Source organism: Anastrepha obliqua, chromosome 1, assembly GCF_027943255.1.
Source record: "Anastrepha obliqua isolate idAnaObli1 chromosome 1, idAnaObli1_1.0, whole genome shotgun sequence".
NCBI lineage: Eukaryota > Metazoa > Arthropoda > Insecta > Diptera > Tephritidae > Anastrepha > Anastrepha obliqua.
Window position 1 is genome coordinate 27159565 of NC_072892.1, and position 60948 is coordinate 27220512.

General features: G+C 36.3%; 7 protein-coding genes across 10 annotated transcripts; 4 read left to right on the plus strand and 3 right to left on the minus strand.

Moving 5' to 3' along the window:
- The first annotated feature begins 4931 nt into the window (after positions 1-4931).
- On the plus strand, positions 4932-5375 carry LOC129244590 (probable fatty acid-binding protein). Its single transcript, XM_054882350.1, has one exon. The coding sequence runs from the start codon at positions 4953-4955 to the stop codon at positions 5373-5375; it is 423 nt and encodes a 140-aa protein (XP_054738325.1). The 5' UTR covers positions 4932-4952.
- Positions 5376-24975: 19600 nt separating this feature from the next.
- Positions 24976-28848, minus strand: LOC129253084 (gamma-taxilin). Its single transcript, XM_054891329.1, has 6 exons — positions 28651-28848; positions 28317-28516; positions 28048-28257; positions 27841-27987; positions 27597-27777; positions 24976-26437 (listed from the first exon to the last, which is right to left on the minus strand). The coding sequence occupies exons 1-6, from the start codon at positions 28723-28725 to the stop codon at positions 25478-25480; spliced, it is 1773 nt and encodes a 590-aa protein (XP_054747304.1). The 5' UTR covers positions 28726-28848; the 3' UTR covers positions 24976-25477.
- Positions 28849-30576: 1728 nt separating this feature from the next.
- LOC129246983 (V-type proton ATPase subunit G) lies at positions 30577-31783 on the plus strand. Its single transcript, XM_054885780.1, has 3 exons — positions 30577-30781; positions 30950-31050; positions 31144-31783. Exons 1-3 carry the CDS (start codon positions 30700-30702, stop codon positions 31312-31314), a joined length of 354 nt encoding a protein of 117 aa, XP_054741755.1. The 5' UTR covers positions 30577-30699; the 3' UTR covers positions 31315-31783.
- Positions 31784-33480: 1697 nt separating this feature from the next.
- LOC129249450 (protein SYS1 homolog) lies at positions 33481-34470 on the plus strand. The gene is made up of 3 exons (XM_054889280.1): positions 33481-33796; positions 33858-33979; positions 34058-34470. The coding sequence occupies exons 1-3, from the start codon at positions 33632-33634 to the stop codon at positions 34251-34253; spliced, it is 483 nt and encodes a 160-aa protein (XP_054745255.1). The 5' UTR covers positions 33481-33631; the 3' UTR covers positions 34254-34470.
- A 7625-nt stretch (positions 34471-42095) lies between these two features.
- On the minus strand, positions 42096-53131 carry LOC129244645 (ATP-dependent RNA helicase bel). 4 transcript variants are annotated; one of them, XM_054882408.1, is made up of 5 exons: positions 52970-53131; positions 52256-52383; positions 45873-46191; positions 43914-45782; positions 42096-43080 (listed from the first exon to the last, which is right to left on the minus strand). In XM_054882408.1, exons 2-5 carry the CDS (start codon positions 52298-52300, stop codon positions 42959-42961), a joined length of 2355 nt encoding a protein of 784 aa, XP_054738383.1. In that variant the 5' UTR covers positions 52301-52383; positions 52970-53131; the 3' UTR covers positions 42096-42958. The 4 variants fall into 4 exon arrangements, with proteins under 4 accessions (XP_054738383.1, XP_054738376.1, XP_054738391.1 ...); XM_054882401.1 differs by having other exon boundaries at positions 52256-52534; XM_054882416.1 differs by lacking the exon at positions 52970-53131 and adding an exon at positions 52645-52864.
- Positions 53132-55522: 2391 nt separating this feature from the next.
- Positions 55523-57650, plus strand: LOC129248297 (protein FAM114A2). Its single transcript, XM_054887791.1, has 3 exons — positions 55523-56434; positions 56498-56865; positions 56932-57650. The coding sequence occupies exons 1-3, from the start codon at positions 55658-55660 to the stop codon at positions 57341-57343; spliced, it is 1557 nt and encodes a 518-aa protein (XP_054743766.1). The 5' UTR covers positions 55523-55657; the 3' UTR covers positions 57344-57650.
- Positions 57633-60429, minus strand: LOC129248289 (parafibromin). The gene is made up of 8 exons (XM_054887779.1): positions 60090-60429; positions 59909-60014; positions 59173-59845; positions 59004-59114; positions 58728-58948; positions 58362-58524; positions 58153-58294; positions 57633-58087 (listed from the first exon to the last, which is right to left on the minus strand). Exons 1-8 carry the CDS (start codon positions 60218-60220, stop codon positions 58051-58053), a joined length of 1584 nt encoding a protein of 527 aa, XP_054743754.1. The 5' UTR covers positions 60221-60429; the 3' UTR covers positions 57633-58050.
- Positions 60430-60948: the final 519 nt, after the last annotated feature.

Here is a 60948-nt window from a genome sequence, read left to right on the forward strand (position 1 = left end):
ACAAATCTGTGATAAAGCCAGTCTGGGCTTATGGAATCCAACTGTGGGGTACAGGATCAAATTTAAACTTACAAGTCATGCAGTGGTTTCAGTCCAAACCCCTACGCACCCTAGTCAACGCTCCATGGCACGTGACAAATGCACAAACGCTTCGGGACTTAAACATCCCTTCAATAAAAGAGGAAATACAAAATTTAACCAGAAAGTACCGAAATCCACTTCTATCGCACCCAAATGAACTGGATTCTACCCTCATGTCCCCACCATGTCTTTTTAAGATTGAAAAGAAAAGCACCGATCCAACTCGGCTGCCTATATAATATTGAATTTATTTATTAGAAAGGATATTTAAGAGGAAATATACCTTTGATACTAAAATCAAAGTTACTTTGATTATTCAGAATACAAAATAAAGTTTAATACTAAAAATAAAACAATTTAGGAACCAGCATTAATGCCGACAATAATATCAGCCTTGAAATCCAACAGACAAGAGAGATTTGTCAACAAGTGCTACCTTAAACTAAGTAGGTAACTGAGTAGTAAAGTTCTCTTTCGAGTAACAAAAGCCAGAGTTTAAGAATCTCTCATCATGCCGATCCAATTGTATGCCCGCTGTATTGTATGCAGAAGCTTGGACAATTACAACATCCGATGCGGCGGCATCGAGAAAGATTCTGCGAAGGATTTTGAAGCCTTTCCATGTTTAGGAGAGTATAACCTAAGTTTTTCCAAAGGTTATCAATTTCGTCCATAAGAGTTTTCTGCTACCTGAATTAAATATAAAATTTTCCAGTGTAAAACAAGTATTTTACCAAAATTTATGATCAGTGTCATGCATAAAAATTCAATTGAATAACAGAAAATAAAATACAAAGGGTTCTACAGTATTTTTTAGAGCAGTTAAGTACGCAAATTTAGACATTCTGTGGATTCTACAATCGGGCGAGACCTCGACAAATGATTTCTGATGACAATTATTCGAACTGCATTACGTGATTTTTTCGCTCAACATAGCAAGCACATTTTCATCTAAGCGGATGCATTAACAAGCAATATTGCCGTATCTGGGGTACTGAAAATCCACTTATCATTAAAAAAATAACTATGCACCCACAACGATGCACTGGTTGTGCGGTTTTTGGGCTGACAGAATCATCGGACTCGCTGAAAATTTTCCGGACGTGGTAATAAACTTTTTATATGTTAACTTTAATCAGATTGCTCGGACTTGCGAGACGTCGCATGAAACAAAGGACCTATTACAAACGATGCTCTCAGGACAAACGATGCTCAAGTCCATTTGACTCCACTGGACTACTTTTTCTGGGCCTAAGTGAAAAGTATAGTATTTGCCAATAAGGAGGTCAAGAACGAAATCAAATCAACACCCAAAAGTTCCTGTGTTGCCAGAGGAGCCGTAAGGGGTATTTAATGGATATTGGGTTTTACACATAAATACCGTAAATTACTAAAAAAAAACTTTATGAAATAAAAATAATAAGGTCGAAAAATTTTGTTGTGTTTTATTTATTAAAGGAAATCTTCGATCTTATTGAATCACCCATAATAATTACGTTTCTAAAAGCATCATGAATGCCCTTGCCCATTCGCAACTTCATATCGAAAATTTGGATTATTTTTTTTATAACAACCTATAACACAATGCTGGTTGAACTTTGCGGGTATAGTATATTTTTAAGAGGAGTGAGTAAATCTTACAAGGTCGTTTTAAATGTACGTGCAAAGTCAGAGTCATGGTAGTGCTGGTGCGTATTGGGGTTATGTTTAGTTGGCAGCATCTCTTGAAAAATCACACACCAAGTCAGTCGGTCTATTTCTTTATGCCTAGCATTCGTATGAATCGAGGAAATCGAGTGATTTTCCTTTTACAACACGACAACGTACCAACTCACGCCTAAGCAGTTGTGGTCACAAAATTAATATGGAAATAGGGTTCCAATTCGTTTCACATCCCCCCCTATTCTCCAGACTTGGTTCCCTCAAATCCCTCGGAATACTATTTGTTCTCCAATTTGAAGAAATGGCTGGCGGGAAAAATATTTTATTCAAACGAGGAGGTGATTGCAGCAACGAATGGCTATTTCCGACTTGGACAAATCCTATTATTCGGAAGGCATGAACTAGAACAGGATTCGACTAGAATAGCGTTGGACTATGTCGAAAGCCTAAAAAGAGACTATGTCGAAAAATAAAAAAAAAGTTTACCCCAAACAATTAAGTAGTTTGTATTTTTGCATGGACTTTTCAAACGATCCCCGTAATATTCGAGGATTAGGGCAATCATAAGTGTGTTTATTCTTAACCACTCTTAGAAATTTAAATCGCTAAACAATTACTCCAAAAGTGTACTCATATTAGAAATGAGAATTTATCTTAAGTTATGCATGCGTAGTGACAGTATAGTTAATAACAGGATTTAGAAAATCAATTATTCAAAAAAAAAAATAATATTTTTTCAAATATGAAAAGTTGCTTGTATTGTTTTGTCCAAAGTCGCATATAGGCATAAAACTTGTTTTTGATTTCGTTTATATTTTTATAAATTTACCTATGAATCAGAGGTGTTTTTTTAGCTGTATGAGAACTATCGATGTCAATAACTATGGTCTAACAGCCAAGAATGGCAAACTGTGTTGACATCTGTGTTCAGTAAGATTTGGCAAGTCTCCATAAACCGTTTGACGCCAGAACAACGCTTACCAATTGTGGAAATTTACTTAGAAAAAAATAAATCTGTTCGCAAAGTTCTTATAGCACTGGCTTCAACATCAGTCCATAATTCCGTCGTAATCAGGAAAAAGCTGTCGTGGAATGGCGAGCACTATCGAGCCATGCCGACTGAATTTTTGTTTCCAAAAATTAATTCCAACAAGACGGCGCAATTTGCCATACAGCGCTCTTAAGGGTTTATAAGGTCAAACAAATCAATTTTTTTTTTTCATTTTAAGCGATTCCTCATATATATCAGAATATTCACACAAAGTTACAGAGCCTAATTCTCAATATTTTCCGTTCAGTTTTCTTAGTTCATCTAGAATAAAAAATCATGATAATTAGAAATCCATTTGAATTTTTTGCTTTAGATAATAATTACGAGCTGTATCTTGTACGCCAGTTGGAAACTCCAGACTTCAACTTATTTTAACCAGTACAAAAATTTTTTATACTTTTTAAATGTTCATTAAAAGATAGAAAAAACTTTACAGTGCTAAATTAATTTTTTTCTTAAAAAAAAAATTGCAAAGAGATGCAATTTTAGACCCCATAAACTAAGCTCCCCCCTTAAGAATCGATTTATTGTTTAAATTTAGTTTAAAATTGGACTGTTCGAATAGGCCATGAAATTCGTAGCTACGTATTACTATGTAAATATCTACCAAATTATAATAAAAAAATGTATTCCAACCATATTGTTATTTTATATTACCATTTTAAGTTATCAAGCTCTTAAAAAACAGCCGATTTAAGTGCCAAGAGTTGTATTTCAATCTTGTAAGACAAATTTTAAACTGCTTTGTTAATCATTGCAATATGTTTACTTAGCATGGCTTTTAAAACACATACGTACATACATACATATATTGTGATTGCCATCATTGTGTACATACGTTTGTATATTTAAGTATAAGGACATGTGATATTAATACTCGCCACGGAGCTTTTCGCATAACTTTTTTCATTTGCATTAACACTTGATTTGCTAGTGTAAATCAGTAACTGACAAACAGACACGAGCCATTGTGTTTCGAGTAATTTCAGACATTCGGCAACACCTTCACTACGAGTACTAAGTACGTGCGCATGTATTCTTGTACTAATTGTATAAATTATAATAATTAAATGTATTCACTGCAAATTATTTACGCTCTTCTAATTTACTCAGAAATTTCAGGAATAGTTAATAAATATTATAAAATATATTATATATTTAGCTTATAATTTTATGATGTCTCTATTTATTTTTACATTTTTCCATTCTTTTCATACGAGGGTTTTTTTGATTACAGTTTTATTAGTAAATCTTTTCTTCTACTTTTAGTTTAGGCTTTTTTAATCATTTAAGTCTAATTTGCGACTTATTTTGGTTCAATATTTATTTATTTTTTTTTTAGCTTAATGCATCTCGGCTATTGCCGGAGATTACACATCCCGGATAAAATTTTCAAGGGATTGTGCTCTTGTAGAGTACCTCCACTTCACTTCCAAGTATTCCTAATACTCCAACTCAAATTAAGTAAACCACTTCAATTCACTCCACTTTCAATTTCAGTGACATAATTCTTTCATTTCAATGTACTCCACTTTAACGACACAATTCTTTTTCAATTTCAATAACATAAACTCTTTGCCCTTTACTTTGAAACCCGAAACATAAGTAAACACATAGCACACACCAAATGCACTTTTTGTCACACGATACCCCACTCCAAAGCAAAGCCATAACTCATTGTGAAGTAGGTTAACCTAAACAAAATTTAAGTCAACCTAAGCAGAATTTTAATTGTATAGTATTTTAAGTGTTTACAATTTTTGTTATTGATTTTTACTTGCAACAAATGTTTGATTGTAATTATGTATATTGATAACAAGGCAAAAAGAAAGTATAAAAATAAAGCCATTCTATCAGAAGTCAGCTCAGTCAGCTCTAGCAGCTCACACAGCTCACATCTAATAGTTGGAAGGCAGTCATTTGCCCTAACTCTAAAAAATCTTCTTTTATTTTAAAGGAATCTTTAGTCGGCAGGTTTGCCCTAAAGCTCTTCCATGGAATTAGTAATTCTTTCATTTTCGATGATACCGTTTCGTCAATTTGCATGAGGGTCTCTAATATTATCATTATAAGTACACCACATTACTTATACATCACTTGTACTTTACATGGACGATCCTACGGACGATCCTAAACGCTAAATAAATCATTAGTAAAAATGGCTGTCTGGGAAGGAAAGAAATACAAATTAGAAAAGAGTGAAAACTTCGACGAATACATGAAGGAATTGGGTGTCGGCATGGTTCTAGGCAAAATGTTTAACAGTATCAGCCCCACCGTTGAACTGAAGAAGGATGGTGATAATTACTCTTTCACCACTACCTCAACCTTCAAGACAACCACGGTCAACTTCAAGCTGGGCGAGGAATTCGATGAAGAGACACTTGATGGTCGCAAAGTGAAGAGCGTCTTCACTCTGGATGGCAACAAATTGGTGCAAGAACAGAAGGGTGACAAACCATCGACCATTATTCGTGAATTCACTAACTCCGAGCTAGTGACTACTCTCACCTTCAACGACGTGAAGTCCGTCAGAGTCTACAAGGCAGTGCGCTACATGCGAAGTTCAAAACAACAGTAACAAAAAGCTAAAGTAATTTAAAATAAAAATGCCACTTCTTGCAATAAAGTAATGATTGAAAAACTAACTATCATACAGCATACATTGTACTTTATATAACTACATATACATATATTATATATATTTTGGATTGTGAATATCCCAATTTTGTTTATGACTGATTATTTGCTGATTAATGCATAAAATAATGTAATTAAAAGTATGAAGTTGTTATTAGGTAACAATTAACTATTTTTATGTGATTAGGCTGCTAATTAAAGTGAAATAATTCTCAATATTAATAACGACGCGCATCAAACTGTTCACACATGCTATGATAAATATTGTTGAATAGAGATTTTTCGCTAATGCATTTAAATATATTAACATTTAATTTACAATTTTTATCATTGACAAATATTTAAGCACAAAACCGGCATAAGAACAAATGTGACTTTTTGCATTCAGTTAAATAAACATAAAATTGAATATTCGTGCACCTTAATGAAAATAAAAAAAAGTGTAGATTAGACTTAGATTAGGATTAGACTTGATTTGTCAGACTATGATTTCGAAATAGTCTACAAGCAAGGCAAAATGAACACAAATACCGACGCATTATCACGAATAAAGATAGACTCAGACATACTAAAAAAAATGATACCAACGAATTGTGATGACAATAATAAAATGTTTGTAATAACAAGGGGAATGTCTGCCAAAAATAACACCAGGGTAGACAAGGAGAACTACAACTCTCATTCGAAGTCAGGCCAACTTCACATTTGGGAATGTACGTCCATAGCTGATATAAGAAATATAAAAAGATTAAAATTCGTATACGAAGAAAAAATGAAAGGATCCGAAATACAGATAAATAAAAAAGGGGATATTATAGTCCGATATAGTGAGGAGCCTCTGAAATACGTTTCAATCATGGCGAAACTATCATCAATAGCGACTAAAAGAAATATAGAAAAGCTAGCGCTAGCAAAAGATAATTTATTAAGAGAAATGAATATTGAAGATTTTAAGAATGCATTCAACAAGTTACAAAGTGAAAGATTAGAAGAAAAATTAAGACCCCTAAGAATAATTTTATATAAAGCCCCAAAACAAATTAATGACGAAGAAATAAAAAAAAAATTAATCTTTGAGTATCACAATTCAGCACTAGGAGGACATCTGGGTATAAGAAAAACTATCTTAAAATTAAAGCAAAAATACATATGGAAGAACATGAGAAAAATGATAAAACGATATATAAACAGTTGTAAAGAATGTACTCGAAACAAACAGACAAAGTACATAAAAGAAAAAATGACAATAACGGACACACCTAGTACAAGTTTTGAAAATTTAAGCATAGATACAGTAGGACCATTGATTATATCAAATGGTTTCCGATATATTTTAACGGTACAATGCGAACTGACAAAATACGTAATCCTATTCCCAATGAAAACTAAAGAAGCAATTTCTATCGCAAAGACACTAGTAGAACAGGTAATACTAAAATACGGACTTTTTAAAACATTAAAATCTGATCGAGGTACAGAGTTTGCAAATGAATTAATGAAAAATATATGCGAAATACTAAATATAAAGCAGACCTTTTCAGCACCCTATCACCATCAGACAATAACAGTTGAAAGGAGTCACAGAGTCCTAAATGAATTTCTATTACACTTCGTAGAAAGTCACGAATGGGACCAATGGCTACCTTATTTTGCATTTGCTTTTAATACCACACCGAACATAGAGACGGAATTTTCACCGTACGAGTTAATATACGGAAAACTTCCACGCTTACCAACTGACATAATCGAGGACAATCAACCAGTATATAACATAAACAATTACGCAAATGAAATGAAACTTAGACTAAAAGAGTCACTTCTTAGGGCACAAGAACTGATAAAACTAACAAAACAAAAGAGAAAAGAACTATATGACAAGAACAGTAACACATCAGAACTAAAAGTAGGTGACTGGGTATTTGTAAAACTAGAAACTAGAAGAAAACAGCAAAGTCCATATCATGGCCCTTATCTCATAGTAGAGCGTAAAGGAGTCAATTCTGTATTACAAATTAACAATAAGCTTAAAGAATATCATAATAATACCCTTAAGAAATACAAAATCACCTAAAATATTATCATATTAAATAAATTTAAGAAAATGTACTATAAAACATAGAATTAAAAATAGATTTAGATATACTAAGAAACTTTCATAGTCATAAAATTATTTTTATTGAAAACCACTGTACTTGCAAAATTTAAACAAATTTCTTAGCACAGTAATTTTCAATCTTAACCATAGGGGTGTAGAGTACCTCCACTTCACTTCCAAGTATTCCTAATACTCCAACTCAAATTAAGTAAACCACTTCAATTCACTCCACTTTCAATTTCAGTGACATAATTCTTTCATTTCAATGTACTCCACTTTAACGACACAATTCTTTTTCAATTTCAATAACATAAACTCTTTGCCCTTTACTTTGAAACCCGAAACATAAGTAAACACATAGCACACACCAAATGCACTTTTTGTCACACGATACCCCACTCCAAAGCAAAGCCATAACTCATTGTGAAGTAGGTTAACCTAAACAAAATTTAAGTCAACCTAAGCAGAATTTTAATTGTATAGTATTTTAAGTGTTTACAATTTTTGTTATTGATTTTTACTTGCAACAAATGTTTGATTGTAATTATGTATATTGATAACAAGGCAAAAAGAAAGTATAAAAATAAAGCCATTCTATCAGAAGTCAGCTCAGTCAGCTCTAGCAGCTCACACAGCTCACATCTAATAGTTGGAAGGCAGTCATTTGCCCTAACTCTAAAAAATCTTCTTTTATTTTAAAGGAATCTTTAGTCGGCAGGTTTGCCCTAAAGCTCTTCCATGGAATTAGTAATTCTTTCATTTTCGATGATACCGTTTCGTCAATTTGCATGAGGGTCTCTAATATTATCATTATAAGTACACCACATTACTTATACATCACTTGTACTTTACACTCTGGTAGAGCCTAGTCGAAGTTCTACGCCCATGCGATTGCAATTGCTTAAATACCATATTTAAAAACTACGAACTATTGCACATGTGTCCAGTATGGTCGACTTCTGCATGTCTTCTAAAAGGCGTTGCCAGTCATACTTCTTCAAATTTTTGATTCGCTGCTTAGGCACTAATTCAGTGGAAGATATAATTATTGGAATTATATTCACTTCCCTCGCTTTGGATGTTACGATTAAGAGGCACCGCTATATCAATTATTTCGATTGTTTTACCTATCTTGTCGAACAAGATGATGTCAGGTTTGTTGACAACTGCGGTTTGATCTGTGGAAATAAATCTGTCCCAGTACAGTTTAAAATTTGCATTTTCCAATATTGCCTTTGGTTGATATTTAAAATACAAGACTTCTGCTTGTAAGAGACCGTGTTTTATCGCAAGTTGTTGGTGGAGGATCTTTGCTATATTATTATGTCGCATGACATATTCATTTTATTATTTATTTTATTTTATTTCATTTTATTTTTTTATTTTATCTTTCCTCTTTTATTTTATTTTGTTTTACTTATTTTCTTTTATTTTTATTATTTTGTTTATGTTTATGTTTATTACTTTATTAATTTTTTGCTTTGTTTTTATTTGTACCTTTCTTTCTAATTTTAATATTTTATCTTTCTTTTTTATTTTATTTGTTTTACTAATTTTATTTTTATTATTATGTTTATTATGTTATTAATTTTTTCTCTTTTCTTGTTCCTATTGTTCTAATTTTTTCATTTTATCTCTTTTCTTTTACTTTAATTGTTTTACGTCTTGTCTTTTGTTTTTATTATTATGCTTATGCTAATTTTTATTATGTTATTATTTTAGTCATTCTTTTTTAATTTTTGTCTGTTTGTTTATTTTTATTTGTTTGTATGTTTTCTTTTTTTTCTAATTTTTTATTTCTTCTTGGTTGGTTGGTTGGTTGGTTTAAGGATGACCCCGCATCGGAGTGCCACATAGACCGCAAGTTGGGTCCGTTGTATTGCCCTAAAGCTCATTATGTTATATGATTTCCCCACCTAACCGAGATTTTTATTGTAGATTTTGGTCAAAGATATTAATTCGTTTCGAGAATTTGATGAGATTCGATTTTCAGGTTCGAGAGTACTGAAAGATTGTCAATTGTTGGAGAGCCTAGAAGAGAGAGTCGACTTCTGGCTAGACCGGGACAACTACACAGCAAATGCCTGCACAGGTCGTGATAAAAGATATTATATGCCTTAGTTCGTGTTTCGAAAGACTTATAAGGGTTTTGGTCTGTTTCAGATTGTAGTATGGCCAGATTTGTCTGGTCGTAACGCAAGTAGTTTCCACTCGCCACCTCCGATCAGCAATGCTGTGAAATTCTCGATCAATGAGCATTTTACATGTTGAGAGCGGAATGTGGATTGTGGGTAAGTTACTAACATTTGAGCTCTTGCGAGCTCATCAGCTTTGCAGTTACCTTCGAATCCACTGTGACCCGGTATCCAGATAACTTGGACAGAATTCTGAACACTTATTTCGTTAAGAGATAAGAGACAGGATCGAACCACATCTGAGTGGGTATAAGAGGAGCTGTGATATTCTATTTTCTAAGAGAGTTTTCGCAGCATACCAGATAGCGCATACTTCCGCTTGGAATACACTACAGTAGTCGGGTAATCTAAATGATAGATTGATGTGAGGGGAATTGGAAAAGATTCCAAATCCCACTTTACCGTCTTGTTTTGAACCATCTGTATATATAATCAGAGGGCCATCGATTTCGGTAAGATTTGTCTTCCATTCTTCCCTAGTTTTTTTGTACTTATTCTATTTTATTCGTAGTATTATCTTTATGTTTATGATTGTTATGTTATTATTTTATTGACTTTTTTATTTTATCTCTCTTCTTTTATTGTATTTTATTTTGTTTTACCTATTTTTATTATTATTACTAGGTTTATGTTAATGTTTATTATGTTAGTAATTAATAATTTTTTATATTTTTTATTTGTTCGTTTCTTTTCCTTTTTCTATTATTTTTATTTTATCTGCCTTCTTATATTTTATAATGTTATTATTTTATTAATTTTTTTCTCTTTTTTATTTTTTCTCTTTTTTCTGTTTTTCTATTATTTTTATTTTATCTGCCTTCTTTCTTTGATTTTTGTAGTGTTTGTGTTTATTATGTTATTATATTATTATTTTATTACTTTTTTACTTGTTTTTACTTTTTTGTTTATTTGTTTTCTTTTTTTCTAATTTTTTACAATCTACATCTTTTGTTATAATAAACTGCTTCCGTTCTTGCTTTAATTATTATTATTACTACAAATATTATTATTATTACAATTATTATTATTATAATACGTTAAACTTGCGTTTGTTGCTATTGTAGTTTGCATTTAACTTTGCTTAACACTTTGTGGAGCCCTGCTGTCTGTTGTTGATGGCCAACGTTCTCTCGTTTTTTCTTACTTTTTTCCTTTTGCTTTGCTTTTCGTTTGCCTGCTGTGGTGTGAGACACGAAAAAAAATTTGCAACAATGTTGCTGATACAACAAATTTTTCTCAAAAAAAAATTAATTCGTTAAACGCTTTTTAAGACTTCCGCTGAAAAATATAGTAATATATTTTTTTATTTGTAATTATTTGTAGACACTCATTTTAAAACCAATTAAACATCTAATTAAATTTTTCAACTATTTCAATTTAAATCACTTCTGCACCGACAGCACGAGTAGGTTCTGTGTGCCTTCACAGCACACACTCCCACATGCCCAGCCACACAATTCGTCGTTTGCAAACTTTCAATTTTCACTATTTTCTCTCTTTCTTTACATCATTATTAGATCTAACTGCTTACATTTCGCACATTCCACGCAATTCGTACACTCACGCACATTGCACAGTCTCTGATTTTTCTTTCATCTGCGCTTTGCGACTATCTTCCTCTCCTATTATTCTGCTTCATTTATATTCCTGGCTCATCTCGTGTTGCTGCTGCTACAACTTCTACTCGCTACGCCAAGCATCCAGCTTCATTTGTTAACTTTTTTTTTTCTTTTTAATGCGAGCAGTAGTAGTCTGTCTGCCAACGCCGCAGCCCTTTTGTTCGTAAAAAAATATATATATCTCGTTATACAGCGAAACAATTAGAGGGTACAAAAGAAATGGCAAAGCAGCGACCGTATTAGGTTAAAACATTTCATATAGAATTCCTTCCTTTTACAGGAAGATGCCACAATGACTAAAGTCATTGCAGATAACAGATTTAAGGACAGCAGAAAAGATTGGAAAGAGCAACGGTGTATACATACACATAGCAGCAAAAAAATTATTCGATGTCTTTAAGAAATTACCGCACTTTTCATCCGGTTCACCGTTTTTCTTATCAAACAAATATTATTAATTCACATTAAACAGAGAAAAGGTTAAGTTTTAACGCACACAAGAGTTTATGCAAGCGCACGCTTTCTAGCCACAGCACTTTACAGTCAAGTAAAATAAATAAATACCGATTCACCGTGGCCAAAAGACAAACCTGTGTACACGAGCAGTCCAAACACGCAACTGATGCTAAACGCTACTCGTCGGTTGCTATTTTCTGCTGCTACTGCTGTTCTTGCTGCAAATTGGAGCCCTGTTAACTTGGACTTTGTTGCCGCTACTACTACTATCAGTTTCACATAGTTTTCGTATGGAAATACACGTATCAATGCGTTAGCAGCAGTATTTTCTGCGCTTAGCCGAAGTCCGACCGCCAAGCGACTGCCGATTACATGCGCCAACGTTTGCTTTTTCTTTTGCTTTTTCTTTCAGATAATATTTGTACATATGTTTTAACTTCTACTAATGAAATACCAATCCTCCTCCTTCTCTTATTAACAAGAGTTTATATGAGCTACATCTAAATGTGTATCCGCTCTTAACAGACGCGCATGTCAACAATTGTGCTCCGATGGGTGGCGGCACCTTCCGCCTTTAAATTCTTTCACCCACTTCTTTTTACATCTACGTTCCGCGTTCCCTTTAAGCGCGCTTCATATCAGTCGCCTTTTATGGCATTTCATGTATGCAAATACTTGTAATGGCTTGTGTGCGCGGATATTTGTCCATTTGCCGCGTAAGCACAGCCACTTGGTGCTTTAAATGCTCTCAAGAGCTTTTTAACGGTAGTTAGTTGCCCTCTAGCACTGTTGTTATTCACCCAATAACAGCGAACTGGCCGTCCACTTCACTTTTAACAACACTTTCAAGTTCTGTTATTAGTGCTGTTATCCTTTCCGCAGCTCTGGTAGTCAGCACCCTCACATGCTTGCTGTTAGACTGTTATTGTCAGACAGGCGCACATTTTTTTGTTTTATGATAACTTTTTATTTACTTCTGTAGTTACCAGAAGATCAAGTTGAAATTTGGTCTCACTTTGGATGCAGAGTTCACTGAAAACCAAAATGCAATGTTTTATTAGGGTTTTCTAAGATGTAGCTTTTGCGTTTGAAACATAAAACTCATCTGAACAACAAGTTCACACCTTATTGAAAATCTTTCCCCTTACTTTCACTCTTCCACCACACTTCACTTAAGTCATAATGACGTTACTAAACATTTGTGTTGTCCACCTGTTACAGCTATCTTTCTTACCAAAATCATTTGCGAGTCTTTATAATGAACTCTGGTAAATATTAAGGCACTAAGAGTTAGTAGATTTAATATAAGTTCTTTTCATGAGCCTCCTTGTAGTTCTTTCAATGAAAAAGTAGCAAAGTTGTCATCACGAGCTGTTTTTCGAAATTCACTTTCACTTATTTTAACTTTACCTCAGCGTAGCTGCTTTACTATCCACCATCCTTCTCTCTGTCTAATATTATTTTCCGGTGAGCATTAAGTTGTTAGATTGCTTACCTGTTTCTTAATTGGGAAAAGTATAACAGAACGATTTTTTAATAAAAGTTGAAAACTCGAATAACCTAATTGAGTTGCAATCCACGATGTAGAGAACACAAAAGTGGCGCCAACCCGAATACCGCTTCCTAAATTTTGGCGAATTTGACAGAACTTGTGTCTGTTTGGCTCAGGTGGAAACATGTGCAGATTAATAGTTTACCTTCTGAATATGTGCCTTCAGCCGTTTGCGCTGAATTCTTATCCGATTTTATATTTAGTATTTAAATGCAAACACGTCTAAATTTATTTTTTGATTGAAATTCAAATAGAATATATTTTATTTTATTTTATTTTATTTTTTTTTTTTTTTTTTTTTTTTTTTTTTTTTTTATTGCATCCCAAAGAAGGAGTGTTTTACATTAATTGGCGACAGCTTTGCTGCAAGCCAATAATTTATACAATAACAGGTACAAAATATTACAATTAAATATATATGTATATAAATATTATACAAAATAGTTAACAAATTTACTAACAAGAAAAACGTTTACTGTAAAAAGTTTCGGACTGTATGGCAAGAATTGAGTAAAGCTGCTTTCTGCATGTCGAAAATTAAATATTCTGGGAGTTGGAGAGTTTTCACGTTGTCTGCTAAGTTTTTATGCACTAGTCCGTGGGCTGAGATGATAATTGGTAGTATGTGCACCTTCCTTAGCTTCCACTGGCGTTTGACATCAATGCCTAAGTCAGAATATTTGGATATTTTTTCTGCATATGTTTTTTGCATGTTTCTGTTTAGAGGAACAGCAATATCAACTATATAACCAGCCGCTTGAGATTTATCAATAAGGAAAATATCTGGTCTATTGTGGTCTCTTGTGGCATTTGTTAAAATTGTTCGGTCGTAATATAGAAGGTAGTTGGAGTCTTCTTGAACAGGTTCTGGGGTGTATCTGAAGTACGGTATTTTGCTTGGATTGAAGTTGTACATCTGCGTCAGTTTTAGATGGATTATTTTCGCGATGTCATTATGTCGCTTCAGGTACATAGAGTTTGCCAGTGTGGTGCATCCCGCTAGCACGTGGTCTAATGTCTCACTTCGACTATTGCATCTTCGGCATCTGTCTGCAGCGGCATTTGGATCTCGCATTACGTATTTAATGTAATTTCTCGTTGGAATCACACCATCTTGTATGGCGAAAATGGTACCCTCCGTTTCGGCAAATATCGACCTGTTGGTTTTATTTTATTTTATTTTATTTTATTTTATTTTATTTTATTTTATTTTATTTTATTTTATTTTATTTTATTTTATTTTATTTTATTTTATTTTATTTTATTTTATGTTGGTTTTATTTTATTTTATTTTATTTTATTTTATTTTATTTTATTTTATTTTATTTTATTTTATTTTATTTTATTTTATTTTATTTTATTTTATTTTATTTTATTTTATTTTATTTTATTTTATTTTATTTTATTTTATTTTATTTTATTTTATTTTATTTTATTTTATTTTATTTTATTTTATTTTATTTTATTTTATTTTCAATGTCAAAACGCTATTTAGGGTCAACATTTGTATTTGAATATCATTAAAAAATACAAATGAAATTCTGAGTCGGTGGTCGCAACTTTTTTTTTTTTTTTTTTTTTTTTTGTTGGGACAGACTAGCAAGTACAGGACACAATTAAGTCCATTCTACTGCACTCGGATTCTCTTTTTAATTTTCTTTAAATCTACTCGACTCTGAAGAAATCTGAGTAGATCTTGTGGTGGCAAGTAGCCAAGGTGGTTGCTTCTTAACACATCAGTGCCAAAGACCTCAAGCCTGATTCGAGCGAAGGCTAGGCACACATGAAGTGGTCCGCCGTCTCATCCTCCTCTTCACAAGCTGGGCAGAGTACACTGTCTGAGATGCCTACCTTTTCCATGTGCTTCGCCCACAGAAAGTGGCCCGTCATCAGTCCAAACAGCTGTCTGCAGTCCCTTCTGCATAATGACAGGAGGATTTGTGACAGTCGGTCTGACATGACAGGTAATATTAGTTTTGTCCATCTGCAGCCACTCTCAGCCGTGGCTTTGATGGCTGCTGAAGGGAGTAGGCAGAACAGTCTCCGGGCAAGGCAGTTGGCCTAAGAGCCCATTATGGCTAAAGAGTCAGAGATCTCGTTACCCGCGATACCCACGTGTCCCGGGACCCATGTTAGTATCAGGCTATTATGTCTACCGACATAGTTCAGTCTGGATTTACAGGACTCGACTACCTTTGAAGTGGTTGGGGAGCTGTCTAAAGCCATGAGCGCAGCTTGGCTGTCACTGCAGACAAAGCGATGGATGGAGGACTTAATTAGATAGTTAATAATAATTAGTTGTGCACGCTGATGGACAAACACGAGTAAATATTTTCACTATTGAATATTTCTGTTGCAATGGAGCAAAGATTTTAACCTTACATGATCCCAGTAACTTAACAAGTGACCTCTCGATCATTTCATGCTGTTTTGTCCTTATTGAAAATCCGTATAGCCAAAGAATATTTCTGGTTAGGTTAGGCTAAGTTGGGATTAAGCCTATACTACGCTTCATAAGAGCATCTAGATGGTTACATGAGGAATAAACACTGAGGTTCACGTGTTACACAGAGGTACCACAACGCAGCTACCTGGGTCTAAATGAGTTGACTATTCTAAACCGGCTGCCACAGGAGTTGTCTCGGGGGTAGAGTTTATGTGAATAATTGAAGCTTCGGTAGGTAATATGTGCTCAAAGTATGTTAGGCACTTCATTAAAAAATTTACTAAAAGAATTCTCAACTGTACCTACACACTCGGGACACATTCAGGAAATATTATTTATTTATAATTCATAAATTGTAAAGCCTCTACAAACATATAAAAAAGTAACTCGAATTTAAGAGGTGATTAGGACGTTTTTTTTTATAATAACTACTACTTCAAAATGAGTGTCGTTGGCTTCTTTAAGGTTTTTAAGCGACAAGGTGGCGCAAAACCAGTCACTCTATGAGAAAATTTACATTTTTTGCAAAAGGCGTCGTACGTCAGTCATATTTGACACCTGTGAACTAGACAGCTTCAGTATACACACAGACAAGCAGGAAAGCGTGTAAAGGTCTAAATAAATATTTCCTTCACTTAAAATCATTTTTAAAAAAGTTATTCAAAATCAAAATCGGATGATTAACTTTGTACCACCTTGTAAAAACAGCCTTCGAAATTTCCATTCTGTTGCTATTTCGAGCTAGTTTTGCTTTCCATTAGCTTTTTCCAATCAGGCGTGTGGAAACACCTTTAAAAGCGCTTTGAGGTATTTTTGAAAATTTTATATTTTATTATTTGAAATAAGTGAAACGATCAAATCTATCAAAAATATTTCAATGACGTCGGTTTGATCAGCTTTTCGACCTACACTGCGTATACGTAATCAAACGTCTGCCACCATGATTCAATAATAAAAGGTTTGCTCAGTAAGCAGCTTTCTCGTTCTCTCTTGACAAATCGGCTCCCTTAGCAAGACACTGGGTTGCTAGCTCTAGAAATTTTGAGTAAAAGTGGAGGAAAAGTAAAATTTGTAGAAAACACATTTTATTTTCAAAATGGTCTTACGAGCAAAAACTCGCTAAAGAGTTTTCATCGGTATATCAGGACATGGTAAAGTAATTGACGCAATCCGAGATCGATGAGTGGTGAATTTAGTTTTTGACGTGATAACGTCTTATAATTCGATTTAACAGGCTGCACGCACGAAAAAATGTGTCGTTACCTTGCTCATATGTAGTTACCTTGCTCATTAGTGTTACCTTGCTCTTTAGTGTTACCTTGCTCATTAGTGTTACCTTGCTCATATGTAGTTACCTTGCTCATATTAGTGTTACCTTGCTCATATGTAGTTACCTTGCTCATGAGTGTTACCTTGCTCATATTAGTGTTACCTTGCTCATATGTAGTTACCTTGCTCATTGCATTGAATGAACTGCAAGCGAAAGCGCGGAAGGAACGACAAAGCAAACAAAGCAAACGAACGGCAACGTTCGACATCTTGCTCTCCCCTACTTAAGTGAGCGTATATATGTATGTATATGCGCATATGTACATATATAAATTCACGTATTTGTATTGGCATATGCCTTCTTATTGATTATTATTAATTTGATTTACTTGAAGAATTTAAAATAAAACCAAGTTTGTTAATAATACCTGTTGTTTTAATGTTATTATTATTATTTTTTTATTATATCTGAAGGAAAAAATGTATGGTAATATTTACCATATCTATACTAATATTATAAAGAGGAAAACTTTGTTTGTTTGGTTGTAATGAATAGGCTCAAAAACTACTGGACCGATTTTAAAAATTCTTTCACCATTCGAAAGCTACATCACGAGTAACATGGATTATATTTTATTTTGGAAATAGGGCTCGAGATATAGATCAAAACGTGGACCCGGGTAACCTGCGGATGTGTATGTACAATATGGGTATCAAATGAAAGCTGTTGATAAGTGCTTTAATACGGGGTAATTTTCATACCTATTGATGACTAGGGTCTGGAAATATATGCCAAAACGTGGACCCGCCGTGTCTTTGCACCGAATTAAACCAAACTTACACACATTGTTAAGTAGGTATTGAAGATGATTTCCGTATAGTTTGAATACCTATTGGTAGATAGGGTCTCGAGATATAGGTCAAAACGTTGACCCGGGTAACCTTCGGATGTGTATGTACGATATGGGTATCAAATGGAAGCTGTTGGTGAATGCTTTAGTTCAGAGTATTTCCATCCGCTCCCTGACTAGGATCTCGAGATAGAGACCAAAACGTGGACCCTAGAATGTGTTTGTACAATATGGATATCAAATGAAAGCTGTTGATAAGTGCTTTAATACGGGGTAATTTTCATACCTATTGATGACTAGGGTCTCGAAATATATGCCAAAACGTGGACCCGCCGTGTCTTTGAACCGAATTAAACCAAACTTACACACATTGTTAAGTAGGTATTGAATATGATTTCCGTATAGTTTGAATACCTATTGGTAGATAGGGTCTCGAGATATAGGTCAAAACGTTGACCCGGGTAACCTTCGGATGTGTATGTACGATATGGGTATCAAATGGAAGCTGTTGGTGAATGCTTTAGTTCAGAGTATTTCCATCCGCTCCCTGACTAGGATCTCGAGATAGAGACCAAAACGTGGACCCTAGAATGTGTTTGTACAATATGGATATCAAATGAAAGCTGTTGATAAGTGCTTTAATACGGGGTAATTTTCATACCTATTGATGACTAGGGTCTCGAAATATATGCCAAAACGTGGACCCGCCGTGTCTTTGAACCGAATTAAACCAAACTTACGCACATTGTTAAGTAGGTATTGAAGATGATTTCCGTATAGTTCGAATACCTATTGGTAGATAGGGTCTCGAGATATAGGTCAAAACGTTGACCCGGGTAACCTTCGGATGTGTATGTACAATATGGGTATCAAATGGAAGCTGTTGGTGAATGCTTTAGTACAGAGTATTTTTCATGCCGCTCCGTGACTGGGGTCTCGAGATATAGGCCAAAACGTGGACCCGGGTAACCTTTGGTTGTGTATGTACAATATGGGTATCAAATGAAAGCTGTTGATAAGTGCTTTAATACGGGGTAATTTGTTATGTTATGTTATGTTATGTTATGTTATGTTATGTTATGTTATGTTATGTTATGTTATGTTATGTTATGTTATGTTACGTTATGTTATGTTATGTTATGTTATGTTATGTTATGTTATGTTATGTTAGATTATGTTATGTTATGTTATGTTATGTTATGTTATGTTATGTTATGTTATGTTATGTTATGTTATGTTATGTTATGTTACGTTATGTTATGTTATGTTATGTTATGTTATGTTATGTTATGTTATGTTACGTTATGTTATGTTATGTTATGTTATGTTATGTTATGTTATGTTATGTTATGTTATGTTATGTTATGTTATGTTATGTTATGTTATGTTATGTTATGTTATGTTATGTTATGTTATGTTATGTTATGTTATGTTATGTTATGTTATGTTATGTTATGTTATGTTATGTTATGTTATGTTATGTTATGTTATGTTATGTTATGTTATGTTATGTTATGTTATGTTATGTTATGTTATGTTATGTTATGTTATGTTATGTTATGTTATGTTATGTTATGTTATGTTATGTTATGTTATGTTAATTATGTTATGTTATGTTATGTTGTGTTGTGTTGTGTTGTGTTATGTCATGTTATGTTATGTTATGTTATGTTATGTTATGTTAAAGTATATGTTATGTTAATGTTAACTCATTCTCTATATCCATACAAAATATGTATCAAACAAATAAAATAAAAGTTTTCTTTTGAAAAATGCAACCATTCAATCAGTATTTTCTTATGACGTTATCACGTTAAACTATCGTCAGTAAACCGACTTTGCAGACAACCTCTTTTTTTCTTATGATGTGGTGATTTAGACGGAATTCATGTTTTGCAAAGAGCTAGCATTTTCCAAAGAGTTACGACAGGGAGAATAGTTGGGTAGTCCCGACGCGATCGATAACATTGCATACCTCATTATAGAAAGTTGGGATTAACGGAACTTATTTCCAATGAGCCCACCTTCCCACGGATGGATGAAGTGTCCAGAGGAGGCTTAGCAAAGCACAGTACCAGCATGAAAAAGCTTCTCATAAAAAACCATCTACCGGAATCGGCTTAAAACTGTAGGTCCTTCCATTTGTGGAACGCACTATAAATAGGAGGAGGATCTCGACCAAACACCTAACAGAATTGTCCGTGTCAATTATTTATTTATTTTTAACAAAATAATTTCATATTGGCAAAACTTCGCGATCTGTTTTAAATTTAAAAATTAATTCACAAAATAAAATCTTGGATTAAGTGAAATAATTTCTTGTTTTAATATTAGACTTGGCAATTTCCGCTAATAAATTATATTTGTACCATTCCTTACTTTCAAATATTAATTAAAATTTATTTTTTAAACCGTTCGCAGTTTCTTTCCATTTAAGTAAGAAAATTCTTTTTTGCTACCATTTTTACAAAAAAGGATTTAATATTTTCCACTTATTTACCTTCTTAAATACAACCTTTTGTAAGGGAGTGTCAAAAATCGAATGTCACTAGTGAGCAAACCTTTAATGATTGAATCATGGTCTGCCACGACTACATTTAAAACAAATGACGCATGCGATCAATTTCGATTTTGACTACATTTTAAGAGCAGATATCATTTATCAATATTTCATAATATCAAAGATGTAGATGCCACAAATTTATATATATATGTATTTATAATTTAAATTTATAATTTAAAAAGTCTTAATTTGTAGAAAGCTTTGTTTGAAAATGGATATTCACATAACCACTTGTCCTTCTCCCATGAGCCATGAGTGGCTTGGTACTACTTCTTTCTTTGTAATTTGTTTAATTGTTGTTATTTAGACTCATTACAACCGCCCACCCTCTTACCCAAACCTTTCTGCCCTTTTCAACAACTCTCAAGCAGCTGCGGCAAATTCTGCCCGCTGGCAAGTTTTATTTGTCAACATTTGCAGCCTAAATCGACACTTACAACACTTAGTAGCACTTACATATGTAAGTATGTAGGCGTATACACGTAAACGTATGCACAAAACACAAGTTGCGACATCACTCTACCTTACTTTCTCCTATTATACCGTCGTTGCCCCCTCTATTCTCATCAAAAGGGCAAACGTACTTGCTTACATAAGCACACGCCCATTTTACGTATCATGTGCACTTTTGTTGTTTACCAACAATGCCAACTTAACGGCTTTTGAAAAGCTCATTTCATATTTGACAAGTGTGCGACTTAAGACTGTCCAAAGGCTTATGTACGAAGAACAGGACAGGGGTGTAAAAAAATGGGTATATGTACATACATACACACGCACATATTGATGTAATACATTCAACTGAACAAAATGAAAAGAAGGAAAGGGAGGAGAGCATTGTTTCTGTTGATGTGGAGTCTTTGTTTAATTTTTTTTGTTTGGTTTTGATCTTGATTTTTATACATATGTATGTAAATATACTCTGACTCTTATAAATATGTCAGTATGCCCAGAGCTGCAATTGTATGCACATTATACATACAAACATATGTATTATCAAATCATTCCATAATTCTCCACAAGATTTGCGTAATTGTGTCTAACTATTGTAGTTCTGATTAATTTCACCTGAGCTCTGCATGCACAGCGGCTAAGCTGTTCCAGTTGTATACGTGGCATTCAAACTGTTCGGCAGTGAGTGCATTCGAATGTTACTCATACGCACTGTACCACAGAGAGCATATCACAGTGAATACACACTCATGGCCGGAAAGAGAAAACTTGAGTTCTGTTCGCACACCAACGCTGATAACTGAAGTTTAAAGAAACATCGAATTATATTATTTTAAAGCACTTTTCGGTTATTGATTTCCTATTTTGTATGTACTTTGCTCGAAAACCGAATAGGTCGATCGTGACAACTCGAGTGAAGTGAATCCGACATCTGATTTTCTTTTTTTTTTCAATTTTGTATAGCAATTGCGGAACTGGAGAACCCAAATATGTTTTGAAAGTTGTACAAAAATATTGAATGCATCGGGTAGGCTAAATAAGACCTACCAATGTTAAACATGTCGTAACTTTGTAAAAGTCGCAAAAGTAAATGACTTTTTGAGGCTTGAAACCGCCTTAATAAATGAATAATTATTTTTGAATTGATATATAAGAGTCGTTTGAAAAGTTCGTGCAAAGTCAGAGATATGGCACTACTGGCGCGTATTTTAAGTTATTTTTAGTTATTAGCATCTCTTGGAGGAAACCCCAGTAAGTTTGAGCAAGATCGGTATATTTCTTTGTGTTTGGCATTCGTTTGAATCGAAGAAGTCGAGTGATTTTCCTTTTCCATCATGACAACGCACCAGCTCGCACCTCAGCAGCTCGTTTCACATCTCCCCTATTCTCCAAACTAGCGGGAAAAAATTGTATCAAACGAGGAGGTGATTGCAGAAACAAATGGCCAGACTTGGACAAATCCTATTATTCGGAAGACATCAACCAACTAGAACGGCGTTGGACGAAGTGAATAAGCCTAAACGGAGTCTATGTTAAAAATAGAAAAAAATAGTTTTCAAAAATAAAAAATTTAGTTTTCAAAAATAAAAAAAAATTGTTTTCAAAAATAAAAAACTTAGTTTTTAAAATAAAAAAACATTTTTTATTATTATTATTATTTTTTTTAATTTTGCATAAACTTTTCAAACGACCCTCGTGATACTTTGATTGGATCTAAGAAAGTCTCTTATGTACTACATATATAAGAATAAAGAGGGGCTTTCAATAGGACATAATTTTTGCAGAGAATAACCGAAGAAGCTATGGCGCCTCAAACGACCAAGTGGCTACACTTCCCAACTCTCTAGTGAATGATCAAACCTCTGTAATCCTAGGAAAAGGTCACACAATTATTTAAAGCCACGTTTCTGATAACTGAACCTATTCCGTAAAGGAAATTAATTAATAAAAAGTGATAGAACTTCATAATTTGCTGCAGACTCTCTACCCAATATTTTAATGCCTTTTAAAAATGTTGGCACATTCTGGGGTTTATTGCTCCACATTTTATGTAAATACACGGCAGTACCACCGGTACTGGTACGCACCGAAAGCAAGCAATTCGATTCCTGGATTCAAATTAGGAGCTATGCGTATGATAGAAGCCGGTAAAAGAGATTAGTTTCCACCCTATGCTCCAAAAGCCGCGCATCTTCTAAATTTATGCATGCTATTTGTATACTTTTGAGATGTTCCAAGGAATAAATAAATACCACCAAGAAACTTCCACGCGTAATTCTAAGACCTTGCCTACGCTGATGATATATGCCTTATTTTCGTCAAACACACCGACATGCAGAACAAATTGACGATCTCTTCTCAACTTCGTTGAATCACGAGAATACGAAAGCCATGAAAATTCGGTCCACGAACAGCCACTCCTTCTTCTTAAATGGTGATCAAATTGAGAACGTTGACACTTTTACTTACTTGGGTAGTACCATTGCCGCTGAAAGCCGCTGAGTGCGAAACTAGACGTTATCGCCAGAATAAATAAAACGATCACAACTCCGATCTATTTAGTCGTCGAGTATCCTCAGAGTATACACAAAATTGCGGATTTTTAAATCAAATGTACTTTTAGTAAAACCTGGCTCACAAACGACTGGATTGAAAACAAAATTCAAAGCTGTGTGAACAGATGTTTAAAACTGCGAAAATGGAGCTGGATTGAGCATACGCTTCGCAAAGACGCAAATGAAATCTGTCGTCAAACAATGGATTGGAATCCTCAAAGTGTTCCCAAAGTTGGCCGTCCAAAAATATCTTAGAGGAGAAAGGTCCAAAAGGAAGCTTCTTGCAAAAAACAAAACCAGAGGTGTTTTACTGAAGCCCTAAGCTAGAATGGGAGAAACAGGAACCGATGATGATTATGACCAAGGTGGTGTAGCATTTTTCTGCCTAGTACACGACATTCACAAAGAATGTGTTCTGAATTTCAGTGTCCATTTCACAGAATCGAGATCTCAGAGAGGCCAATTTTATTTAACTGATATCTCAATCTCTACAATGGCCTGTAAAGTAACCAGTTAAGTCTTAAGTCTACTCTGCTGAGCGAAGGTAGCTTATCAGAAATTCTTCTGTCCAACATTAGGAATTGTTTCGCTTGTCAGTGACCGATCGAATTTCGCCAGTGTTCAACGAATTTCTGCTCCTCCAACTTTTTGGGAAATTTCTTAATGTGCCTTTATTGTTAGTCCACAAAAAGGCGCAGGACCAATTAGAGGTATGTTTGTCCCCTTTTTAGCTAAATAATCAGCCATTTCATTTCCCTCATGTCCAAGAAACGAACCCAATAATACTATGTTGAAGTTGCCTAAGAAGGTTCAGGCAGTTAATTACCACCTACTGACTATCTGAAAGTATGTAAATGTGGGTTGCTCTCGTTGCGTAAAACCCCATTGACCGATTAAAATAACTTTAAACATTGATCTCTTCAATATCGACTAAAACCGATCGTCACACTTTTCCCAATTTTGTGGGCCTACCACAGCTAGGAATTCTCTAAACAGATTTTTAATTCGTAAAAAATATCGTTCATATAAACAAGCTTGGTTTATCGTCGATAGCAAATCATTGGACCAAAATGGTCTTTTCTCGGTTTTTATGCTCTTAAAAGCAATCAGAACAGAACCTCCGTCCAGGGTTTACAAAAGATTAGGCCAGGCTTTCGATGTGTTGCTTTGTCAAGTTTTTCTAGTGAATACTAAATTCAGCATTCATTACTTAAAATCAGGACGAATTGGAATGGCGGAAACTTTACTTATATAAATGTTAAATTATCAATATTTGGGAGGGTCTAACACTGGTGGATCTTGAACGAGAACATTTCATAAACCTTGTCATTAGTACTTTGATTGCTTTGTTGATTCCTATTGCGAGTGTTACTTTACTTTCCTATAAAAAACGTAGTATTTGCTAACTCTGTTTTTTCACATGATATTTTGTGCATGGAAAATCACTATTTCACACGAGAAACCATAATAAAATATTCAAATGCATATATTTTATTGAAAGAATTTTATTAATTTTTTTTTTCGCTTATAATTTCGAAACGTTTACATTATTATGTTTTCATTTATGTGCTCATGAATGAGAATTAAAAAATTTTGCTAATGCAAAACAATAGTAATAAATAATGAGATATTTTCATTACAAATTTAAGGCGAAAAAATTTAAAAAGTTTATACACACATATCTAATAAAGAGATATGTATAGCCACGCATTAAGGAAACATCCAAAAGATGTCACTGAATTGCCGAAAAATTGTATCCAAAAAACGACTTAAAGTTAAGAGTTAATAAATAAGACGCCGAAAAATAATGTTCACAAATAATCGATAGCTAATTGAACGTACGCAAACATAGACAATGTGATGAGGGCGCATTTCTTGGTCATGGTGAATATGTAGATTTGCGAGTATGCATTCGTTGTATACACAGCAATCAATTTTAAAGATGTTGGTATACTAAATATAATATCGAAAGTATGGAAAATGGCAACTTTAATTTGGCACTGGTTCATTGATTTGTTGTTGCTGTTGCTCTTGCTGCTGGGGTTCTATTGCCGATTTGTGATCAGCACAATTTTTCAACTCAGCTACGGTCGCGACCGCAGCTTCCGTTACACCAGCAATTGTTAATTCTGCAACCTTCGCGGCAATTTCCGCCGACACTGGTGATTCTGACCCATTTGCTACGGCTGCTGCATTCGCTGTATACTCTGGTGCTAATGGTTTTGGCACCGCGTCATCAGCCTCATCCATTGCTTCTACTTCAATCGTATTTTCATTCGCTGTTGGTGATGCAGGCGACAAGTCAGTGGTACTAACAGTTTCAACTTCTTCCGGCAGATTAATAACTTCTCTTGCTGTTTGATCGGCATTTGTGGTGGAATTTACGTTGCCATTTAGCAACTCCGTGGCGTTAGCAGGGGAAGATTCTTTACCATTCTTATTGCTTTTTGATTTTTGTTTTTTACGCTGGCGTTTCTTATTTGCATCCTCGGATTGTTGCTGTTTAGCGGCCGTTTGACCGCCTTTAGCTATAGCATCGGTACTTACGCCTGTAGCAACATTCAAAAATTTCATTTGACTTTGCAGATTAGCGAGAGTTTGCTTCAGCTCGGCGCAGTTACGTGACATGATCTCCATTTTATCCTTGTCTGATGCGCCACCACTACTTGTTGCTGGCGCGGTTTGTATGGGCTCGGGCTCTGGGGGTAGTGCTGGCATGGCGGGACACTCGACATTATTGTCGCGCAGTACCTTATAGAGATGAGAACGTTCATTTTGTAGTGCGCGCAGCAATTTTTGTAGCTGCTCGACTTGTTTGCTGCAACGTGCAGCGTGTTCATCGCGTTCTTTTTTCTCCGTAGCCAACTCAATAAGTATGGCGTTGCTCTTTTCCCATTTTGTTTTCCATTCAAGTGTTTCCTTTTCTAATTTCCGTGTATTCTTGGCCATCTGTGTTGAATAAAAGTTTTATTTTGGAAGTTGAAAATAGCACAAAACCCAGGGCCCCAAACGGTTATGACTTTTGTAATAAAAGTTTCGAGAAAAAAGTATTTTTGGCTGTTCTTGTATTTGAAAAAAAAATAGCTGCTAAACGTTTTCTTTTTTCAGTCAAATAATCATAGTACGCGCGTTCTTCTGAATTGCTATTTTCGTGAAGAATCGGCCTGAAGAACTCGTAAAAAAAAGTACTTAAACTTTGAAGAAACACATCAACATAAAGTGTCCGGCCATAATGCCGAAATTATTTGCCTTTTAAAGCTAAGTAGCAATAAATTCCCAAATAACCTGCTTAAAAAAATCTTTTTTTGTTGAAAGTTTTGAAAGACGATAATTTCTTTTTTTTATGGAGAAAATTAGGATTGCCTTTTTCGGAATGAGCAAAAAATATTTAATTTCGTTTTTTTTTAACTTTGTTCAATGCATTTTCTTTAACACAAAAGGTTGCCGGATATCGGGTTCCTTTTAAATATTCCATTTATTTTAAATTAATCCCAATAAGCAGTCTCGTGCGGACTTCTCAAATAAATTTAAATTCAATATTATCTTTATTTATTTAGCAGCAAAATATAGCCACAATTAACTCTTTTGTTCTCATATTAAGTTTGAGGTTTGAATTTGCAAAATTAACTGCCAGCCCAAATTAAATTTTACTAAAATATGCGCAAGTATATTAAGTTCAGAAAGACCGAATTTAGCTTCCTTATTTGTTTTTTTTTTTCGTTCGTTGAGTCAGAATTACCCAATACTCACAATTATATATTTTTAGAAGTCAAGACGAATCCCTTGATACCAAAATTATCTAAATTAGACCAAGGGTTTTTTTGTTATTTAGCTAAACCTTTTCTTTCTGCCGAAAAAAATAAGTCACATTTTAACAGTTATTGTTTGAATGAAAAAAAGTCAACTTTTAACAGTTTATATCCAACTTTTTTCAAAAAAGCTCGAAAAGTAAAAAGGATGCACAGAGAAGGTCTTGGGGACCTTAAGCACATCGAAAATTCTTATCTACAAGAATATTTTGTCTTTGACATTTCAAATTGAATTATTTGATAATTATAATGTTGGGCCCCCGTTAAAACCATAAAAATGTTCGTAAATGTTTAATTACCCTCTCCAGTTCTACTTTATATGTCGCGAAAATATCATTGGACTTCTGCAGGGAACTCTGAAAATCGTCATATTTAGCTGTGTATAGCGTAAGTTGCTCCTTAAGTGCTGCCTCGCGCTCCGTCAATTCTCGCAGTAATTTTTGCGAATGCACAAACTTTTCTAAAGCGATTTGCTTTTCCCTAAAACAAGTTTTACATCGGCTTATGTAGTCATGTATTGGTAATTTCGCAATAGGTACTCACTTAAGCAAAATTTCTTTCTCCATAGCAGCTTCCACTTGCACCTTATTCAACTTGGCTTGATGCAATTGCGACTCCAACTGCACCTGCTCATTCAATTTCTCCAGCTGTTGTTCACGCATATGATATTGCTCAGCCAACATTTTCAATCTGCACATTATTATCAAAATATTAGTTTCTTAAATGTTTCAGTTAAAACTTTTCATTTACTTTTTAGTCATTTCTAAATTGTGGTCACGCAATTTCAGATTTTCCTCGTTGTTTTTAGTTAAGGATTGTGTGATCTCATTCAATGATGTTTGGAATTTTGATTGGCTTTCCTTACGTCGCTCTTCTTCCTCTCGTATTTTTTGTATGCTTTCATTCTTCACAGATTTTATTAGCTTTTGCTGTTCACGGCAAACTTCCTGTAATTTGTCACTATATACAAACAAAAGTTATTGTATTCATTTTTCCAGGCATTTATTTTTACACCATACCGCATGAGCACACTTTTATTGTATTCGCGCTGTAAATTTTCCTTTTCTCGTAATACTGTCTCCAATTGTTTCTCCTGTACCTTCATTTCCTGACGCACTTTTCTAGCTCCACGTTCACTTTCCACGTGCTTGCGGAGTAGCAATACAAATTTCTCCTCTGGTGCAGCTCCTGCCGCCTCTTCCTCCAGCGTTTTCATTATCTATCATTAAAATGAATGCGCCACACATTACGAAAGGTTGAAAATTTATAATACAAATCACCTTGGCCTCGTTAGCCGGCATAGCACCGGGATAATTTATACATAGATATACATCCCATAAGTCGTTGACTTACTTGCTCTTCGATCTTCTGATCCTTTTGTTTTTCATCTTTAGCTTCTTTTTTAGTTTTAGCTGCAGCTTTTTCCATTTTTAAACGTGTGAAAATTTCCCGATTTTTACACACGACACGTTTTGTTTAACCGAATATTTCTAAAATTGTTTTCAACGATTTCCTTTTTAGGATGAAAATATTCTAAATTGTCAATTGTGATGATGCTAAAGCCTTAGTATCGATACTTTCGTTTCGATACCAGGTATATTGGTACTCGATAGTTATGTGGCAATACTATTGATAACAATATAAGAACTTCCTTTCAATACTATCTCGTTATGAAACTTGCTTTTTTGGGTTATTCAGTTCAATATCCCGATCGATTCCCAAGGAACGTTCCGGATCATTTTTAAGTGTGTTAATAGCACTAATGGATAGTAATAACAAATGTGATTATGTATATGCGAATGTATTCGTTTGATATCGAGATCATGCTAACATTGAAGATAAAGTGTTAATAGAAGATTATGAATATGCGGATGTATTCGTTTGATATCGAGATCATGCTAACATTGAAGATAAATTGTTAATAGAAGACGAAGGCTCTATAAATACTACATATTTTCAATAGAACGATATTTCAAATGAAAATCAGCGTAATATAGTATAGCAAAAGCTATTATAATAAATTCAAATGTTTGGGGAACTCTGCTGGAGTGACTATGCTTGGCCCGACATACTTCCAGGTCATTCTGTAACGGAATACCGATTGTCGTAATAGTTTAGGCCTAATGATATAGCATTAAAATTTTTTGCAAACATATCATTCAATATAAAATGTATCGCTTCTTAATTTACTACATATAACTTCATGTTCCTGTAGATATTCATATACAGAACTGGTCAGTGCTACCAATTACAAAAGACTGTGCTGTCAAACTAACAATGAAAAACAAAATGATCAGAACGACTTATAAATTGAACCAGATCTCTATCAGGATCCCATCGTTGTTGTTACGTTCAATTTTTCGTGCTCTGCCGATACCAATCCAAATATTTGTTTATAATACGTCATGGTACCTATACCTTTATTTTATCACCATCTCTTCAAACACTTCAAAAACAGAATGAAGCGGAGCGATTTTCCTTTATTTTTACTTGGAAATGCGACCACTTGTAGGATTGCTCTGATTTTGACCGCCATGGCACCACCAAAAAGTAAAGCACCCAGCCACATAACCAAGCTTGACCTTAACATAGACCTTTCTTGACATTTTTTCCATATTTACGTTATTCCATACTGCAGTAGCAAGTACCAAAGAGTTAAGTATCGATACTTTACTTTCGATACCAGTACATATATTTATATCTATACTCATCTCTGAGGTATCATTTGATTCTGGTATCGATACATTTTTAATATTCAGCATTCCTAATTGTCAAGCTGCATAATAAATCGTAAGGATGCCAGGGCGGCTTTGTGCACATCATAGAAGTGTCAGCAAGATATTGCCAAAATTACCGAGTTATTAAATATTTAAATAAAATAATTGAAGCGACGTGACTTTCATTGAATCAAATATGCCAACTGTGAACATGGAAATTCAACGAGGGACGACACCCCTTGTCAGATGAGTGGAGAAAATTATTTTTAAATTAATAATTCAAGGCTACAACTATTTTATTTACAGTTATCTTAAGTTTCATAAAAAGCTCATTTTATAATTTGTCAAAAATGTATTTTTTCATTAGTAGAATGGTTTTTTACAAGCTTAAAGAATGCTTTTTTACAATGTTTGACATATCTTTCTTATTCACTCGCGACAAAACTGATCTGGCAGCGCAACAAAATCCAATAAACCCCACTTATCAGAACCTCAAACGAGTCTCGTTTACCGAACGCTTACATTCCACTCAATCAATAGGTGGATTTTTCATGTGACTGCGTTTGTCACACAACGAACGTCACTTGGATTTTTCTCCTTGTCTTGTGTGGAACGAAGTTAGAAAACTTTACAGCGTAGTTGAGAAGTGATTTTATTAAAGTTTTCTTAAAATATTAAAAGTGAAATGACTAGCCAAACGCAAGGTATCCAACAGCTACTCGCTGCTGAAAAAAAGGCCGCCGAGAAGGTAGCAGAGGCAAGGAAACGTAAGTAACAATAAAACAAGTTTTCCATACTTGCCCCATAACAAGTAATCAAAGGGGTCATGTGATAAGCAATTATTGAACAGAGAAGTTACTAATTACTTTGAGAAATGTTACAAGATTTATTGTTATACCATTATTATTATCCATTTTTTTTATTTGATACTCCAGGCAAGGCAAGAAGGTTGAAACAAGCCAAAGATGAGGCTACCGAGGAAATTGAGAAATACCGCCAGGAACGTGAACGTCAATTCAAGGAATTCGAAGCCAAGGTAAGTGATTAATGGAATGATAAATTCCATTCCATTCATCGCGCATTGTGTTTTCTTGAAAGTAAATCCACAATAAATATATTCACTTTTTAGCATATGGGCTCACGTGAAGGTGTCGCCGCTAAGATCGATGCTGACACGCGTACCAAGTTAGCCGAAATGGACCGTGCGACTATTTCACGCAAGGAACCTGTCATCGAAGAAGTTCTACAATTCGTGTACAATATCACTCCCGAATTACACAAAAACTTCGTTATGAAGTAAATTATCATAACTAAGCTGAAGGATTACATATATGCCAGCTTGCATGCATTTGTATTATTCGTCGTATAATTGTAAAGTTTCTCAATGAACTAACTAAACATCTAACTATATAACTAAGCAGCAAATTCCGAAATTCTGTATACGTTCCATTTGCAAATTTGTGGTGCAATTTCGCCTTTACTTAAGAAAAATTCCAGATACTCAACGTGTCGCCGATGCGCTGAGCCTCATTACTTAATATACAAATACAAAAGTGGGCGCAAATTCACTAAATGATTTTAAGCTAAAAGTATTAAAGTACTATACCGAAAAGTATAAAGAAAAATGTACGCTAACATTGTTAGAATGGTAACTTTATGTAGTGTAACTAATATATTTTGTTTTCTTGTTGTTATGCAATAGTTAATGGAGAAAGTGTGAATATTTAAGCAATAAAGGTTCATTCATTTTTCGTTTTATGGCCTCAAAATAGTGTTTTTATTTTGAGCATGGGTATTTTTTTTTTTTTTATGAAGGTATTTATGTGAAGGGGACACATGAAAGACAAGTATGTTATAGTCACTATGTGAATCTGATCGGATTAACTCATGTGACCTGTTAAAGTAAGTTTGTCGTAGAAGCGTATAGTAATGATCAATAGATAGATAAAATATAAGCTTTAAGGAATGATTATTGAAGAGCGCTGATGAAGTAATATTTTTGGTTTTAATCTACTGTTTTTCTGCACATCATAGATGACCCAAAAATTTTATTTATTTCATTTATTCGATACATTTAAGTTATGAACTCATATTATTATTTATAATTAAAAGTTTTATATAAAATACTTGCGTACAAAGAAATCACCGTGGTGCCTGTGCCCGTAGACAAACAACGACCCAAAAATTTCATCAATTACGCTTGATTAGTAACCGTAGTTTTAGAAACTTGGAATGAAATAAGTCCATCTTCATCAATATCACATTTTTTATATCCTAAAGTTGTGTAAAACTTATAGTAAGTATTGTGAAAAATTGTTATAAAAGAAAAAATATATAATTATATTTATATATATAGGTATAATATAACTGCGATGTGGTTCTGATTTATAAAGCCTCATTTGCTGTATTACAAATATATTCATTGAATTTCGAAATGGATATTATACAAGTAACTTTACTAATGAAGAATAAATACTCAACATTTTCACACTTTACGGATAAATAAATAATTATAAGCTAAGTTTTTTATAATTTGTAACTCAGACTTGAAATAAAAAAATCATTATTTTCTGCTTCATCACTGAGAATAGTATTTACCAAAGCTAACAGATAAACTTACGAATTCTGTATCACATATTATGAACAGGACAATACGTTCAGTTATTGTAAGTTTATATATCGTAATTTGAATAGTACCAAAAATAAGTACTATAGGTCATCTGACTTCTAATTAAGGTTTTCGCTTTTGAATCATTGACAAGTACAAGTTTGTGGTAGACATTAAAAACTGCACTCCTTTTCTGAAAATTGTGTATTCTTACTCAACTGATGGCTGATAAGATTGTGATATATGTAGGTTGAAGAAAGATTGAGTTCATCATCGAGCACAGTATTCAAATCAGAGAATCGAGCATGGAAAATGATTTGCAATGGTTTATGTCCGAGAGTGACAACTAAGGATTGAGTGCTAAATAAATAAGTTTACGTAAGTGGCAACTAACTGAATAATAAATTTTTTTTTTAACTATTTAAACAACGGTATGAAAATCAACAGAACAATTTAACACTTTTATATCCAAAGCTTTTCGTATCTTATGTAATCTTTTGTAAATCGAACTGTGATGGGAACGATTAAATCCTGACAACATATATTTCAATACCGTTAGCAAGGTAAATTTTCAAAAAATGATTTACAAGTATTTTTACTAAATTTTAACAATTGATTTTAAGTCTACAACTTCCAAATATTACGATTTTTCCGAATTGAAAATTTTAGCTTTGACTTTTCTCGCTATTTTTCTACCCTTACTATTTTATTGAACATAATTCTGATTATTATTGTATATTCTTGGTTGGAAATACTCTTATAAGATTTTCATTAGCAACGGTAGTATAGAAAAATTTTATAATTTGGTTTCACACTGGCAGCACTTCATATCAGATGACATTGACTTGACATGCACAAATAGGAAACGTTTGACATTTACCTTTTGTAATGTTTATTTTCTTTTTTCGCTAACGACTTAACTATTTTTCTTGTTTTGAACAACAAAAACAGTGAAATATCGAAATATATAGGACTTTAAACGAACGAAAGGTATTAATAGTGTCACGCTATGAAGGCGGGCACATTTCGTAATACGCAATGGGATCCCATGTTGCTAATAACACAGATCATCTCCATGCAATCCTGCATATACTTTACATTAGGTCTACTGGTATTCTTCGCAAACATATTGGCTGGCGATAATTACACTTTGGATAATGTTTTCGAGTATCATGTAAGTATGTTAAGGAATAAAAATTGTATAGCTTCTAATGAAATTATCATTTGTGGGTAAGGAAATACACATTTCAGATGCAGGTGGACGCCTGATAATTCTCGCGTTTGTGCTGAATTCATTTGTTGCTTCGTTGGCGTTGTGGTTCATTGTACGTCGTGCGAAGTTATGTTTAGATTTTAGGTAAGTGCTGTTAGAGTAGACAAGATATTTATACTACATCGTGTGTATTTATTCACTTATATTATTTCCATATTACAGCTGCACATTCCACTTCATACATTTACTCATCTGTTGGTGGTATAACTCGAATTTTCCATCAAATGTCAGTTGGTGGTTATTGAATGCAATTACAACGACTTTAATGTGCATTGGTGGCGAATTTTTATGTCTTAAATCTGAATTAAAAGAGATTCCCGTTGGATATGCGGCACTCAACCAAAAATCGGATGTTTAATTAATTATTGATCAATTTTTTTTTTTGTGAATTTGAATATTGCACACAATGCCTCTAACTAGGACTGCTGCACATTAAAAGCTATAGAATGTTGAAAAGTGATGTTTTATTTTATTTTATATAAATGCTTGTTTTACGTTTAAATGTAAGTTCATAAAAACTGCAATTATTTTAGATTGTAATAAAATACGTAACCAAATTGATTTTTAAACTTAAACTTTTAGTTTTTTCATTTAAACACCGATTCCTGTTGCATTTCTGCTGAAAGCGCGTATTGCTCCCATAAATTAAAAAGAGCTAATCAAATCTGCAGCCCCTTTTTACTAGGGCTGCATAATGACATTAGTTTTAACAATAAACAAAATTAAATTTTTTTTCTGAAATAATTGATATTATAAACGTTAAGTGTACCATATAACATAAATAAATTATAAATATAAATAATTATAAAAAAGGTCAAAAAGTATTTAATTTTATTAATTTACAAAATAGATTTATTTCGGCTCCAAGCAGGGCGCATTCCTTAAAAGATTCGTCTTGGTTCCAAGCAAAAAGTTGTGTATCAAAATAATTCAATTTTATTGAAATGGTATAATGGTGCAACTAGAACTGAGCATACATATGTATTTTCCCAAAAAATTGAAACGAAATTCCTCTTGGCATTTTGTTTTGATATCAACGAAACAAAGTCCTTAGAGTTAATATTTTTGATAATTCTTGAAACAAAACGATTTCTAATTTTTTTTGTTTTTGTAAACAATCAACATAATAAATTTTTTAAATAATTATATGAAATAACTGAAATCATTTTTCTTGTTTATTTTGTTGTGCACCCCTTTTCTTTACTCGCTTTGAGGGATAATTCTTCGGTGTGCCCCATCCCCCCACTGTTCGCCCGTATTGGATGTCCAATATAAAAGGAAGTGCCTACACAAAATTACATGCTTATACACATGGGCAGACGGCAATAGGCAATACTCGTGCGATGAATCCAACTTCACTGGGAACAGTTTGAAAATTAAAATACGTATCGTTTTCAGTATAATAAAAAAAGAGGTTGTCTGTAAAGTCGGTTTACTGACGATAGTTTAACGTGACAACGTCATAAGAAACTACTGATGTAATGGTTGCAATTTTCAAAACAAAATTTTAATTTTATTTGTTTGATAGATATTTTGTATGGATATAGAAAAGGAGGTAAATGGAATCGCAATGGAATAGGGCAAGTTACATTTACACAAACGTGAAAAATGACGAAACATTTATCAAATTTATGAAAGCATTTATGAGCATCAGACGTTAGTAAGTCAACAACACTAAGAGGCACCATCATCGATTTGCCTTTTTCAAGACACATTACACTCGAAACACCCTGTCATAGTCCTATTCTCAACAGAGAAATGGTGCATTACCATGCACACAGGAAGAAGGCATATGCAAATACAAATATGTGAATTTAAAACATATGCGCATATACATACATATATATGCTCACTCAAGTAGGAGAGAGTCAGATGTCGAACGTTGCCGAATGCGGGGGCCGATTGTGCTCTATGTCGTTCGTTCCGCGCTCTCGCTTGCAGTTCATGCAAGGTAACGACGAATGAGCAAGATAACGACGATTGAGCAAGATAACGACACATTTTCGTGCGTGCAGCCGGCTAAATCGTATTATAAGACGTTATCACGTCAAAAGTATACGATTTGAAAATTGTCATTCTTTTCAATTGAAGTGACAAAACACAAGATTGCAAAGAATGACTACTAGTTATCTTGCGTAGATTCATCTAATACACTGGTCCTATGTCTTCGATTTGGTTTCTAATTCTGTTTATGATTCTGCAACAGTAAAGTACATATTCTATTTTTTTATAAAAATAACTGAGGTTTTGTTATACAGGCCCAATTATCCGAACGTTAGACTAAAGTTCCACAGTGAAAGCTTTCGCACGTACATTCCATACTATTGAAGCGATCTTTGAAGTTTATTTCCTTGGGCGAGATATTCGGGCGGGTTCTGTAATTCATTTCCGAGTGGATTTCATGTAATTATCAGAAAATTTTAATGAAATTCGGAAGTGAATTACAGAACCTTAGATACTCATCAATAGAAAGGGCATTGCAAGTTGTTGTTGTTGTTGTAGCAGTACAAACATTCCCATTATATATACGGTCAATGCTGCTGGAGTAACAGTCCTTGGCCGGATATAAATCCGTCTCGTTCCGGTAACGAAGAACTGACTGCCGGAAGAACGGGGCGTTCTAAGTGCATCTACATGCTTCTTCTTTCGTTTACAGTGATCGAGGAAGCCTACTGCCTGTCAATTTCGCTCGTACAGCTACTCCCAGGTAAAATAATTGATTTCATCGTAAAATAAATAAATAATTTGCGTGTACACTTCTGTTAGGTGTTTGGCAGAGCTCCTCCTCCATTTATGGATGTGCGACTTAATGTTGTTCCACAAATTCATCTTATCAAAATCATATTCTGTATTATGCGACGCAATAGCTTAAATTTTACGGCTTCTGGGTTGAAATAAGCCGCGTTTATTTGGCGGCCATACTACAAAAAATTTTAATTGCCTGATTTGAACGGGAGCAAAACGTGTCTCTTAAATTTGTACCGACATTATTCAAGCTTTCTGATAATATCCCATATTACACACCCCGTTTGCTATTTATTAAGTTCAAGTTTTTTAGAAAGTAGAAGATCCATTTTCAGCAGAACATCTCTCATTCGTTTTCAACGTTAATAAGGTTTGCTCTGCTCCTGCTGGTATTATTTCCTTCATCTACTAGAATTTTTCGTAACTCTCTTCCTTTCTATATCAATCGGTTCAATATTTGAACGTGCACTCCGTGATTTTAACCCTCCGTTGGACACCTTTTTTAAAACATCCGGTTGATCATCTAGTCCGGCCTTTTTTCGACCTGTTTGAGGATCCTTTTTAAAAGATTATATTATAAATCGATAGCAAATTAAATATTAGGAAGGTACCTGAAAGCTCGAGACGTTAGCTATAATAGAAATATACTATGTTGTTGTTGTTGTTGTTAACAGCATAGGTAACCCTGTCAGTGTAGTCATATCATCGTTCGTCGTCGTCTGGCTCATCTAGGGGTAGGCCCAGGAAACATGCTGTTTCGACAGGTTGGGTCCAAAGGGAGAGGGGGGTTAGATGAGTCGGTTTAAGGGGGCATGTGAAGAGGTGGTTAGTGTCGTGCGGGGTACCTTCGCATGCCGGACATGTGTTTGGTATGTCGGGGTCGATTCTGGATAAGTAGGAGTTTAACCTGCTACAGTATCCAGAACGTAGTTGTGCCAATGTTACACGGGTCTCACGGGGAAGCTGGAGCTCTTCATCTGCGATGGGTGGTGGTTGGACTCCAATTACGGCATTCACAAGACGGGAGTTTAAGAAGGTGGTAACGGTCTCCCGGTGAATGTCGTTTATAGACTGTCGAAATACTGTCCGGTCCAGTAGGTTACGGTCGGTCTTGTCCTGGATATCGCCAGCGTAGTCAAAGAGGTGTCTCCTGACGTGCCTGGGAGGCGGCTCGGGCTCAAGCAGGTGTCTGCAGGGATGAGACCTGCGGTAACATCCGAGCAGGAACTGCTTGCTGAGCAATTTATTGTGCTCCGCAACTGGGAGCATTTGTGCCTCGTTGTGAAGATGTTGTATAGGTGACATCAGGAGGCACCCGGTCGCTGTCCGAATGGCGGTATTTTGACAGGTCTGTAGCTTAGTCCACTGCGAATCACTAGTTCCAGGCGACCAGACAGGCGCAGCATAGTTGAGAACCGGCCGGCCAATTGCCTTAAATGTCGAAAGCAACAGTTCTTTGTCTTTGCCCCAAGTGCTGCCGGCCAGCGATTTGAGGACCTTGTTGCGATTTTGGACTTTAGTGGCAATTGCGGTTGTATGCGCAGAGAAGGAGAGCAAGCTGTCAAAGGTTACACCCAAAATTTTGGGGTTATTCACAGTCGGAATTGGTGTGTCGTCGACTTTTACCTTAAGGGGCAGCTTGACCTCGTTTGTCCAGGTGGTGAAAAGGGTCGCCGTGGACTTGGTGGGGGAAAGTTGTAGATTCCTCGCAGTGAAAAAGCGAGAAAGGTCGGTGAGGTAGACGTTCACTTTGGAACACAGGCCATCGATGTCATTGCCCGACGCCATTATCGAGCAATCGTCAGCGTATGAGATCAGGGAAACTCCCGCTGGTGGTTGGGGGAGCTTCGAGATGTAGAAGTTAAAAAGCAAGGGTGAAAGGACACCACCCTGCGGTACGCCTTGCTTAATCTTCCTCTGCTTTGACATTTGATCTCGAAAAATCACTGACGAGTGCCGACCGCTCAGGTAGTTCGCGGACCACCTCTTCAGCCCTGGCGGGAGTGTCGACTGATAAATGTCATCTAGTAGCGTGGAGTGGCTGACTGTGTCGAAAGCCTTTTTCAAGTCCAACGCTACTAGGACAGTCCTCTCGCAGGGGCGGTTTTGGTTAAGCCCGCGATTTATCTGGGCGTTTATGGCGGTGAGTGCAGTGGTGGTGCTGTGCACTCGTCGGAAACCGTGCTGATGTGGGGCTGGGGCCAGGTGTTTCGTAAAGAGTGGGAGTAGAAGGGCTTCAAGTGTCTTCACTACTGGGGAAAGGAGAGTTATCGGCCGATAAGACTCCCCTTGGTTGGCGGGTTTCCCAGGTTTCAGTAGTGGGACCACTCTCCCTGCTTTCCACTTTTCAGGGATGATGAGAGTGGCCATGGACAGATTGAAAACCCTTGTGAGAAATCCTACTCCCAGGGGTCCCAGATGCTTCAGCATCAGCGCGTTTAAGCCGTCAGGGCCAATGGCTTTCGATGATTTCGAACTCTTGATGGCCCCCTGAACCTCATCACTGGAGAAAGTAAGTGGCGCACTGTTGTTCTTCAGTTTGTGCAGCCTTCTGGTAGCACGACGCTTGGTTCTGTCGCCCGGAGGATGCAATATAAAAAGCCGGCTAAAGTAGCTCGCGCATCGCTTCGGGTCCGACGAAGTGCAACCGTTGAAGGTGATAGCCACCTTGTCGTTGTGCTTCGTCGGGTTTGACAGAGACCTAACGGTGGACCAGAGCTTACTCACCCCAGAGGTGAGGTTGCAGGTCTTCAAGTGCTCAACCCATTTAGTCCGCTTATGCTGGTTTACCAGTTGCCGGATCTCCAAATTGAGATCCCTTATGCGGGGATCCCCGGGATCGGCCTGGCGTAGGTGATCACGCTCGTTCGCTAAACTGGCTGCTTCGGCTGGGAAATGAGGACGAATGTCCTTATAACTTCCAGCAGGGATGAAGCGAGCCGCAGCAGCTGTGAGCACCTTGCGGAATGCGCGTTCGCCTACGCGCACATCAGTGGGGATGGGAAGAGCGGCGAAGGTGTCCTCAGTAAATTCCGTGAAGCCGGCCCAATTAGCTTTTTTAAAGTTAAAATAGGACCGGTGATTCGCGGAAACGAAATCGGCAGGTCTCTCGATCGAGACGATAATGGGCAAGTGGTCTGATGCAAGCGATAGCATAGGTCGCCACGTTATGCTATTTATCAGACCAGCGCTAGCAATTGTTAGGTCAGGCGAGCTGCTGCAATTGCCCACTACCCTGGTGGGGGCGTCGTCGTTCACTGTGCTGAATGTCGAGTCGTCTATCTGCTCTGCCAGTTGCTGTCCCCTACGATCATTTGGCAGGCTTGAATGCCAAAGATCGTGATGCGCATTAAAGTCACCTACAACCAATCGGTTTTCACCTCTGAGGAGCGCACCTATATCAGGGTGATATCCTGCCGGGCAGCAGGTGACAGGGGGTATATATATGTTAAATATTTCGAGCTCGGAATCGCCTGACCGGACAGCTATGCCTTGACATTCTAAGGTGCTGTCCCTGGGGTCGATTCCTTCATCGATAAGACGATACTGCACAGTGTGGTGGACTATAAACGCTAGGCCACCACCATTGTCTCGCTCGCGATCACGTCTGTGCACGTTATAGCCATCCCTGGTGATCAGAGATGACCTAGCGTGCAACTTTGTTTCTTGGACCGCAGCTATCTTGATACTGTGCCGGTTCATAAAGTCGACTATCTCGTCGACCTTGCTCATAAGTCCGTTGCAGTTTAGTTGGAGAAGCTTGAAGCTTCTCGGCGAGGTCAGTGTAATCCGGGGGGTGAGGGACGCGTGGTATTGTCTGCGTTGGGCCTGCTGCGCAATCCACTGTGGCTGTTGCGGCCTGATGGTGATGGGCGGCCTGATGGTGATGGGCGGCCGCGCCTCCGGGGGCGGTTGTGGGTGCAGAGCTCTGCAGCAGGGGGCAACGTAGGCAGTTGTCCACTCACGGGTGGTGCGCAGGCCGGAACATCTCCGAAAATGGCACCAGCCATTGCAGGAATTGCACTGGACTGTTACCAGATTCCGAGGTATTACGGCCTGACACACGGAACAGACTGTGCGGGGGACCAGGAGCTGCTGGTTTGTCCCCGCACTGGGGTTGGAGCTGGAAGGAAGGGGAGGGGTTGAGGGGGAGTTGTGTTGCTCCGATAGGCTCCTCACCGTGGAGGTGTTTGTGGTGGTGGCGGTTGGTGGTGCCGGCCTATCAGGGGGTGTGTTAGCCGTGGAGGCATTAGACGCCTGCTGGCGGGAGCAACACTTGGCCACATACCGTGTGGACCACTCCCTATGTGACTTAAGACCCGAGCAGGTCTTAAGGTGGCTCCACCCGTTGCACTTGTTGCACCTAACCGAGGTTGAGTTCGGGTGAAGCCGTTTGTGGCAGACGCAGCAGTAGAATACTTCTGGCCCAGGGTTGGATTCGATTCCAGCTCTGAGGAGAAGTATTTGGAGCAGGATTGCTGCGGGGGTTTGCTCCTGTGACGTAAGGCGGGGGATGATATGAGTTACACTAGACAGGGCTAGTATACTGGGGCGGCAGCCCTTGGTCGGGAAAAACCCGAGTCATTCCGGTACGTAGAATCGGCTGCCATGGGAATGATATATAGAAATATACTATATTCACGTCCAATGTCTGTCCAGGCCCAGGTGCCCAACGAAGGGTTAATGAAATCTCGAATTCTAACATGCTAGATTTCTCGGTTTTAGAATAAGAATTTTCTGTACCATTCAACTCTATTTTTAGTTTTAGTATTCACTTTGAAATCATGTTTTCTTGATTTCTGGAATAAATAAATAAAATAGACTCAAAAACTTAGGTGCGCAAATTTCTTTTCTACACAATCAACACATTTTTAAAACCACTACGGGAAGTAGCAACGTATTTGAAATACTTTTACAATGAGGAAATAACTACAGTAAATTCGCATTTTGTTTGTTTTTGCAAGTGAGAAAACCCGTTTATTTCATTTCCGTAAGAAGATTCTTGGTTAAGGAAAAACCACCTTAAGGAAGATAGAGTTGCGCCACACTCAGCTCTTGCTTATCCAAGCTTGACACTATAAATTTACTAAGTCGCGCTAGTATGAATGAAACATCTTTTTTTTCATTTGCTAAAAAGTACATTTATTTAGCAAACTTGTTTAATATATATTTTTTTTATTGTATTTGTTGTAGGTTTTGTTGTAATTTACTATTTGAAATTGTTGTTGCTGACGATTCTCGTTTTTTTTTTATTTTATATATATCCGCTGTATACTGATTTTAATTATTACATTTCTTATTGCAAGTACGTTTTTTCCAACGCTTTTAGTTGCTTTTAATAAGAGTTATATTTTTCAACTTCTTTCAGATTCGTCATTTTTTCAAGTGCTTTCCAATGCAATTAGATTACATTATTACATTTATTAATAATAAAAATGAAATTCAAAAATGCCAATTGTATCTGTTCTCTTGTGTTTCTTCTTGTTATACGTTTTTTCTCTAATAATCATAACAATTGAGTAAGTGCATTCGAATGTATTTCACCATTACGATTCGGCAAACGAACCGAATCGATCGACCCTTCAACCACACCTTATTCAATACTTTTCCAGCTAAACTGTTGCTTAACTCAACGCGCGCATATGCATTTGCATGCCCTCTGCAATCATTCACTCACACATTCAATTCAAAGTGTTACTGTATTCCCATTCGTGCTCCTTTTAAAATTTCTTCGTATTTCAATAGCTTACGCCTTTTCGTATTTTATAATAATTATAATTTAAAATTTTCTTTTATTATTGTTGCAGGGGTTTGCCATTGTTTATTATTTCAATAAATATGAGCCATTTATGTAATTTTCCACAGTGTGTGTGTGTCTTTCTTTATATAGGTAGTCTTATAAAAGAAAATACTTAGGAGCAAATTTGAGAAATTCATTAGGATCCGTTTGGATGTTTAGTTTTGTATGTGTGAAATCCTTTTGGACGAATGTGTACCTTTTGGTGTGGGAAGGGATAATATTTCCTTATTTGTATAAATGTGTATATGATTTGTTTGAATGTTTACTGTTTTATAAAATTAGTAATCTATACATAAATAATTGTAATATATAATTTCTATTTTTTTTTCGCAGTTCCGCTTCCATTATGTTTCCTTTTTATAATGTCTTCCGTATGCATTGTTAATCTTGCTTTGCTTTGCACTCTCTCAACCCTTATATTTTGCAGTTGCTGATTTCATCTTTTTGTTTACTTTTTCATACATTTCATTTATTTGATTTTTCGCTTTCAGCGGATATTCGCAATCAGTTCACTTTATTTAACTTCCCCACCAATCGGGACCGGAGTTGGAGTTAGCATGAGATGCCGAGTAACTGCCTCCGTAAGAGCCACCACCTCCACCTCCACCACCGCCATAGTAGCCACCACCAGAACTGCCACCTGAAAGTGTAAATTTAAATTGAGACTTTCTGCACCGAATTTAGAAAATAACTGCTTTCGATTCACCAACCACCCAGAACCTAGCGCATAGGGAATAAAAAAAACCCCCTTGAACACAGCATTGATTTCGTTTATACAAACTGTTATGTCATTATATTAATTCATAAAGATATCCCGCCATAGAACGGTCACAATCCCGTTGATTTTCAAAGCATTGCGGCTAAAGTATGCAAAATAACAATAAAAAAGCCCTGCCTACATACACTTGTCGCTTTTGAGCTAAGCGGTTAAACAAATGCGCATACTCATGCCATTACATACAAATTTGCCGCTTAGCGAGCAGTGGAATTCTCTAGCAAACAAAGAAGTGGTGAATCGAAAACGGCAAATACTATATAAAAAAAATAAAATTGTTTCCGTTTTTTTTTTTTTAGTTCTGAGTCTGCAGCTTAACCCTAGATCACTAAACATTCGTCTAATAGACCACGTACGCCCTACAGTTTTGCGAATTCTAAATATTCCCGTCACACCACCTTACTAGCAGACTTTACATAATAAATTAAATAGAAATAATATAATACTTCTCTTAATTTACACTCATTTGTTTGAAATATAAAAATATACTTGTTTTTAATTTGTAGGCTGTGAGACGAATTATTAGTGAGAGAGTAACACTGATTTAAGTTTAATGATCTAGGGTTAAGAATATCTATTTTCTAAATAGCGTAACTTATTTACATTTTTAATATAACTAAACTTTAAAACACAGAAACTTTCTTTTTATAAAAATAAATCTTTGGATTATAACTCCTCAATTCGCCCATACTACTTACCATTGCTGCGGTACGATCCACCACCTCCACCTCCGCCGCTTCGCGGACCACCACCGCCACCACCGCTACGGGGGCCACCTCCACCACCGCCTCCGCCAGAAGTTTGACGGTAATCACGAGAGCCAAAACCGCCGCCGTAGCGTCCAACACCACCGCCTCCACGTCGCCGATTGCCACTATGCGTGCGGTCTGATGAGAGCATCTCTTCAAGAAAACCAGGAACTTCCTGCTTTGTCTCGACGAGCAACTCCAACAAATCACCACAAATATTGCGATTCTTCTCATTGAAAAACGATGTAGCAACACCGAGATTGCCCATACGGCCTGTACGACCAATGCGATGTACGTACTCCTCCACATCTGAGGGCAGGTCAAAGTTAATAACGTGCTTCACATGGGGAATGTCCAAGCCACGTGCTGCCACCGCAGTGGCAACCAAAATGGGACAATCGCCGGAACGGAAGCAACGTAAAGCCTCCTCACGTTCTTTTTGTGTACGATCACCGTGAATACTTGTCACCGGATGATTGCATTGGTAGAGGAACTCTTCCAGTGCGTCGGCGCCTTTTTTCGTTTCTACGAAGATAAGCGTTAAACTATCCTTTGAGTACTCGGCACCGGCGCGTATCGACGACAATAGATCAAGCAAATACGAACGCTTATCTTGTTCGTATACCCATAAAATAGTTTGGGTTATATTCTCCGACGTGGAACCAACACGTCCCACAGCCAAGAATATATAATTGCTAAGAAAATCAGATGCCAGCTCTTGTATTTGTTTGGGGAAAGTAGCCGAGAACATCAAAGTTTGCCTCTGCCCAGTTGGTGGCATATTAGATTGCTCTACAATGCGTCGGATTTGTGGTTCGAAACCCATGTCCAACATACGATCGGCCTCATCCAATACCAAAAATCGTATGTTGTCTAAACCCACCTTTCCGCGTGTAATCATATCCTCCAGACGACCCGGCGTAGCCACAATCAGATGGCAGCCACGATCCAATTCACGCATTTGCTCACTTGTATTATTACCGCCGTAGAGTACAGCGGGACGCATACGAGAGCGATACGCAAACTTCTTGGCCTCCTCGAAAATCTGTGTGGCGAGCTCGCGCGTCGGTGCCAGTACTAGCCCAAGCGGATACTGCTTACGGCGACTGTACTGGCGATTATTTTGCGGTGGCGGCGTCATGCCATGCTCATACATTTGATTGAGAATAGGCAGCAAAAAAGCTGCTGTCTTGCCCGACCCGGTTTGTGCGCAGGCCATTAAATCGCGCCCATTTATTATAATTGGGATCGCATATTTCTGCACCGGTGTCGGTTTATCATATCTAGCCAACATCACGTTATTGCGTACGATCTCGGTCAGCTGCACGTCATCAAACGATACGATGTTAGGCGGTACATTCTGTCCCGTCGCTTCCACGGGTATATCCTCGTATTTGTCAAAGTTAATGCCGGTGTTGCCGACACCGAACAGTTCCGTCTCCACGCGTTCATCACGTGGTCCCAATTTAGTGTAGTCGATGTCGCCGCGGCGATCTTCCTTCCATCGTCCGCCATAGTTACGTTCTCCGCCGTTGCCACCACCACCTCCGCCTCTTTCGTTGCGTTGCTGTGCACCGTCTTCTGGGCGACGCTCTGGCTCCTGCCAACGATCGTTGCGAGGTTGTTGTGGTTGTGCTTGATCGTCGAAGGTTTCACTGTTACGATTACTGGTATTTCCACTACCGGCACCACCGCCCTGGCCTTGATTGCGTCCGCCACGATAGCCTCCGTTTTCCCGCCTATCAAATGTTCGCGAATTTTGCGGGCCACGACCTCCACGATTCCAATCTTCTCCACCACGTCGGGTTTCACCTTCAACTGTAAATGGGGAAAAATTAGAAAATTTTATTTACTTTTCCCACATTCCGAATCTCTTTCAAACATCAGTCACATTTTAAATTGACATACCTTCGAAACCGCCGCTGTTCTCCTCGTATCTGCCTCCACCACCACGACGCCCACCGCCGGAGTAACCACCACCCGAATTGTTATAACCACGACCACCGCCGCCTCTGCGATACTCTCCACCGCCGCCGCCGCGCTGTTCTCTGCCTTCGTACTTTGACGATGGAGTTCTCTCCTCGCGATTATCACTATTAGCGTTAGGTGCGCTGTTGCCACCTCCGCGTAGATGTGGAGGGATATAAACGCCGGAATTAGATGAACTCTTCGTTGTTATGGGGCTGCTATTATTAGCTTTGCCGCCATTCAAGTCCAGACCAGCAACCTAAAAGTATTATGAATAGTAAGTAGTAGAAATATTATATTGGAGAAAAACAAAGCAGATACTTAAATATCTAAAATAATAGTGCGGTGTTTTATGTTGCGAGATCTGATGTAAGGCCCCATATAATTTCCAGCATAAACTTACCAACTTTCCAACCATTTCCACCAATGTTTTTCATTATGGAAATTAAAATTGAAAAGTCAAGCTTCTGATAAACAAGAAAATTGACAGTATAAGAATATTTTCCTCAATTTTATGGAAAGTGAAAATATTCGAAAGTAGCTTAAATTTGTAGTTTCCACTTGATGGAAAATCAACAGAACTAAGATATAAAGAAAAAGACTATTTATTTTCATTCTGTCTCCTCCACCTCACCTAGAGTTCAATAACACTGAAACACTTAGAAGGGATTATCAAAACATGTCGTAATTTTTTAATACCCGCAAACAAAGCTAGGAAGCTCAAATATTTGTTTTTCTTTCTAGAGTTCTATAAAAAATGAAGTAATATCAATGCATTTCTCATTAAGAAATTGGTCCAATTTAAAAATAGCTAATTCTTGCGATTGCTTTTTCTGCTAAAAGAATTTTAGCACGCTCACACAATGATCTTGATAAATATCACTACCTATAATCCGAACAAGTATCTACCTTGTAAAAAAAAAAACAAAAAAACAAGGCAGCAAGCAAGGTGCTACAAAACACGGTCAAACATAATACAATAACAATGCGTTAGGGAAATCATATTAAGCTTACGGAAACAGAAGCTGCATGAAATGAGTGTATAAAAAGAGAATAAGACAAATTAAAGCAAGAAAATGTGGCGAGAATTACACAAATAGGTCAATGCAGACTTACTCACCGAACGATGGTATCGCAACATAACTTTTTTTTTCAAATTACCAGGTGTGCCCTCTTAAATTTTTTTATTCAGGAAAAATATTGCTCAAGAGCTGTGTTGTTGTTTCTAAGGAAATATTACTAACCTTTTGCTGACCGCGTTTTAAATCGTTATCTACATAAACACATTTACACATAAAAACAACAAAGCATCCGATAGAAACAAAATAAGAATAGTGTAGACGACGACACGCCAGCCGACGTCGCTCAGCCAATAATCCATTCTCTAAAACAATTTATAAAAAGCACAGAAAATGATTGCTCGCTTGTGCTGCAAGAGCGGGGAATTAGAAGGGGTTGTCTAGAATAAAAGTATTTCCGATTTTGATTACATCAAACTCAAACTTCGCTACAACCCATAAAAATCCAGTTTGAATTATTATTTTTTTTTTGTAGCACAAATTTGCTCTGAGACGTTGAGTGTCGAATTGACAGAGAAAACGCTTAGCCCATAGCACTAATACACCGAAATAGTATAAAATTTCGTTGCCGCCTAAAGCTGCAAAACTTGATTGTGATTAACCTCTCTTAAAAGCTACGGAAGATTTTGCTTCCCGCACGTGGTTTCTATTTCACATATAATTTCAAAAAATCTACATTTTGATTCTACTGCACGTATCGCCCAGTCATCGCACAATTAAAGCGATATTCGTAAAAAAAAAATAGATCGAAAAAATCGCCAACACTGTACACACGTCTAGAGTGCACTGCTCTGTTGTCAAATATTATACAAATTATACTTATGCATATGTATGTAATGCATACATACAAATGTGAGTGTATGGGCCATTCTGTGAAGAGTGGCGCCTATCATGAATTTTGCTTTTCAGTTTTTCTGACTTACGAAATAGATGTAATTCTCACTTAAATATTCATAAAAATAGCTTTAAAAAAATACACCTAGTGCTTGAATAAATATGCATATACATATGGAAGTGGTTTCTACTCGTTCCACCTGTCACGAAACAGTGCCCTGTCCGTCACAAACTTTTCCATTGTTTTTTTTTTTCTTTTAATATTTAAAAAATCTACTCTTTAATAGGGGTATCTCGAGAATTACGCGTATTTGTTTTCTCCCACACATCACACGTATGCGCTTGTTATAGAAGTATAATTAACTTAATACATCAAAAACGCATAGTATCTCTATTGAGTGGTTTGATTATTTGAGTATTATCTACTTTTTGAAATATTTAAATGCTTGTCAAAAAACGAGTAAAAACGTCCCACTTACGTCCCACGTCACAACGGAATGGCCCATAGCATAATTCGCACCAGCCACATACTTACACGTTGGCGACTGTAGAAATACATATGTATTAATATGCGAAATTCTCCACAACAGCAAAATGTTAAATACATTAAGGCATAATTATACTATTTCTTTTAGCTTCATGTGCAAATGTATGCGTGCGTATAGCTACATATTCTATAATGACGCGCCCGGCAACAATGCGCGAATGATGAATGAGAAGAAAATAAATTCAGACAAGAACAGTTAACTCATTTTTTGCGGGATTCATTACCGTCAATCCTTGAAGCATAACAATGAAACAACCAATACTAACGGATTAAAATTACTTTAAAAACTACTTGACTAGTTTAGAAATAAACACTGCAGTGCATTGGTTTGTTCATCATTAGGAGTAATTAGAGACTTAACTAAAATAACAGATGAATCATTCGCAATGTTAATATAAATTAAATATATATATACATATATATATGCACAGGAATAGGCAACTATTTTTTTTAATTTTCAAAACAATATAAAAGAAAAAATTATAAAAAAACATTACATAACAGACACTATTTTTTTTAATATAGCAGGTATGGCGGCCGCCGTAGCTGAATAGGTTGGTGCGTGTCTACTATTCACAGAGAGGATGTAGGTTCGAATCTCGGTGAAACACCAAAATTAAGAAAAACATTTGTCTAATAGCGGTCCCCCCTCGGCAGGCAATGGCAAACCTCCGAGTGTATTTCTGCCGTGTATACTTAGGTGCGGTGATCAAATTTGAAGTACAGTAAAACCACTACTTGCGAGAACTTCTCATAATCGGACAAAAAGCCATGAACCAACTTTTAGATAGCATTTTAAGAACCAATCCCGCTCCGATAAGCGGATATAAACTTGGTTTCTTATTTTTATTTTACATAACCATAAAATAAAAATGTTAAGAAAAAAAAAACCTCGGATTTGCGGATACAAGACTCTTATCCGCCGACAACGAAACAATAGCCGAAATCTGAGAATGATAGAATACAAGATTGCACCTTCTCAAGTGCCATGGCGTCAGTTTAGAGAATAAACAAACAAACAGAAATATTGAACATTTATTTTCAAAGCCAATGTGTAGCCCCAAGAGTGCGTTTATTAGAAAGTGATCGCCGCGAAGCCAATGCATGATCAGAAAGTGACAGCTTGGTGCGGTTTTTTTTGCGGTGACCTTATTGGCCCAGTTTTCGGAAATGCCATTCTTGTCAACGATCGATCTTTTGCAGGCCAAGTTCGGTAATCCAATTGTCATAATCCGCCTCAGCGATGTCAATTAAGGGGTTACATACCTTGTGTTGGACTAAAAAATCGAAAATTTTTTTATGGCATATTCTAAAAGTACATCATCTTTAAAATATAAATTCAAAAAATCATAAAGATCGGAGCACTAGAACGAAAGTTACAGACCATGGAAGCACGCGACCTTTATCCATAGATGAAGTGCACGCAAAACTTTAGACGAGATTATCTCGAAGTCGTGTTTTTGAATATTACCGTTGCGGTGATCATTATTTATCAAAAGCTATTTGGCCGATTTGCATAAACTTTTTTTTATTATTCGACGTCACAACCTCGTGAATCTGAACTGTTCACTTTTTATAAATATTTGCATAGTTCGCTAGTTTTTTCAACACCTCAAAAATCGTTTTTTTTTTTTTTGATGAAAAGCGGTTTTCATATCGAGAAAATTTTTCATTTGTTCGATATCAACAATAAATAATAACATTATTTAAAATAAAAACACCAAACCGTATTCTTCGAGAGTTAGCCTTTAGTATGATATATGCCTCATTTGAATAAAAGTTCTAAAACATATATTATAATATTTAAAAAAATTATGACAATCGTCCATTTTTTCGGGCTCACAAGGTATATAACCCCTTAAGCTGTGATTTGACGCCGTTGGATTTGGCCACCCAGAAGGAACGATGGAATTCTTTCTCTTTCAAAAAAACCAATAATATACCAAAAAATGTACGTTTATCATTTTTAAACTGGTCCCAACTCATGCGTCGTATCACATTACCCACCACTCGATGCTTAATTCTGTTAGCGAATTTGGGTGTTTATTTTGATATTAAGCTCACCTTTGCAGCGCTGTGCATATTAATTGCATAATAGTTACTTCTGATTCACCAACCACCTAGCGAATAGTGAATAAAACAAGCTCTAATTTCCTCACTCAGACTTTAACTTTAACACAAATTATCCTTTTGTTTTCCGATTCAAAACTGTCTGTTAAGACAGAGATTCAGTGCTTTTGTGTTGTCACAGTAAAAGGCATAATTCCCGAGCCTTTTATAGCCTCTTCAGAGGTCCCACAAAAATTCACAAGACTATTGGAGTTATCTTCAAATTTTTCTTTCAGTAGTCATATTCCGCATTTGGTGCGAAATCGTGCCCGATGTTGTGTTTCATAAGGTGTAAATAAGTTTAGAATTTGGAATGCTGTACATATTTCTTTGGATGCCTGCCCAAAAAAACTTGTATAGTCGTATTTTATGTGCTCAAAAAATTGTCCTGAAGTTTGCTCTACGAACTCTAAATTTTTCAGAACCTCTGCCATCATTCGATACGGCTACTTGTAATAAATAAGAAACCAGTAAAAGGTAGAAGATCTGAGCTTTATCTATCCTTTACTGTTAATATTCTAATTACTGTAATTAAAGGTTTACAGATTGTGCTGTTCTTCTACCTCTACATATGTATGTATATATAATATTAATTTCTATTCTATGTTCCATATTTTATCACATAATATATAAAATATGTTTATATGTCTATCTACACTGATTCTGACTACATCCAGGCTAAGAAATCCGACACACAAAAAACAATTATAATCTGTACTGAGTCTAATTAGTTCTAATTTGGTTATGGGTGGTGAATTTACTAGCCAAGGTACCTTTGCTCCCAGTTAGGAACAATAATACTATGTTCACCAAGCTGCTGGGATGCTACCGTAGTGCGTGACTTTTATCCGATCTCAATAATATTAATATGTCGAATCTAAATGCAGTAGGATACACTATCTACTTAAAGATGGGGTGACACCGCCTACTTTTAAAAATGTTACTTGCGGCTTTCTTTTCATGGGTTTAAAGTTTTTACCAAATTGTGGTTGCATTATTTTTACATCATATTTATTTCTTTTTTTTTAAATATCGATGTATGGAAGGTGGACTTCTTGATTGACCGATTTCGCCCATTTTCAATATCTCTCATCATTATGAGCTTTTGGTGTACCTATATACACAGGTCTTTTTTTATCTCGATTCTTTCATGCTGTTACATACTACCGTTATGTGAATAAATTATAATACTATTGGGCACAAGTACGCGGGTATACTAACTGCACCAGCGTAAACTTGTAGCAACAATTGCCGCGGAAGGGCCTCCCAAACGAGCCAATAAACTCTGAACATAAAAAACTTTATGTTCTTTGGTAAACTCGGCTTAATGATAATCGAAGCAAAGCGAAGTAGAACATCCAATGAAAATAGACAAGCGGAACAAATTGGCGAAATAAAAAACTTAAAATCTTACAACAAAGAGAAGAATTACTTAGCGAAAAAGAAATGTGATGATTGACATAAAAAAGGAAATAAAGTAATAAAAAGAATGTAAAAGCGAAACGAAATATGTAATTCACAATCAACGAAACGATGAAATTGTACGAACGCCGCACGACGGGGTCGAAACGAACGGGTAGCTAAAGCGGTAGACTGCGATAGGAAGGACAGCATGTATAGTTGTAATATGTTATGAAATCAATAATTTTTTTTAATAAACATTTAGAAAAACTGTATTCACCATTTATAAATCACTTTTACACCTGCACTATTATATACACTATTATCACAATCATTCATTTCATGACACTTACCTGCTGCTCTAGACCTGTGCCATTTTGGTTAATAGCATTACTCATATTACCCTCCAATCAGTTGCTGGTTTTTTCTTTCTTTCCGTTTAGGAAAATCTCGAATGCTTGCTCACTTGCTTACACTGCTTCTATTGTATATAGAAATCGAGAAGAAATAAAACCAAAATTGTCTTTTCTCTATCTATTAAGAGTTTCAGTTCAGTTAAGGGACTTTTTTTTTTGGTGTATACGGCAGTATATTCTTTTTTTGCTATCTCATCAGTTTTTTCACATGGGCTACTGAAATTTTAAATAGTTAATATCGCTGAATATACTAAACACTTTTCGTATACATATAGTCTTTTTTGGTTGAATTTTATCAACTAGTTGTGAATAAGAAAAACTTATACCAAGTTCTTGCAAATTTTCAGCACACGAACGAAAAACGCGTCGAACGTCTACTTCACTCGTTCAGTAAAAGAAAAAGAAAAATGGCCGAGCTCAGCCGACTACCGAAACGAAGAAAAGTACAATTGCAGAGATGCTTTTGTGGAATGTAATCTACAAACTTGCAAAAAACAAAATTCGAAAGTGCTAAACAGCTACAAACCGCGCAATATGTGGTGGTAACCTTATTGGCAATAAAGTTGTTTTAAATTAATATGACAATTTTTTGTAAATAACAATCCAAAATGCCAATAAAGCTCATGTATTTTTGTTTCATGAGTCCAACACCTTTTTATTTATATGATTTCCTGTATGATAGCGCTGGGTCAAGAACTGCAACTATATTCTCCTTATCAGCCGGTTTATTGAGTTGTATTCGAGTTATTTTCCAAATTTTAATAGAGTAAAAAGACAAGCCAAAAATATGTTGTAGAAGAATTTTGATGAAGAAATGAACATAGAAAGTCAGGAAAGTGTTTACGTATGGTGTTTTTTTAATTTTATACAAATTGGATGGATTAATTGAAATACTTTGGAGAACTCTACATGGTTAATAAATATGACGATGACCCAAATGGTCATAATATTCAAAGGTGATATTTATTTATTTATTTATTTAGTACACAAACGCCAATCGGCAATATACAACTTGGTAACAATTAATGAAATGAGAAAAATTGACTTTTGAGGGGAAAGGTTTAAACAAATTAATAGGGTATTTGTAACAATTAATTGATTCAAAAAAAAAAATTCGAAATAATGTTTCACCTAGGCGTATGGTAATAGACGTGATTTAATATCTGGTACGAAGGTATTGAGTGATCCGCTGTAAAAGTCCACCTCGTTGTGCAGAGAGTTGGCGATCCTAGATATTCGGTTATGTGGACCGTTAAAAACATAGTTTTTGGTTGTCCTTGTGATTTTTAGGAGCCGATTGCGTCTCAGTGGAAGTCCAACAGGTGCGAATTCAAAGCAACTATTGATATCTGCGGCATCGATCAGGCCATTCACAGCTTTGAAAAAGAATATTAGGTCCGCTACCTGCCGACGTGCTTGCAAATTATTGATGTGGAACTGGTCATAGATCTCAAGTGTTGATCTGTATTCTCCTTGTCGACTGTATCGGTAATCCAGGTTTCTGCAGAGTTTCACTTGTACTCCTTCGACGCGTTTGATTGCAGAGTCAGTAAAAGGAGACCAGATTGCTGTGCCATATTCCAGAATTGGAAGGACTAAGGAGGAGAAAAGGCTCAGTAAGGTGTTGGGATTTGTGAAGTCCTTGCTGGTTATAGTAATAAAACCAAGAGTTTTAAACGCTAGATCCTTTATGCTGTCGATTGCACTTATTGTCTCGTTGTTTTAATTGTAGTTGGTTGGAGTACAGACGTGCGATCTTGAGAAAGATACTGCGGCACACTTTTTGATATTCAGGCCTAGTTTTTTTCTGCTGAACCAGGCCGAAGCAATTGTCGGAAGCAATTGTAAGCAATAAGTAATTTGTGAGTTACTACCATCAACGAATAAATAAACAATTTGGCAAGCAGAGCAAACTTCATTTCTCTTCTTGAAATTTCTCACCCAAAACCACTTAGAATCGTAATTGATTTAAATTACTTCCAATTGGTTTTTGGTGGTGAATTTCCTAGACGAGCTTTATTAGGGAGCGGGCCGGGATTTGCCCCTAATTCTCTTTAAATGTTCTTTGAGTAAATTTTCTTGGGCTTCAAATTTATTCCTCTTAGTTTGTAAGTAAGTTTTTGTGTCTTATCATAATTTATGAGAGTTTTACGAGAGTTAAGGACGGACATTCACCAAACCAAAATCACTTAGAATCACGACTTATTTTAATGAGAGCTAATTTGTTTTTGGTAGTAAATTTTCTAGCCGAGTTTGGTTAGGCTTAGGTAGCGAAATGGACCGACAAATGCAACTCCATGTTTTATACGTTTTTTGATACATTGTACAAATAGAAGCCAAGAGTGTTTGACTAAGTCGAGCTTCCGTTTTTCACCATTTTACTATTTTGTTTGTATGTCCTTTTGTTTGTATATGTATCTGCAGCGAATTGCGAAGACGCTATCTTGTATTTTATCACTCGTGCTAAGGCTTCCTCGATAGAGCCTCCAGTGCTGTCCTTGCCCAATGAGATGTTCATATTTGGTGTAACGTCCGATTCCCTTGTAGGTATGTGGAAGTAAGAGCCAACAACTGGACGACGACCCATACCCTCGCCGCAAAATCTCATTGCAATAAAGCCTACAAATTCGGTTATCTGATATATAGTGGAACCTTGGACGGTTTGTTTATTGCTCTTCGAATTGAATATAAATGAAAATTCTCCTAATTCCCTTTCACTAATTTCCTTTTAATACCACCACCTCATGGTGTATATGTAGAAATTAAAGATGGCGTCATCCGAAAACCGCTATTTTATTTTCCACGATTTTTGACAACCGGTTAACATCATGAGCTATAATAATACAAAGCAAATAAACAAGAAAAACAAAAGTAAGATAAATTACTTGTTCGTAAATATTCAGTATGGCTTGACGTCGGGATAAGAAAATGTGTGTGTGTGTGTGTGTGGTGTATACTTTTTTGTGTTTGGCAGTTTATTGCTTTCGTTAATCCCCCCACTTCACAAACAAGTAATTTCGCTTCCATTTGTTTGTATATTTTTGAGGCATGACGTCGGATTGTTTGGCTATCTATTGCTTTCGTTTACGCTTTCTTTTCACAAACAAGTAATTTCCCTTCCATTTGTTTGTATATTCTCCAGGCGTGACGTTGCAGCGAATTCGGAAGACGCAATCTTGTATTCTAACATTCTTGTTACCAGCTTGTATACATAGTCTTTGCATCGAATTGCTCATAGGTTGGTCCATCCCTATTTTTACCTTCAACAAAAGACACGTAAATAAAAGGAAATATTTTCGCGTAAACTTAGATACAAAGTGAATTCCTATTTAGGAAATTATGTCGACCAAAAGTGAAGCTAAAGATATAAACAGGTCTGTGCCTGGGAAAAATGATTGGGGTCAGGGCGACGACGATGACAATTGGGATGATTGGGGTGATGCAGAGGATAACTTCGATGATGCACAGGATGATAATTTGTTGGGACAAAATCACAGTAGCGAAAAGTCAAGTCCAACTAATAATAATATTCATTCCTCAAATTCGAAAACTGTGGAAAATGTAGAAGAAATCAAGCAAGACATCAATAGCAACAAGGGCGCATCCACAGAGTCAATGAGCCAAAAAACACAAAATCCTTTAACAACCCAAAGGCCAAATACAGGTTGGGGTGGTCTCTTCGGAGGTGTAGTCTCTTCAGTCATTTCCACAGCTTCTGAAGGGTTTGGAAATATTACGTCAACTGTGAGCCAAGGGCTTAATCAAGTAATTGGTGTACCCGATCCGGAAGAGTTGGTACGTATGCAGGCTGCCGAAGCAACAAAGGCTAAAAGTGAGTCGGAAACGCCAACAGTGCAAGATAAAAACGAAAATCAAAACAATTTAAGTGATAGCCGATCACATAATGTTCAGCAGGAGGAAGAGGCGGCGCCTGTATTTAGTTTAAATATTGTTAGTGGAGTAACAACGATTGGAACAAAAGTATTGAACACAGGTTTAGATACGCTTGAAGGCATCGGGAAAAAAACAATGCACATATTGCAAGAGAATGACCCGCTCTTAAAGAATAAACGAAAATTGCTCGGTTTGGAGGCGGAGAGGCCAAATTTAAGCCAGGTTGGTGAAGAGAGGAAATAGAATGTTGTTATATAGTATAATTATCAATTTCCTTACTTGTAGATACTTAAAGAGGCTAAAAAAGATGCTGATCAATTAGAAAATACATTAAAAGAGATGAAACTGGAGAAATCACGTGAAATGCTACGTTTCGATCTGCTTTTCGAAAACGAATGTGGCCTGGTACACCTGGAAGCATTGGAAATATTATCTAAAGAATCAACACTTAAATTGCAGAAATTACAGGACGCAGTTAGTGGCAATGCGCTTACCGATTTGCAAGAGACAATTACGGAAGTAAAAGAACTTATGGAGTTGGAAGATTTGGAAGGAGAAAGCGATGGGGACTACGATGCAAAGGAGTTGAATGCACGTTTAATGAGCGCCATAGAAGATGCAGATTTGGCAATCAGCTTCGATGACATAACGAGGTATGTTAAACTGGCTAGCTTAGTTTAGACTTGCTTTACATTAGATATGTGCCATTCTTTTTACAGCAACTGGTCAAAAGCGCTGGAATGGCTCCACATTGCGCCCACGGTTGTCACCAAAGACACCGTACAGGAGACTTTTGCTCAAGGCCTTACCACACTAGCTCAAGCGTGTGCTATACAAATGAATAAATTACATAAAATCGCTGAATTGTTGTTGGTGAAAGAACATCATAGCACTGCCAACGAAGTTGATTGTATTGTCCAATTGTGCAAGCAGTTTAATATACACTTAAATGGGCTGACAAATCGTTTTGCTGCAGCATTAACGGCTATCAAGCTGGACCCCCAAATAGTGCCAGAGGATTTCGCGAATACTTGCATAAGTACGCTTTTCGCTGAAATGCTAGTCGCCACACAACATATCGAAAAGGCTTTTCATTTGTTTCTGCCGATATTGCAAATTGGAGCAATGTAAAGTGACCAAGTGGAGAATGGAAATAATTAATTATTTGGTGTTTAATTGATTGTATTAAAAAATTATCGCATCACTTGTGATTGTTGAAAAAATTGCTGTAAAAAAAGATGATTGTATTAATTTTTTCAGACACTTTATTGTGTGGACATTCCACGTTCCGATTGGTCTGTTGTGGTCCCTAGTTTTATGAAATTTCAGACAAGAACTTTTCCAAATAAATGTACTCACCTGTTTATAAAACTATTAGTGACGTTTATATATTTAACTCTTTAATAGCTACAATAAACAATTTTAATTTTTTTATATATGTAATTTGTTTTTGGTTTTTAACACACTAGGTATGTATTATGTCTCGCAGGAGGCTTGCAGGCTGGCTTCTTTGCAGTAAATGAAAATGAAATGGTTTCGATGAAGATGTGTTTTTTTTAATGTATTACTATGTTGTGGAAGGAGAACAATTCAGTCATATAAACGTGCTGCGCGCTTGAAACAGACATGAGAAGCGAATTTCTTTCCATTTTGTCGACAGTGATAATGCATTATATTTTCGAGGTTATTTTAAATTAATTGAACTACTAACTACAAGGTTTCTTTCTGAAAAATAAAAATACAAAAAAGTCTCCCTCATATCTAGCACAATAGAGGATTGTATGATGTGCTGCAGCATTAGTAAGCACTGATTTTGCGACAACGCGTGTACAGGTGCTTCAAAATCTTAAATCAGGTTTATTTTTTGCCATGTATCTGTAACATATAAATTGTTTTCATTTAAAATATTATCTATATCAATTTCTGATTATTCTACTCACTTATCCAAAGTCTCCCAGAAAGTCATTAATACAGCGCGGTCTAAATGTCGTTTATTCTGAGAAAGATTCAACACCGTAACGGACCACTTTGCTACGTTGGTGTCCAGTTTCAGTTCGCTAAAGCGTAAGTGAAAAGCACAAACTGCGAAAAGGCAGAGGAAATTCATATTATGATATTTTTCTGATGCGGTGTAATGCAACCTATTTACTTTTGGAGAAAATTTCGACCGGGTTACCATCCCAAGGCCAGCCTTTAAACTGCCAAGCAGGCCCCATTACAAATACTGCCACAACTCGCTGCCAATCTTGAGCCGAAAGCTTCTGAGGGTTATCGATAATACGATAAGGCACAGTTTGGTTGTTTCGTTTGCGCTACAAGTCAAATAATAATAAATTTATTTAGAATAAGTTAATAACAAGCAAGTGAAATATTGCTACCGCAAAAGCATGAAACAATTTCTCATATTCGGGTAATGATTATGAATAAATAAACTCAATTTAATGAATATACAACTGGGCCGTTCCGATTACATTGGACAAAATAATTTGTGTTTGCTTCCGTTTCGAAAACTTACCTGCAACAAGACTTCGTTATCGCGTGTACCACCTGCACGTTTCTTATCTTCTGTCGAGATAAATTTCAATTCCTGCAAAATGTCCTTGGCATTATACATTGTGATGAGGCTGGTATTGGCGGAAGGTATTATAATTATGGGCGTACGTGAGACTCGTTTCTGGGCCGATGGCGCTACTTGACGAGCTTGAGCAGTAGGCAGCAGTTCCTTTGGACGACCAGCTGTAGTTAAATTTTCCATTAAATATAATTTTCTAAATAATATAAACTAACTTACGTATTTGGGGTGCCATATTTGCCTTGCGTTGTGCCAGTGATCCCTCTGTCACTGATTTCAGTGACATGCCATGGTAAGTTCCCAGTGTGTCGATTTTGAATCCCTCGGTTTCTGCAGAACGACAAAATACTCAGAATTTTTAAAATTAAGCTCAAAGTAGACAGCAAACCTTCTTTCTGCCTGTTGAAACGCTCCTGATCGTAACGATTATATTGCGTCAGTTGTGGTTGCGGTTTGGCAATACGCGCCGGTTCTGGCATTTTAATTGCTTGTTGTGCTGCCGGCCTATTTCGTCCCTCTTCACGCGCCTTTATGCCTTGCAGAATAGCAAAGATATTTTTTGCAAACATTTTGCCCGCACTCTGCAAAATCGTTGTACGCGTGCGCCATTGCCTTTCGCGACTTATTATATGCTTCGTTGAATCCACATCATAATCAAGTATGGCACGTAAATCTGTAGCCATGGCATCTTCATTGTCCGTGCGTTTGATGGTAGTACGTTTGTTGGCCAAGCGCTTTGCTTTGATAGCAGCAATCTTCTCTACGGACATCGTTTCCGAGAGCGATTTGATATTATCTATGTTGACCGTAGTTTCCTTTTTGTTGACATCCCAACGTGCTGCCAGCTGCTCACGCACCTTCTGCACTTGCGTTTCTTCAAAGCGTGCCTTCTTCGCAAGTGAATCACCCGCCGGCCCATCTCCGTCTGCAGGTCGTTTTACTTGTGTGGGGATTTCAAGTGGGGCACTTTTATCTATACTAGCGCATGTTGAAGTCTCGCCATTAAGATAGGCAAGCAACTCTTTGCGATCGGGCCGATTGACTGCCGGTATATCCTCTGCCTGTGGAGTAGATAAGGTAAGTTTCGATGCACCAATTATACAAAAATTTAATTAGATACTAACAGCACATTGCCGCACATACACCGAGTGCTGGAGCATAACATTTTTTAGCAGATATAATAAACATTCCAACGTGTAATATTCGCGTGGTGCCCCTTTCTTCCCGGAACTGCGTATAAAATTCGTAGCAATTAAGGTATGCTCGGTTAAATATTTAAGCAAGTCGCCACGTAGGTCTACTTACCCATATTTTAAATAGTTTGTTTTCACATTTTTCGGCCAAGAGAATTCACCGAAAATTATTTGATTATCACGTTCAATAATTTCTTTTTTGTTTATGTTGTACTGGCGCAGGAGACTCAGTGGATCCGCCATTGTTTAGTTTTCACAAAATCTGCACACACAATACAGGCAATAAATTGATGGTATTTCTTGAGTCCGTTTTAAATATGTTCCAAAAAATTAATTAGTTATTTTATATCTGAAACCGTTTTCACTTTCGTAAAAATAAATTTTTACTCCTTGTTGCGAAAACGACGTTTCACGTTTGACGTTTGAAGTTTGACGTTTGTTAGTCAACTATGGTGGCAATGTTGTATTCATTGCAAATTTATAGAGGTGAGTTCGCTAGAATGACAGCCAAATTTACCCTCTGTCTCGACATGCGACATCTCATACTAAGAATGGCAGAGTACAAAATTGTGCTTTCCTAAGTGCCGTCACGGCAGTAAAAATAACGAAAAAAATAAAAAGAATTCGTGGAAGGAAATGGAAACCAAGAATAAACATTTTCAAATAGATTGATTTACCGACATTTTTTTAAATCTTTCGTTCAATAAGGAAAGTCACATAAGGAAAGTCCAAGATTAAATTTATTAGAAGTTTGCACTATATTTCTAGGTCCTACTTCACAGGATCATTTCTGCTGTCAGTCCTCATTTACTTTTAATTGGACTCCAAGGATGCTTCAAAGCCAAGCATAAGTATTTGGTAGGTTTATGTGCAAACTTTCAGGTGCAGGGAGACTGGAAAACATACTAGTGTGAGTCGCAGATGTAGTATCTGCTAGGGGTGGGACTATTCGAATAAAAATTATTCGAATA

Bases quoted from the DNA above. Each gene is read 5' to 3' on its own strand.
- LOC129244590 (XM_054882350.1), top strand. From the start codon at position 4,953: ATGGCTGTCTGGGAAGGAAAGAAATACAAATTAGAAAAGAGTGAAAAC.
- LOC129253084 (XM_054891329.1), bottom strand. From the start codon at position 28,725: ATGGAAAAAGCTGCAGCTAAAACTAAAAAAGAAGCTAAAGATGAAAAA. The intron at 28,258-28,316 runs GTATGGTGTAAA...GTTTGTATATAG, and splicing joins AATAAAAGTGTGCTCATGCG to TGACAAATTACAGGAAGTTT. The intron at 27,988-28,047 runs GTAAATGAAAAG...AATAATGTGCAG, and splicing joins AATTTAGAAATGACTAAAAA to ATTGAAAATGTTGGCTGAGC.
- LOC129246983 (XM_054885780.1), top strand. From the start codon at position 30,700: ATGACTAGCCAAACGCAAGGTATCCAACAGCTACTCGCTGCTGAAAAA. The intron at 30,782-30,949 runs GTAAGTAACAAT...TTGATACTCCAG, and splicing joins GGTAGCAGAGGCAAGGAAAC to GCAAGGCAAGAAGGTTGAAA. The intron at 31,051-31,143 runs GTAAGTGATTAA...TTCACTTTTTAG, and splicing joins TCAAGGAATTCGAAGCCAAG to CATATGGGCTCACGTGAAGG.
- LOC129249450 (XM_054889280.1), top strand. From the start codon at position 33,632: ATGAAGGCGGGCACATTTCGTAATACGCAATGGGATCCCATGTTGCTA. The intron at 33,797-33,857 runs GTAAGTATGTTA...TTTGTGGGTAAG, and splicing joins ATAATGTTTTCGAGTATCAT to GAAATACACATTTCAGATGC. The intron at 33,980-34,057 runs GTAAGTGCTGTT...TCCATATTACAG, and splicing joins AAGTTATGTTTAGATTTTAG to CTGCACATTCCACTTCATAC.
- LOC129244645 (XM_054882408.1), bottom strand. From the start codon at position 52,300: ATGAGTAATGCTATTAACCAAAATGGCACAGGTCTAGAGCAGCAG. The intron at 45,783-45,872 runs GTATGTCAATTT...CCCCATTTACAG, and splicing joins GAACAGCGGCGGTTTCGAAG to TTGAAGGTGAAACCCGACGT. The intron at 43,081-43,913 runs GTAAGTAGTATG...TTACACTTTCAG, and splicing joins TGGATCGTACCGCAGCAATG to GTGGCAGTTCTGGTGGTGGC.
- LOC129248297 (XM_054887791.1), top strand. From the start codon at position 55,658: ATGTCGACCAAAAGTGAAGCTAAAGATATAAACAGGTCTGTGCCTGGG. The intron at 56,435-56,497 runs GTTGGTGAAGAG...CCTTACTTGTAG, and splicing joins AGAGGCCAAATTTAAGCCAG to ATACTTAAAGAGGCTAAAAA. The intron at 56,866-56,931 runs GTATGTTAAACT...TTCTTTTTACAG, and splicing joins AGCTTCGATGACATAACGAG to CAACTGGTCAAAAGCGCTGG.
- LOC129248289 (XM_054887779.1), bottom strand. From the start codon at position 60,220: ATGGCGGATCCACTGAGTCTCCTGCGCCAGTACAACATAAACAAAAAA. The intron at 59,846-59,908 runs GTTAGTATCTAA...TCTACTCCACAG, and splicing joins TGTATGTGCGGCAATGTGCT to GCAGAGGATATACCGGCAGT. The intron at 58,949-59,003 runs GTAAGTTAGTTT...ATTTAACTACAG, and splicing joins AAATATGGCACCCCAAATAC to CTGGTCGTCCAAAGGAACTG.